Here is a 62,957-nt window from a genome sequence, read left to right on the forward strand (position 1 = left end):
AGACACGATGTGCATTTAACTCCTACCTACCTTGGCAATACACATGACTTTGTAGTTATATTGATGTTTGTATGTTAAACATGTTTGAGCCATGATAATACTTGGTGCCTAAACTCAAAAGTCGTAAAAAAGATTTGAACCCATGATCTCTTCATGAACGATACAACCTTGACCACTAGCATAAATGACATGATATGTTTCACACAGTGTCATGCTTGCATGAATGCCAGGTTGTGATCATAGTTGCCTATGAGATGGCGAGCATGGATATGTTCAAACCATGTTATATAAGCATGTGTTCAAACCATAAGACTTGAACTTATCACCTCTTCAAGGAAGATATACAACCTCAACCACTAGCATAGAATATTTGTTTTTAGTAGACATTGAGCTTATATAATATGAAAGTTGCCACCTCACAATGCATGATGCCAAGTGTCAGATGGACGCCAAGTTGTGATCATCGTTGCCTATAAGGTGGCTAGCATGGATATGTCCAAACCATGTTACACAAGCGTGTGTTCAAGTATTGGTGAACCATTCCGGTTCAACGGTAGTTTTCAACATATTATTGTGATCCGTGTTCTTATCGTTAAAACATTGTCAAACTCCTCTTATTTCTCTGTTATTTTCTTCTTCACTTTAAACTTGTCCTTGGTTACGACCCTCACACTTGGATGGTTGGCCTCTCACTAAATTATTGGTTTCGTCATACAGATAATGTTGAGAATGATATGGCCTTGGGCATTGGAGTGGGGTTTAATGAATTACGCTAGTTGTTAAAAGTGGACTCTTGTGAATATCCTCCCCTTGTCAACATTCCTAGTAAGCAGATCACAAACAAATTGAGAGAGCGAGAAGCTCTTTAACAAGATAGTTCACACTCACGCTAATCAAATCATGAAGGTAGTAGGCACATTGTCCTTGAAGGAGATTTCTATATGTAAGCTAGTGTTGTACTACTTTTGAGAGTAATTTTTTCCTTACCAAAAGATCCTCATTGTTGTAGGGAATAACTTATTGCTATTTTCATGTTGTTTTAATATACACTACTTGGAGAAACAAATAGTTTATTATCATCCTTGGCAAAAAGTTAAATCTTTTCTCGTAATATGTCAGTAATCGAGTTGTGGCTTGGTGCTCGAGAATTCTACTATTAAATGTTGCAATTGAGAGTGCACAAGCTCGTGACACATGATATGTTCACAAAAGGAGATATAGATAGATTTTATTATTGCATTCAGAGGTCAAATGTGACCTAGAAGGACTAAAAATATAAGATTTTCACGTAACACAAATTGGGGTGTTGCGAGAATCGAACTCACGACCTCTCGCACCCGAAGCGAGAATCATACCACTAGACCAAACACCCAACTTCACTATTTTATACATATTTTATTTTCACATCATTATATCCTAAGTGTAGCTACATTAGATATTGCCATAGTTCTAGCCATACGTCTCATTCGTGTCATACTCAAACGCCAATATTCGTATCATACTCATACGTGAAAAGGCTCCAAGTATGATTGAAATCCATACGCGGTACATAGATATATTATATATACATATGGTGTATATGGTGTACATAGTGTGTGTGTGTGAGGGGGAGAGAGAGAGAGAGAGAGAGAGAGAGAGCGTGTGTGGTCTAGAGAGAGAAGCCTTGTTTTGCATGTGTGAGGAGACAGTGATTGAGTGTATATCTAGACTCTAGAGAGAGAGAGAGAGAGAGGAGCTATGGGTTTTGTCTGTGTGAGGGAGTATCTAATATGTATATTAGATATCTAGATTTTGTAGAGAGAGAAAATCTGTCAGTTCTCGTGTGAGAGAGAGAGAGAGAGTGTGTGTGTATGTGTGTCAGATGTCACTTCTATTCACAAAATATTATGAATATCAAAAATTAAAAAAACCAAAAAAAAGTCAAAAAAAAAAAAGAAGCCAAACGAATATCGCGTATCATACGCGTACGTTTGCAAACGTTCGCGTACGTCCAGTAAATTGGACGTACGCGAATATTAGGAACTATGGATATTGCCCTTGCAATATCTATTTGTCAAGAATGTCCACTTACCCTGTTGTTTACTATAGTTACCCGACCATTATTTGTGATGTTACAAAGGCTTGTAGCTAGTGATAATATTGTGAGTTTTGGTAGATAATCCTTTCATGTTTCTACAAGCTCGCATGAAAATCTTAAGATGGGATTTATATATGGGACCGACTGGCCTCAACATCCACATTACATATCAATTGGAGGAAGTATTGCCTCATATTGTGTATTGATAGGGATTCAAAATGTTTAAAATAGGAAGGATCATGTGAGGATATGACGTCGGCCACAACCAGTTAACTATGCAAACGAGGAACGCAATATCCAAGACAACAAAATAGCAGACGGAGCAGACAATAAAGAGACAGAGACACAAGTATTTTATGTGGAAAACCCGGAAAGGGAAAAACTACGGGAGTCCACAAACTCCGAACTATATCACTCTGCATAAGAAAGTACAAGGAGTCTCGTAGGCAACAACCTCGAGCTCGTCTTCGTCTAACAAACGGTTGCAACAGAGTTCAAACACCCTCTCACTATCTCTCTCTCTCTCTTACACTCTAGTTACAGAGGCAACGATAGTGTTCACTGCTAAAATGATTTGCCTTAGTTGTATTTATATTAATACAACTTTAGGGCTATTACAAATATGGTGTGTCGTAGGCGCATCAAAGACGTATTTACATATATGTCCTCTTTTGGATTCACCTTCGGATCCGACCTGATGCCATCCGTCCGATTCGGCTCTAGGTCGGAGTCATCCGGTTCGGTTCGGCTCATACTCATCCCATCCGGTCCTCGCTCTTTCGACTCTCGTTCGGCTCGTGCTCTGCCCATCCGGAGAGACCTATTTCCTAACAGATCGATGGCTGGAACTCTATTTTGTTGACACTAGGGTATGTATTAGGCATGAATTTTATCAATGGGCAATCAATTGAATGGATAACTAGTAAGTTCAGGGATAAGTTCATGTATTGGAAATCATAATCTTCGTCATTTCATGTATGTCCTAAAGTTATGCAATGTATTATGGAACCCATGATATTATATTTTTGTTGTGGCTCCCAAATAAAACATTGTATTATATTTTGAAACCTCAACGATTGTTGGTTCCTTGTCGACTAACACACAAAGGTCTGATGACTTACTCAAAGTCGTCCTATCAATAAGATTGTGGTCAGAGACTCACACTAAAACATATATAGATACTAAATTACTTAATTAACTCACTCTAACTACCAATATCCTCTATGATCCACTGTATAGACCACGAGTAAGAGGAAATTCAGATTAGCAGTTAACACAAAGATACTGAATAACAGTTAAGAATACTGAATAACAACTACATAGAATATACTCTAACTCAAAATTATATTAAACTTAGGCTCGAGAGTCTTTTCAAAAATTGTACTGTTGCCTATTCAGCAGGAATCCTACAATTATACTCAACTAACTAATATATTTTACTTGGCTTAATAATATTTTCTGACTATCATTTTACATTTGTCTGACTACACACTTGTCTGTTACAGATACCTTTCATTTTGACTACAACTATGACGACGACTATGATTATACTTCCGACTAACTCGTCGACTTATGCTTTTGGCTAGCCGACCGGCTTACATCGATAATTCAAAAAAGGATCACATGGGTTTTATGAAACCATCTAACAACCCCTAAGAACTTGGAGAGAGTTGCAACATTGAACTTATCTATGCATATTATGGCTTGTAGATTTTCATTACCCAATGATAGATTAGTTTGAAAGCAACTAAAGAGCATGGCATCCATGTGTTGTCCTTTATCCTTACAAAACTAAATATTTATCATGGGTTATATGATGTCAATGGAACCAAATTCAAATGGTAAGTGTGACTACTATCTCTTGTACATTGCTCGATTGAGTCTCTTCGATGTCATAATCTACGGTTGAATAAGGATGGAAGGTGCATAACTTAGATTACGGATGGTTGTAGATCTTAAAATGTAGTCTAAATTGCCAATCTAACAAATGTCTTCATTTGTAGCTTATTTATTCACGGTTCACCTTTGGGATAAAGAGATGTGGATTAACAATATGCAATTGTTTCTTTGGCATTGTTCAAGGGGAAGATAATACTCATTGTTTTGTACAATGACCAATTGCTTGCTTGATTTGAGCTTATATTTCTAAGATTTGACAAGGTATATCACATTGTTATTCAATTCCAAGAAAACGCTTGTTTGCACAATTCACATAACTCAAGCCAAGATAATAGATGAACATAAATTTCTTCCTTTTGAGATATTGGGGAACTTTGTTATGATTGGGATATATGCAATGCTTTTCTATACAAAGTTAGAGCACACCTACAAAAGTCGAAGGGAGTATTGATGTAGCCATTTTATTTATTAGAGCATGTAAAAAATCTTCCATTGGTGGAGTATTTGGCTTGGCTATCGACAATTCAACATTTCCCACTATTGGGGATCTAATGGAGGGTGGACCAGGCAAGGTCATGGGGTTATTGGTGCGAGAAGAAAGTGTTCCATGGAAGAGAGAAAGAAAGAGAAAGCACACACACAATGTAAAACACTAATCCAATATTTGGTGAGGAGTCATTTATCCACTTTGTGTCTTTTCACCATAACAAGAGCTTTTTTATTATTGTATTCGAAGGTGAAATATGCAATATAAGACTAGAATTGAAACATATTCTCATAATATGTTTGGAGTTTAGTAGTGGTTCAAAGCTCAATAATTTTACTATTAAAATTTGCAATTGAATGTATGCACAATTGTTGAGAGAATTTTGCAGGGATTGGCAATATTTGGAAAGCAAAACTCGAATGCAATAGGTGTAACATTCTATCAAAGGTTGATATCAAGACTTGTAAACTTACTTCTAATAAAATATGCATAGTTGACAAAGTTTCATTGCATGTCCCCAACAAACCATCTCACATCAAAGAGAATGCAAGCTAAGTTGCAAGGAAATGATTGTTGTGGATGATAGCAAAAGGGATAGGTGGATTTTAGCATGAATGTATTGGTTAGTGTGGGTTCCCACAGTCATAGGAGATGGTTTTGCACTTCAGTGCAAACATATGTGATATATCGAGTGAATCACAAGGTAGTACACTTTTCCGAGCCATGATATGTTTCAGTTGCAATGAGGTATTATCGATAGAGGAGGTATCATTTGATGAATGGAAAACGGGATAGAGAGGGATGGATGTAGCTTACCTTGGTAAGGTTTCCCAATGGAGACTAGGGGGTCATGGGTTCAAGTTTCAACCCTTACATTCCACAATGGCATCTAGTGAATTAAGAGGTATACATGCATGGAGTAATAGAAAAGTGATGAACTCAATATGTAATGCTAGTAGGGCAACAACTTATTACTAGGGTAAGCTAATTACGATAATGAGAGAGAGACACACATATTTTAAGAGGCCAAAATGGTCTATAATACCAAACAATTGATTGCATCTTAACTCTTGTCTCGGTTTTGAGAATGATAAACTGAAATAAAATAGTAAATAAGATAATAGAGAGAGAGAAAGATATATTAAGGTCTAAGACCAAAATTGGCCCATGAGACAAAATGCTTGCGATAATGGGATGTATACCCAATCATAGAAAACAAAACAAAATAAAATGGGGAAAACAAACATAAATAACAAAATTATATCATGGCATAAAAGTATGATGGAGTGTAGTATGCTTTATAACGGAACGACTATGTGTTGAGACTGGTTTCATTTCCAGCAAAATCTCTCGAAAATGAGCAAGAGATTAGGGGGTTTCGTTGGGGGTGTGGCCCATGGTCTCGATGTAAATGGTATCTTGACCATAGCTTCTAGGCAAGGTAACTCGTGTTTCCTTGTCTTCTTAATGGCTACTACATGACAATGAGTGACTTTGAAGCCTGATATCCGAGGGCGTTTGATTGCTCTTTGGTTTTCTGATTTAGAGAAGGAGAGACCGAGAGGCGCATGTGTGTGTCCATGTTCATCATCCCAGTGATTTTCTCCTCCAGAGAGAGAAAGAAAGAGAGCCGAGATAGCCGAGATGTATGTAGCTCAGTTGGTAAGGTTGCCCAATGGAGACAAGGTGAGAGGTCATGGTTTCAACCTCTACATTCCGCAATGACATCTAGTGAATTAAGAGATATATATGGTGGAATAGAGAGGTGAGAAAAATTGGGTTTCGAACTCACGAAGCAGTACTAATATTCTAAATGACTTACCACTAGGGTAAGCTAATTGTGATAAAAAAATAAGAGGGAGATGGAGAGAGAGATATTGAGCCAAGGGTATTTGGGGAGATAATGATAAAGGCAGGGGTATTTCCGGAATTATTATTATTCATGTGGGCAGCAAGCTTAGTTGAGCTTAAAACTTGTCGCCGGAAATCGTTTCTTTGGTCTGTCGTGGCGGCGACAGCGACGATATTAGAGTAGAAGATTTGCGAAGTAGGAAAAGGTAAGCTACCTCCTCTCTCTGTTCTGCATTGAAAGAGAGAGATTTTGTACTAGATTCTCTGTTTTTGCCTTTTCATTTCCTAAACTGGATCTCTGAAGAAGAAGAAGAAGAAGAAGAAAACAAAAGACAGAGGAAAGGAGGAGAAAGCCGACGTGAAGAACGACCAGGATCATATATTTTATATTCGTCGGATACCTTAGAAGGCAGATGTCTGGGATCAAATAGTTGTAAGAGAGCGCATGAGATCTTTTACCGGAGAGAGATAGATATATATGAAGCTCTACTAGAGATCAAATCAACCTATGAGACAGATCATGATTGCAAATATGGGTGAATTATTGTCATGCACACAACAAAAAAATAAAAGCTCCATGTTTATTAAAGATCATGATAATGAACTTAATGCATGCTATTGAGTGATTTTGGAGATGTTTTACAACCATAAAATGCATAACTTTTACCTATGAGTTGAGTAAGTAGAGGAGACATTGTATCAGAGGTTGGTTGGTGTGTGGAGCTAGGCTATGATGAAGTTCAGCAAGTGTATTCAGGTGTCCTCATCTGAATTGGACATGGAGATGAATGATTTTCACGATCAAGTGATGGTACCGCACATGTGCCTTGTGTCTTGGTACTCATGGTGTTCTATTGTCACAAATGTTCCTCTTTACACTCTACGGTGACTCCTTGACACTTTGTCAGTAGAGATGTGGGCCTACGAAAAAAGTCAGTAATGCATGATTGCCATAACATCCTGTGCACTGACATGAAGGTTGTTTCCCTATGCGTTTGAAGGTTGAGCAAGATTTAGCCAAAGTGTTGCGGGCCAGCATTTTCTATCATTAGTCAAATAGAGGTGAAGTCAGCATAGAGGGTGGCATGATTCTCTTTGATGTGGTTGTACGTAAGTTGGCCATCAACACAACATATTCCTCGCTCTCAATCCCTCCTTCACACAGTTTTCAAAATCAGATTACTGACAAGTATCCGATGGATATAGGAGCTCTCTAATAAAAGGTACTCAAGACAGACACGTAAGTCTTCAACTCAATTGGGAAAATGGTGACGATCATTGTTGATATGCTAAAATGCAAGAATGGCTTGAACACACTACCTCCATTTCTATATAGCTTAATTTTCTATACTGATATCATTAAATTGGACAATGAAAGAACATGAGTCAGCCCCATTACGTCTCTTGGTAGGAAGCTAGTGCACTATGATCCACTGTTTTACACGTTGTATGATGGATTTATTATGAGGCCTTCTCATATGAATACTCATCTATCTCATGTGCTCTGTAATGTGGTGGTAGGTCAGCTCAAGTTCTCTTCACATCAATCAGAAATTGAGATGGGCAGATATATCTGCAAACCTATGGAAGAACTGATCTGCTAACTATGTCATTGGGATTTGGAATTAGAATAACATTATGCATGCGATTGTGGTGTTTTTTTATGAAATAAGATGGAGATACCACAACCTCTTCAAACAAGTCTTTGGCCTGCAAAGCAAGATCATGGAATTTGAAAACTAACGGTGTTTGGGGTTAGGAAAATGTCACTCTTGTGGGAGAAGCCGATTGTTCGGGCTGAGAGCTGACAGTTGAAGACAAGGAGAAGCCGACTGTTCGGGCTGAGTGACGACAGTCAAAGACATGGAGTATCCGACTGGTCGAGTTGGGAGCCGACAGTTGAAGACATGGAGAGTCGACAACATTGTATAAGTGATCCAAGTCGTAGACACGACCGACTAGACGGGCCGACCGGATGGTCGACGACAAGGCCGACTGGACAGTTGACACTGGAGTTGGCTAGTCGATCAGTTGGCTGATTAACGGATAAAGTTATTACTATAATAATAGGAATAATAGTAGTAGTCTACATTTGTAAATAGCCCATACAATGTATAATATATAAATACACTTAGGGCAAACATTATGGAAGAGAAGAAGTTAGGGTGTAATTGTGTAGTGTGTTAGCAAGAGTGAGTACACAGAGAAGAGAGAGCGTGAGTGAGCGGTGTGATAAACAGACTAGACACCAAGAGCCCTGTGTGGCTGATACACTCTGATCAGGGAGTGTTGTATTTTGCTTTGACTTGCGCACCTTTGTTTTTGATATAGTGAAATCTCTGTTGCCCGTGGTTTTTTCCTGTTTAGGGTTTTCCACGTAAAACTTGTGTGCATTGTGTATTTGTCTATTTTGCTGTTTTCACGTTCTGTCTGTGCATTTCAGCATATCTTCCTCATTGATTTACGATCCCATCTCAATACTTGGGACAATGCTTGCTAGGACTCAAGAGACATAGAGAGAAGTTGAATGACAACAATACAACCATGAAAACTCATCAACAGAGACTAATCAAGACTTTCTTTAGCCATATCACTCATGCTACGAATCAATCAAGGACTCCACAAATGAGGTCTTGATCAAAACACTTGAAAGGGGTTACAATAGATCGGGCAATAGCAATGTGCTATGCATGTAGGCCATGATCATTCGGACTATGGGCTTGTCACTCTTGTCACCGACAATTCAGAACCATTATTACCTGTCCGCAAAGGTGCTTCCCTTGCTTTGGATCTCCATCTTGGAGAGGTTCACGTTGGAGATATTTTGAAGAACAAAAGTTTTAGTCTATCTAAGATTAGAATCTTAAACTCTTAGCTATACTTCTTTTGGTTTAGTATCCTATATTTAGTTATAGTTTATTTTGATTTTTTGCTCTCAAAGACGAGACAGAATTTCAAGATGTAATCTCTTGTTCAGTCTTATTGCCTCTTAAAAGATGTCGTTCTTCTGGCGTTTTTTCATAATGGGTATTATATTAGTAGATATAATAGACTGAATGATATTCTAGGTCACGTGACCATTTAGTGAAACCCCAACTTACAACGATTGCTGAAAATATGTGATGGATCACAAGGGTACATGCATGAGAAAGTACCTCTTCCTGCCTTTTCTCTCCACTACTGATAAGGAATTGCTCATGCCCCTAAACACTAAACCCCCCTAAATCCTTTACCCAAACCTCTAATACTTTGTTAAAATATGAGAACTAGAAGCAGATGCTTACTTACATTACTTGGATTCATTGCTAATCTTTTCAATTTATTTGATCAGGCTTAGGAACTGATATGGCGGTGGAAAAGGCTTCTCATCCTCTCCCCCCTCCAGACCCCGTTGGTATCTTGCGTGGACACAAAGCTTCTATCACAACGACTGCATTTCATGGATCCTCCTTACTCCTCTCAGGGTAACATCTGATACTTTTACCTTTGTTTTCCATGGAATGTGCTTCTTTTCCAGCAGTTGTGATGTGTCTGCACAGGACATCATTTTTATCTTTATAGTTTCCTAGGTTTGATTAGATGTCTACAGCTGCTTCTTACAATGGGCATTTTTGAGCTAATTGTTACCTTTGTTTAATTTTTGGATCTGGCCATTGATTTATGCTATATATACTTATAGTAAACCATGATGTCAGAGGTCTAATTAAATATAAAAAATGATATTTGATATTTTGAGTTTCAGTGGGCAGATTAAAAATGTTAAGGGAACAAGAGGAGGATTTCATGTATTTAATATAGCCAACTTGTAACTTGTCATGGCAATGTTATCTGTACTTGAATGGAAGCCATGAGCAAAATTCTTAATAATATATTAGAGATGCATGTGTAAATTTGTCTGGGAATGTTCAAATTATAAATTGTATTTGATATTTTTAATTTCACTGGGCATATTAGAAATTGCAAGAGAACAAAGGATGACTTCATTGATTTTATATATCCAAGTTTTTCTGTAACTTGTTATTGCAATGTTCTTTGTTCTTGAAAGGAAGTTGTGATGCCAAATGATTAATAATATAATAGGCGATTCAAGTCCGAATTTGTCTGAGATTGTTTGAATTTGAAATGACAAAACAAGAGCATTATACCTGCATAAAATAACAAATATAGGGTATAGTTTGTTGTTTCCATGTTTTAAGAATTTTTGTGGAAAAGAAAGAGCCATAGTCCTTGCTATACCCATTATTTGTATAAGTGATGAATATTTTTGTAATACAGGATTTAAATTTTTCTGGGAATGCAATAAATGAAAGAAGAGGACTTGATGCTTATGATAATTCCTATATGTGCTATTTAATAATTCACAGTCAAAATGACAAAATGTGCTATTTAATAATATGTGCTATTTGTTAGTTTTTGTGGAGAAAGAAAGAAAGATATCTTAACGTCTTTTAAGAGGCCAAAATGGCCTATAAGACCAAATAAGATATTACATCTTGAGTGTTGTCTCGTCTTTGAGAACAAATCAAAATAAAATAAATATTACACAGTAAATATAAAAGTAAATAAGATGAAAAGAGAAGAAACGAGGGAATCTGGTTTTTGGCACATGTGAGATTCTCAAGTTAGGTATATTGTAGCTTTTGTCTTCGAAAGATCTCTAGCATAGGTCGATCCAGAATGGAAATGTCTCCGAAGTGAGGGAAGCACCTACGATGGCGGGAGATAATGGCTTTTATCTGTCGATGACAAGGGTGATGGGGCTAAAGAAAGTTGTGATTGTTCTTTGTGGATGAGCTTGTGTGGCTGTATTCTTCAACAACTTTTCCCGATGTCTCTTGAGCTCTAGCAAGAAAAGTCCTAGGCATTGTTGGTCCTCATATTCCATTACCTTGCGTAGTGGGCCGAAGCCTTGTTTAAAGAGGCAATGGTATCTCCCTCTGATTTCATAAAAGACACTACAATGACAAACATAGTGTTCCTCCAATTCCACTCCTTGATGACACAATTGGCAAATTCTCTCTTCTAGAGGTAGTTGTGTATATCTGCCTACCTCAATCTGTAGCTGATGTGATGAAGTTCTTAGCTGCCCTTTCACACTACGCAACGCATAGGATAGATGTATGTCCATATAGGTGGCCTGATGACAAATCCATCCTCCGATGTATGTAAGAAGTGCGTCTTATAGTGGGCCATCTTTGTACCAAGTGTTTTGGGGCTGATCCATGTTATCTTGTTTTCCAAGTTAATAATATCAGTTCGGATCACTCTATTCATTTCCACTTTGGTCATATTTAGGTGGGGACAGTCCAAGCTATATTGGAACGGCGGTAGTGCATTTATACTCATGCCATGCGACTCGAACCATTGCTGCATTTCAGCATACCAACAATGTGTGTCTCCATTTTCAGCAAGTTGTCTTGATGACATAAGTACCAAACTTGGGTACCTTCGTTTAGGGAGCTCCCACAGACATTGGATAAATGTCACTGATCGGAACAATGCCTCGGTTATTATAGGTGCTGCTCCCATCTCTGCCCGGATTATATCGTGGGGCACCGATGAGAAATGACAAAATGGAATGGCAATATGTACCCCCCCGATGGTTGTTCCCTCCATAGGTGGAGGTTGGTTTCAATTAGGACATAATGGGGGATATCTTACCTGCCACTAAATTGTATCATTATAGGCTTGTATTTGCTTATTGCATTGGTAATGGAAACTATGGTGTAGTTTAAAAAAAATTAAAAATTCACAGTCAAAATGTTTTGTTTTAGATGAATTAAACTTGGTGAGTTGCATCAAGATGTTATGAAGAGTATGTGCTAACATTACAGAAGAAAATGTATAATGTGATCAATGGACATCTTTTTTGGGTGTGATTATTCTGCTTCAAAATAACATGCAATCAATTAATATAACGTTAGAGTCTCAACTTGTTGATTCTTCTTCATAATGATATCTATGCTTTTAATGATCTTGGTTTAGGGATTTAGACGGAGAACTCAAAATATGGGATATGGTTAAGCGTCGACCATTGACTTCTGCCAGGTATGTGTTTGCTCGTGGTGACATTGTTCCTGCAGTGCTCATAGGAAATTATTATTATTACGAAAGACCTAATTATATTGGAAGTAAAGCTGATGCATTGTCTGTATACACTTAAAAATCTGGGGTAATTGTTAAAGAAGACATTACTATTTTGGAAGTACAGTTGTTGATAAACCCATTAGTTTGGTATATAATTGAATAGTAGGAGTTTACATTATCCAAAAGGAAGGATCAGAAATTTATGTGGTTACACATGTAATACTTGTACATTAGAATGGTATTTATTGGATTCTTGCTGCTATATTAACAACAAAAAAATGATTAGGATTTCTCCTGCTCTAAATTCTCTTATTGATGATTTGTCGGTTATTCACCCAGGGTGCATAATCCAGCTGCTGGTGTGATTGGTATTGCATCTCATGAGAGTTTGGGAAGCAAAATCTTGAGGTAAGTTTTGGTCTTTTCTTCATTGTAATATGTGCATATTTATAATGTGCTTGGTGTTAAAGTTTTTTCTCATGTAGCCAGGGCCGTGATGGCACTGTGAAAGTTTGGCAACTAACTGACGTATCCTTGTCAAGGTATAAGGACTTGCCAAACATAGTGGTTATTGCCAGATAAAAAAATCTTTATTGTTTGTGCATAAACGGGTCTTTCCGTATTTGTTATTCCAAATTATAGTTTCATTTTGGTCTTATTCTTTCTAACTTTTATGTTGTTTTGAAAATTCATTGTTTATCATTTAAAAAAATGACAGAGGCATTTGTTATGAGTACAGGCAGCCTTTGATCACAATTCAGACAGATTCATATCATTTTTGTAAACTTTCAATTTCAAGACCATCATCTTATGAAGTAGAGAGTGAAAGGTCAGGTGCATCACGGTGCAATGGCTCAGACTGTGAGTACAAGGGAATCATGTGTAGTCCTTAATTTGGTAATTTTAATCATATATTGCAAGGATAAAGAATCCTTAAAATTCTTTATTCTATTTTGTAATGCTATAGTCTAATTAGTTTTGATTTTTGTAATGCTATAATCTATTAATATCCTTAGTTTTGTAATCCTATAGTCTTATTCTAAGGGCGTTCTATTTATTTTTTCTTGCAGCTACTGAAGGCCTTCCATGTTCTGATAGAGGGAAGCCTTTTTTGGCTCTAGCGGGCAGAAATCCCTCCATGGTATAATCTCTTCCTGAAGATATTAAAATGTCATCATCATCATTTTATACATTTCTTTGTGCAATATTGTATCAATTTAAAACATTTGAATTGAAGGTGGAAGTGTGGGATGTAGCAGCTGGCAAGCTAGCGATTCAATTTGGCCAGGAGGCATCTCAAGATTTACAAAGTCCAGTGAAGTCTTCTGGTATGTATGCATGTATGTGTTGAACACTTAATCTATTGGTTCCAGATTTACTTGTAAACTTAATTGGCACAAAATGTTTCAATTATCAAGATCGCTATATTATGTATCTCAATTGAGTCTCAGAATTGTTTTTTATACTCTCCAGTTCCCTGACATTTGTTTTGCATGAGCAATAACTATTTGTTGCGTGATCCATTTATGCAGGAATGTGTATGACACTTCAGGCATTTACATTGCCAAATGCCAATGGATTTTTGAACGTTATTGCTGGGTAAGTAAATGTCCGTATTGGTTAGTCATCTGAACAAGAAACTCGACACTGTTTTAGTTCTGCTACAACATGAAGGTATGAAGATGGAAGCATAGCAATGTGGGATGTGCGTAGCACAAAAATACCTTTGTTAACGACGAGATTTCATCAGGAACCAGGTTCAATCTACACTTTTTCAGATTGTATTGTCTAAATCTACATTTTTTGAATATTGTGTCAGTAGGTAGGAAATAAGTTTAATTCACATAGCATTTGATTTTTACAAGTTTATGTACAACAGTGTTGAGCATATCACTAGATGGCCCTTGTCATGGTGGAGTTTCCGGAGCTGCTGATAATAAAACAGTCTTCTTTAGTGTGGATTATCAACAGGTAATGAATGCCTCTTGTAATTCTGATATATTATTTCCCATTGTGGTAGTGTAGGGTTTAGGGTAACAGATTGGAACTGCATAAAAGTGTATTGCACTTGAGAAAAGATGGAAATTAGTTAGGTGGATTGTGAAGAATTGATTAATAGGAGAACCTTAGGGATTCTTCAAGATGGAAATTAGTTAGGTGGATTGTGAAGAATTGATTAATAGGAGAGCCTTAGGGATTCTTCAATTGGATCTGTTTCACCAAAATTTTCCTTAACACTATCTACATTCCAATTAACTGAAAATAATTTTAGTTTTTTGGATGCCTTAATGAATGGAATAAATTAAAATTTCATTATATTTTCTTCTTGTGAAAGGTGCTTGTAGAGCTATTTGCATCTTTTGGAATGAAAGCATTCTAAAAGTAGTAATATTTATAGATCTATCTATGTGTCTATTGTTCTATGTATAGATAAGATATATCGCTTAGTTAGAAATTCCACAAATGAACTAATAGACTGGCTAGTGGGATGCATGAAAAACATTGTTTGTAGTGGTCCTTAATAATTGAGAAAACAATGCAATTTGCATCACAAGTTGTGATATGCACTGATTGTTAAAACACATATTTTGGACAGAACACATGCTGTATACAAAAAGAAATAGTGCACGAACATCCTGGCATTCAAGATGTGTGTATTAGGAGAGATGATAAAATCGTTGCAACAGCTGGTTGGGATCGCAGGTTGGTACTTAATGAAATGCGTATTATATGGTTTATGTTCAACTCTACAGAGAATTTTAATATTTTCTCAGTAATCTTCTTATTCTAACATTCTCTATTAGAGTGCGGATATATGACTACAGAAGGCGTCGACCTGTGGCAATACTAAGATATCATGCAGATTTGGTAATCCTTCTCTTTAAAAGATCAAGAATTAAATGTTTAAAATTGTTTTTACATCAGTGGAACTTGTTTTGTTTTATTTTAATTTTTAAGCTGAAAATATCTTTGTGAGTATAAATGATTTATTTCCTTTTTTAAACGTTTTTATAGCTAATACTTTTGTGTGGCACATTATATTTGTTACTGGTACTTCCATGTGAGGTGAAAAGCCACAAAACTCAACAAATACACCAAAAATGAGATCAAAATGATTGTTGTTATTTGCAGGTAAATTCTGTTAGTTTTTCAAATGATTGTAGACTTTTAGCTTCTGCTTCAAAGGATGGGACCATTGCCTTATGGTCTCTTTATCCACCAAAGGACGTGAAAGTTCTGACCTAAATGGCATATCACATTATCAAAAGTGTGGAAACAGATTCTTACATCTAATGAAAAATATACTGAACAATGTACACACGACATGCAGTTCTTAACTTAATTTTATGTATTATACATGACATAACCCTTGGATATTATTCCTAGAAAACCCCGCCACTCTTATATGTACATGCATATCTATATGTTGTGTAGCAATACATGATGTTTCAATTGATTATCAAATATATACTTGTGACTCTTTCAACATTGAATTCTATAAAGCAAATAGTACAAAGGGGTTTGAATTTTCTTGAAAGGAGTTTCTATGGTGTCCATGTTGTGTATGTTTTGATTATGGAATGGAAAGCCAATCAACTTTGCATGGTGGGATAGTGTGGAAGGTAATGGGCAAATTATATTTTGTATGTTACAAATTCTGTGTAAGTAGCAGGAAAGTATGTATGCTCTAGTGTACCCATTTTAGTAGGGTTTTATGGCCACAATTGAATGGTACTAAATTTGGATACTAAATTATAAGCATGATATAAAGCAATGCTAAATCATGTGCGCAAACAAATTTTGTATGGGTGCCACACAATAAGCGAAGAAAGCTCTACTTAGTGTAATAGTACCATAGTATGAACCATATGTACATTCGCATTCTCGAATGTTTCAATCATTCGAGTATGGTAAACACCCTCGACGTATGGTAAATACCATACTTTTGTATTCATTATTTCTTATAAGGTAATTTTTTTAAAGGTAACAGTGTAAAAGAAAACATAAAAATGTTTTGATAACATACGCATTCGTATGAAAAAGAATGTTTGCCAATGCATTCGAGTATATTACATACTATTGAGTGTACAATTTATTTTTGCCATGTTATCTTCAATTGTTTTGATGCACACGATGGTAAGCTGCTTTTCAAATTTGTTTCAAAAATTGATGTCTTGGCTACATCCACCTCGAAACACTATATATTAAGGATACATTCTAGTGATGAGTTTATATTTGCACATGGCCTAAATTAAGGACTTGTACATGAGTAATGATGTATGGGATGCATGCTTTTTTTCTCTAGTTGATTCATATCATTAGGTTAAATGCGCCTTTGGAAGAACTATGGAGCATGCCTAAAAATCTAGGGAATGAAGAACATGTTTTTTTTTGGGAACTATGATATTATCTCTTCTTATGCTTCATGTATCCACATTAATATTTTTGAATGGGCACCCCGCCCCCTCTCACCTTTATTATCATGATCTTTTTCATAAATATAAGCTAGCGTGATTATCCAAACAACTTGAAAATGTAGCTAGAAAATTTTGTATATATGCTTTCCGTGAGCACCTTTGTAGATTGCAAAATGAAAATATTTGATAGTTTGCATGGAAATATATGCTTAAATGGTCACATAAGCATTTCTGTGTTATTTTTCAATGTCTTTGTCACCATTTCGACCTACCCTTTATAGAAATCTTTTTATGAAAACGAAGCCAAAGCAGTTTTCAAAACATCACTTGTGGAAGAGACTTCCTACTTGATTTACTGCAGTTTTTGGCCTTGCATCGAACATCCAATGGACTACGGACTAAGAAATGGGCACTGCATGAAAATATGTATTTAGGGAGACCGCCCCATGAAGTACATCTTGTGCCTACGGGTCAATATAACTATCCAATACACTTGAAATCAGAGTATCCTGATAGGGTTCCCTTGTAGTGGGCCACGAAGCTACAAGCTCTACGGGAGCAGTATTCTCTGAAAAGGGAAGGCCCTGACGAATAAAGGTTAGTGACATGCCCACTTGGAGACTTATGATCTCTATGGTCAATGGAAATGGACACTCCATAGATTTCTTTTTCAAGCTCAATTGTAAAATGTATTCATCACCATATCTATGTTTTTCGTTATGCTATGACCATAACTATTTGGAAACTTACTTTTGAAAGCAATCATGTTGGGTTCAAATTGAATTGCCTTACCTCTTCTGGAAGGGAGATATGTGTCGTAACTTTGTTGGAAGGGCCCCCGGGAGCCTTCAGCTCGGAACGCACACGTTTTCTCAAAAACTTCTGCTTCCAATGCGCAGAACCAGCCGATGAATCGTTTTGATTTATTGTTGTTTTACAATGTATTTTTTTGAATGCGGAGAGATCAAGAGCCAGGTTTTTTCGATGATATATCTAGAACCCTCTAAATTCTATGTCTCAAAATTTTTAAATTTCTGAAAATAATCAATAAAGTATGGAGTCTATACTATATACATATACTATAGTCTATATTATATAGAATAGACTATAGTATATGTATATAGTATATAGACTATATAGTATAGACTATAGTATAGACTATAGTATATGTAATGTAAGTGAATAACGCTCATGACTCATTAAAAGAGAAGGAACAAAAACAAACAGAAGAGAAAGATACTTGGGATACCCTCCAAATTTATGTCTCCAATTTTTAAATTTCAGTCAATGAAGTGTGAATGCTGCTTATAAGACAGCTACTCAACCCTAACCCTAACCCTAACCCTAACCCTAACCCTAACCCTAACTCTCCATTTCGAAGAGACCCGAGACCGCCATGGCCAGCGATGAAGCAACCGCGGTGCTTTGGGAAGAGATCGACTGTGCGAACATTCGCCCTGTTCGAACTGCTCTTCTCTCTGCTCAGGGATCTTCATTCCATTTGATCCGGTGAAGTGAAACCGTTCTCTTTTTCTCGTCACTGCTTCATTTCGTGTTTTGGTATGAATCGGATTAAAGTATCGAGTAAGCTCTCTGAGACGCGTCTTTCTCTCCTGGCCTGTTTTGCAGAGAGAAAAGAGGCTCTTCTCTTCGCGTCTGGTCGACCTTGACCTCTGCCTTTCTTCCTGAGGTAAGGGCAAACCTTTGACATGTGAGTAATGGATTTACCGGGAGATCAGTTCTGATTATGTGAAATACTAATGAGTACAGTGATTAGCCATTGTTGATAGAGATCCACGGTTTAACAGTAATGTGTAATCTCAATGAGGTCATAGATATGTAGTAATATGCTTAATGCTGATGAGCACAGAGTTCCTCTATCTTTATTGATGAGGTCGAGCGCCTGATTAGCCAGTGTTCCAGCTCTCTCTGTCTTGTCTTTATTGTCCCGGTTAGCTGACCTTGAGAATAGCTATCTGATATAGAATCACTGGAGTAGATACGTACATAGCCTCGAACATATTTTGAAGCTTCTGCCACAATGAGTAGGCGATCTTCCCTTCTATGATGTTCAGGTAGAAGTTTTCCGCTAGGTGCATTCAGATAATCAATTGGGCTTTGGCATTGAGCTGTATCTACTTTGAAGCAGTCATGTGTGCTGGTTTTCCTGTGCGTTGCAATGCTTCCTCCAGTGATCTGAGCACAAACAAGCTCATCATGGATATACTCCTTCCACACAATGTACTTTTTTTTTGTTAAATTTGTGTCCCGTTGATGTTGGCGGAGTCCTCCATTTTTGATGCACCAGTCCTTTTTGTTCTTCCTTTGCATGGGTTTAAGGTTTAGGGTTTAGGATCCAAAAATAATTCCGATTAACTGTGTTTGAGCTCGCCAATTAGAGCTCACACTCTGATTAGCTTGTATTCCACCGTACAATACAATGTGGGGACTGTTGTAGTTGTTGCTTGGAGCACTATGCTAGTTGTTAAGAGTGTGGTTTACTGAGGAAAGAAGTTGTAAACGCACTTAAAAGAGAATGAAAAACCAAAATAAGCAACAAGGTAGGTATGGGCTCGGTTCACGTGAGTTTCTTTGCCTTGAAACCAAACCAAACCGAGCCAAACCATTTATAGATAGTATAAACCAAATCAAACCGTTTATGAACTCCCAAGCCATTTAAACCAAACCGTTTAGACCCAAGCCATTTAAAATAAATCATGTAAGGAAAAGGTAATCTGAGCCATTTAAGGAAAAGATGAAGCCAACCGAACCATTTAATCATAAATTTAAACCAAACCATTTACGTCAACTTAGTCGAATAAATAGATTATTAAAATATGTCAAATTAAAAAACCATTAAATTAAATATGCTTTTATCTTAAATTAATTAAATCAATAAACAAAAAGAGCATTAATTAAACCATTTAATTAATTAAACTATTAGACCATTAGAGAAATAAAAGAAAAGTCAACCAAAAACCAATAAACCATAAAATTGAATCACTTAAACCCATAAACTGATACACTTGAGTTTTAGAACCAAACCAAACTTAGACCATTAGGGAAAATTAGGGAGTCTTCTTTCTTTTAATCAAATGTAGTAAGTAGAATATTATCAGTTTGTATTTTTTAATTTGAAGAGGACAGTTTGCAAATTTGCCTAACCAATCTGTTTTGCAGGGTTATCCAGGGAGTGTTACATCAGATTACTTGTCATTTCAATTCTGGGACACCATTCAGGTGTCGTAATGCTAAATAGCTGTGTAATGTTTCCTCCTCGTTTGTGTATATATTTATATCTGTAACAAATGATTTTATATGTTCGATTCGGAAGTTATCCACTGTGTTTGCTGCTGTTCTCTGATGTCTTTCTATTTCTGTCTTCAGGGATTGTGTACGTATATTCGCAGCATGCTTTCAACACAAGTATGATTCTATTTATTGCTCTATACAGGAGCGTAGATTTTGATTATAAACAAAACTCAAGGTGCAAACATCTGTTGATTATGCATTTTGATAATCAGGCTCTATTAAGTGGCATTGGTGTTGGGCAGACCACAGCTACTATAATGGGTGCAACTTTTCAGGTTTTGAACTCTTAAAATTCTCTTGATTTTTGTGCCTCTAAATACCTTTCGATAGGTGTGTACAATGACGGTGAACAGTCATTGGGCAGTGAATGGGAGGGTGGATTGTATATAGATCATCGAAGAGAAATGAACATTGCTTATATATTGCATAATAAAATTAATAAACCCATCAAAACAAAGTACAGAAAAGTAGAGAAGGGTCAGAAAACAACAATGAATGCCAAAAAGAACTCAGATGTCATGTTTCTCACTGAATATGACTGTGTGATGCTCCCCACGAAGTCTTTCCCTGTATCATATATTGACTGGTGTTGATGATGTGATTATGGCACGAAATCCATAGGTGAAAAGTTTCTCAGTAAGTTTGGCAGGCCTGTCCCTGAAGAATTAAAAGGCAAATAAAAACACTGTGATGTATCATTTAAGGCATCTTGTTTTGTAGGCTATGTCTAATGTACTATACCTTGCTTTGGTTTTCCACATATATATAATTATACAGAATTAATCTCACATATGACCTTTTCTTTGGGTTGTAGTGGTTTTTGCGAGATTTCACTGGAATGCTAGGAGGTGTCATCTTCACAATCTATCAGGTCCAATTGATTCAAGGCATCTTGAAGTGTAGTTTTGCATAATTATTAGGTTCTTTTTAGATGCTATACCCAGGTTCAAAAATAGAACTCTCTGATGCAGGTGAAATATCTGGTTAATAACCTGATATGGTTGGACATGTGCTACTTTGAAGAATGTTCTTTCAGTTACTTTCTCATCACAATATTCTCTTTGCATAGGGTACAAATCTGGACAGCAAAGCAAAACAGTGGCGGCTTACTGCAGATTTCATGAATGATATAGGTGTGGTTTTATACAATAACCAATAAAATTTCAATAGTGATCTCTAGACAATGCAAGTATGGTAAGGAAAGAAAAAAGAGAATGTTTCGTTGTTCTTATTCCTGATCACTAGAGTTGCATTGAAATGCTCTTGAGATTACAGGAATATGTCAGATTTGCTAAACAGTATTTTTTCTTCATCTTCTATTTAATGTTGGGAATCCCTAATGAAGTTTTTTGATCCACAGGGATGCTGCTTGATCTTCTGTCACCTCTTTTTCCCAACCTATTTGTCATCCTACTTTGTGTTGGCAGCTTAGCACGTTCAGTGAGTAAGTATCCTAGAAGCCTATTACATGACACATTAAACTGCTAGATATCCATGTTAGTTTTTCTTTAAGTGAAATAAATGCCTCTATGAATGTGTAGCTGGTGTCGCTAGTGGGGCGACAAGAGCTGCACTTACACAACACTTTGCATTGCAGCAAAATGCAGCAGACATTTCAGCCAAGGTCTGTTCCTTTAAAGATGTTCTATAATATATGGGAAGTTTTTATTTGACCGTATTGTCTTTAATAGATGACTTCAGCAATGTTTAATAGATGAATGTATTCTGCAGGAAGGCAGTCAAGAAACTGCAGCGACATTGTCTGGGATGATTTTGGGAATGCTACTTGCCAATCTCACAGCTGGTCACACGGTTGCTATTTGGATCTGCTTTTTGTCTCTCACATGTTTTCATATGTATGGTAAGTTGGATGTAATTTCCTTTTTGTCTCTCACATGTTTCTCATACAAATCAGCAGATTATGCGAAATGTGCTTCATGTATGCCTTACAGACTTCCCTATAAGCTGATTGATACCAGTCAGGCAGGACTCTGACAGTAGGAGCTCTATGCACTTCGAAAATGAGGAATCCTGCTAGAGTTTGCAGTGACTCCTGTTCTCTTATCCAGCCTGATATAAGAGGGTCTGCAACTTATCTTTTCTGAGACTGATCGAGTGTTTAACAACTCACTTCCATTGAGAGAGATCTTCATACTATTTTCTAAGACTTCATTAAAAATTGGAAATGGGGTTTGTCCTCATTGTAACCAATCTATTATGGGTCCAACATGTTAGCTCCAAGGGGTGTGAGGGGTCTCTATGAGAAAAAAACATACCTCATTGAAAGAGAAAACGGAAGGGGGTATCTGATTCATTACTAGGAGTAACATTCACAAGGTCTAAGTTCTCCTTCATGGGAGGCTGCTTGTGCTCGACATTGAAAGAGTAACCCCTCTCTTGAATCTTAAGAAGGATGCTTATTTCTAACAGAAGAGGATATCTGAGTCATTTCTAGGAGTAAGATTCACAAAGCCTACGTTCCCCTTAATGGGAGGCAAATACTACAATATTCTTCCTGAGCATTGAATTGTACAATTTTTATACTAGCTGTTAGCACCTGGGGGCTGGTAGAATTATTAGTAATATAATATTTCTTATTATGACAAAATTGGATTTTATTTTGCAGCTAATTATAAAGCTGTCGGTTCATTATGCTTAACAAGCTTGAATAAAGAAAGGACCAGCATTGCGTTGCATTCATTTTTAACCACAGGGAAAGGTAATATTTGTTATTCAGAAAATTTGGAATAATTTTCTATGCTATTTCTTCTGAAAATAAATCTTGGGTACATTATGTATTGCATCCATAAGAGCTGGAATTAATAGAATAAAAACTGAAGATGATGTAAAAGAGCTGCATAGTCTATATTCATCAATTTGATTGTGACTTCTGTTGATTGCAGTGCCAACTCCATTGGATGTATCAGCAAAAGAAGTGATCTTACCACAGCTTTTTAGTCTGTCCTATTTCAGCAAAAAAGTACGTCATCAACCAAATCAAAATATTATATTTGGAGCACGGATATCGTCAATTAATATACATGAAGGGTAACTAACTTTCGATTTATTCAATTAGTTTTGACTAGTTTGGAATTTTAAATCTTTTGAGTATTTTGATCAGATGGAAGATATTTCCACAATTGGTGAAGCGTTATGCAAAAGGTGGTGGTTGAGTATATATGAACTCATGCACTCAACCTCCAACTATGAAGAATCTAACTGAATTTTAATTGTTGCTTCTAACATCCATGCGCAGATAATTACCTTATGTTCCTTCAGGATGGGAAGATATATGTGATATTACACAAGCAAGCAAAAAAAGATGATTATTTGAAGTCTTACATCCACGCACTTGTTGCAGCAAGCTTTTTGGACAACCCTAATATTGAAGATGCTGAAATTAGTAGTAATATTTGGATGCAAAATTCATTTCCATTATTCATGCTAGAGGTAACAGGGAAATGTTTATATTTTCTGGACATTCTCATAATATGGTCTGACTTGTCTTTTGTCTATGAAGCTCCAAGCACATGGATGGAATAGTGATAGAGTTCTCGCGTATCCGGACACTTGGCGAGCCCTGTGGTCCTCCAGCATAGATCTCAAGTCAGAGTAAAGCAAACATCTGCAGTGCACATCCACTGAACCTGTTTAAGTTTTCGGAAATTGTGTGTGAATTGGTCTCATTGCATTGTAACAAATTCATTTCACCCATAATATTCATATCTTATTCAATCTTTCATGCGTTTGAAAGTCTTGCCCCTGTATACACTATCAAGATTAATGTATTTTCCAGCATCTTTTGGCTATGCAATTCTATATGAGCTGTAATACATATGACTAATATAGCCCCTGTATACACCATCAAGATTAATGTATTTTCCAGCATCTTTTGGCTATGCAATTCTATATGAGCTGTTGTACATATGAGCTGTAATACATATGACTAATAATGTTATGACTGGGCTCTACAAACACACACGTATAACGGGTTATACATACTGACTAATAATGCTGCTCTCGCTGCATACTAACAAACACATGTGTAAGGTGTGATCTCTTGGAAGTATAAGGATCTTTGGAAATATAAGAAGACATTCACATTCACGGTGAGGATTGCCATAAAACAAAACAGATGGAAGTATTGAAGAAATATAAGAACAAAATGTGATATTGAGGAAAACACTCCAGATTTTGAAGCTGTTCAAAGAAGACAATTGACAGATTCAATATAGTTTTCTTTTATTTTCAACTCTGGAATATGATATTTTATCATATTTTGCAATACACATCTCAAGTGCTATTCAACAAAATCAAAGTTCGAATAATTTTGTTTGTTATTATTGCACACTATCATCTTTTGGAATACAGATCTCAAGTGATATTCAACAAATTCAAAGTTCGAATAATTCTGTTTGTTATTATTGTACTATCATTCTTTTATTTTCAACCCCACGTGTGGAATATGATATTTTATCATCTTTTGGAGTACACAGTGCTATTCAACAAAATCAAAGTTCAAATAATTTTGTTTGTTATTATTGTACTATCATGAAAGGAGTGTAACTTTGATGATTTTCCATTATCTCAGCATTTTGTTTTATTTTAGAGAACACTGCCCTTAACTGGTTCAATACAATGGCATCAAAATGAGTTTGGTTATGTGTGCAGAAGTACCTTCTAATACATCACGGTTCTGTAAGTGTAATAAGCCAGAAATTTTCCTGTACTGTTCAATTGCCTACAACTAACAAGGTAGTGATGAACCACCTGTTGTGAATTATTTGTCTATAACAAAACATCGTCCTTCCACAGTTGAGCTACATTGATCAATTACCTATACCTTTGAGCAAAATGCAACAGACTATTACCTATTGATTACTACTCAATCATTCCTGCTCAAAAACATGTCATTAAAAAACATATGAATGTGTGTGTTACAAAGAGGATGTGTTTCCCACAGTCGTTCATAAATTAAATATTAACTCACTCAAACTTCCTGCTCAAAATTATGCCATTAACAAACATGAATGGGTCACAAACGGGATTCATTTCCCACAATTGTTCAGAAATTAAATATACAACAAAAAGTAAATGGAAAACAATCCTATAGCATATAAAAAAAGCTGCCTGTAATGATAAAACAATAGAAAACCAGTAATCCAAGCCAGGACTTTCCCAGGTTAGAAACTCAAAGACCTCCATTTTCATAGTAGAAAACAAAGTAAAACGGCCTTCTCAAATTAGGGCCTCATCAGGAGGCATCCAATCGGTACCTCAATTTTCCTCCAAACAAAATAATCAATTTTCCTCCAAACAAAATAAAGCTTACATTTTAATGTATATGAAATTGGAAAAGCTCAGCACAAACCGTCATCAGTATATAATTAAATGTTGCATTCATATTTATGAATTAACTCATAGATTTAATAACATTCACAGATATAAAGTGAGCAAATGCATGAATGATTACTTGGCTAATATGGCACATTAATATTGATCATTTCTCATTTATCTGCTTGTATTGCAATTGGCTACCAATGACCTTCACCTCTTGTACAAATGAATTAAGTTTCTTTTTTTGTTAGGTTCAAGCAACAAGCAAGCATCACAAAACAGATGTGATGGGTCACCACTAAAAGAAGGTTCTTGTGTTTCCATACTGTAAACGAAAACAGTAAATGCAGTGTTGTTCAACAGAGTGTTGTCTGCATTCTGGGTATTCCCAAACAATACAATCATTTTTCAAAGGAATCCACAGGCTGCCATAGACTTCAGCTTTTATGCTGAGTGTAGTTTCTTGTGCTTTATTTGTCTGATATTATTACTTGAAAGAAAAGAAGCACAGACAATGCTGGCAAATCTCCATTTTGTTCCTGAGAAAACGAAACAAAATTCAGTTCTAGAATAAACTTGATGATATTTGCTCATGCTGAACTAGTGGTTTGAACTAGAGAGAGACCTATTTGATGAAATGTGCTCACCAGACCAAGTTCAGCCAACTGGCCTCTTGCTTGAGGATTGTCTACCAGTTACATCATTGACAGAAAATCCATTGCCCTGTGTGTAACAGTTCTCTTAGATATATAAATAATATTACACAAACTCTGAAATACGCCCCATTTTTTCTTTATTATCATGAATGCCTTATTAAGAAATTCTAAATGCCCTTTGTCAACCCATTAAGAGCAAAAATTCTATGTGCTATTTGAGTAATGGGCAATTCATAACCTTTTCTCAATTTTGTGTGCTATTAGAGCAATTATACTTTTCCCTTTTTCCTCTTCTGGGGGTTGACTAAGGGCTTTTCTGTAATGAAGAAAAACTTCCGAAGGGTATTCCCAAAATTTTCCCTAAAACAAATGTGCATCAAAATCCAAAGGTTCTTTTTATGGAGGCCTAGACACCTACTTTATGCATGGAGGCTGCAGATTCTGACTCCATTGGAGCAATAAATGTACTATTTTGCATTCGTGATGCATCCAACGCATCAGCAATCAGTTGCCAACCACAAAGAGCTGCCATAAAGTTTGATTCTCCACTGCCAGTTGCTGCAGCAACATAGCCATTGATCCAAGGGCAATAAAATTGGTGCTCATGAATTGGATCAAATTCTTCAACGCGATCCTTTGTTCGTCTGTGGTTTCGCTGTTTCCCTGGAATGTTTCTGAATCTGTCAGCCTTCTCAATTTTGAAATCTAACAGAATAAAGGGAGAAACACCAAAATACCCCTTAATGTTTTGGGTATTTACCAAAAATCTCCCCAAATTTTCAAAAATCACCAGAATAGTCCTTACAATAAATAAAATTACTAATACATATAGGCATGCTCATCGTTTTAAATAACATAGGGGTGTTCTCGTAAATACACACAACTTAGAATATTTTGGTGTTTTCACCTAGAATGTAAACAAATCAGTTGGTTAACTATTTTGATAATAGACAGACCTTCTGCATGTGCAACTGCTGTATCAGCTTCCCCCAATACAGGTTTTGTGGCTCTAGAATTTGCACCTGATTGTCCTTTAAGGTTGCTGATAATGTGGTTTGCATCCACTAGCTTGTTGCACAATGATCCTTGGCTTCCTTTCTGTTTCCCCTCCCATGATTCTTCTTGACCAGAATCCTCATGCTTCACATTTGAATAAACCTTTGCTACAGAAAGTGATGGTATGGTTTCAACACTCTCTGTGGGATTATCATTCATATTCAGCAGCTTCTTATCATCTGGCAAGGATTGCCCTGTTAGCGTCTGTCCAAGCATAGATTCACTAGTTTGTCTTCCATTGTTTGTTACTTCAGTGATCAACTCTGCATCATTGGCTAAACTTTCCATCTTATGGACAGAGAGATCAGCCCCATGAATCTCAGCTTCATGGCTTGCTGCCATTTGAACACTCCCACCACTCATTCCTACACTCAAGCCATGAGCAGCATTTCCATAGCATGCAGCATCATTTTCTACAGCTGTGTCAACATCACCTTCATCACTTGTGCTAACTCCTGGATTTGAAGGCCCACCAAGAGCATCTCCAGAATTACCTTGGTGACATGTGCTTTGTTGCGCTTGCTCCACATAGTTAAGATCATGATTTCCTCCTCTTTCACTTTTCTCCCAGCTGAATGCAGCATCTTGTGCATCATCATCTTGAGGTGAATTCTCCACACTTTCTGTAGAATATTCTTGTTTACTGTGGCAAGTATCTACTGCGATGACCGAAGAAGCATAAACTGAGCTACCTGGAGGCACAGAAACTACTGTTCTAGGTCTGTATGGCTCTAGCAAGATTGCTTCCCGACGCCTTTTTTTCAATCGTTCTGTGTCATCCACCTCATAATCATTGTCAACTGGGAAAAAATTGCTGCAACTAGGGTCTAACAAAGGCAACCCATGAGAAGCACCTGAACTCTCTCCAAGTTTGCGTTTGGAGGATTCTCCAACATAAGACCGCCTGTGAACTTCACCATCATCTACCTCATCATTTTCAAAATCTAATACAGTTCCTTCGACGCTATCTGCGCGATGCATCCTGCTCTGTGGCCTATCAACTGTACTTCCTCCTTCATCCATACGACACCATGCAAATCCAGGACCAAATGACTCATAAGAAGCAGCAGCACCACCCATTTCACTGCCTTCTGGCTGAACCATGAACTGGCCGCTACTTGCAGCATGCTCTACATGTGGGAGCTCGGGGGGGAAAGACCCAACTACAGTTGGCCCATCACCTGTTGTAAGGTTAAGGTTCGCTGCTCCACAGTAGGAAGACAACTTCTCTTCACCTAATTGTACTGCATCCCCTTCATCTCCCTTTTCTTTTAAAGATGCATCAACGGTGTGAAACCCGTCTATACCACTGGCTGCACTCACATTCCGCATTAAAGACTTTTGTGGTAGCTCTGGTATATTGATCAAACCTGATGATGTAAGTACTAGTGGACGTGAAGCTACTGCATATGGTTTAAGACTCACACTTGCCCCGCATAGGCTACAGTCTAGTACTGCAGATGCTGGGTTGAAATTTAAATCAGATAGAACACTTCCAATTCTTCCTGTCCGTGACTGTAGCAATGAGCTTGCTTCCCGCAGCCTATGTGAAGCACCTTCTGCAGGGGTTACAGATTTTCCTTTCCTAGATGAGTATGCAGAATGTTCTTCACAATCAACTATGTGTGGAAGAAATCTTGGCTCCCATCCACATAGACTTATCAACCTTTGTGCCTGCTAGTGTATGTTGCATGAGCTCATGCTTACATCAAATGTGTCAATGTTGAAAAATTCAGCAAATATATAGCATACCTGAAAGTAAGGGTTATTTGCAGCATCTACTGATTCCTCTATGAGATTATATCCATCCTCCAGTCTTCTAACAGTTTCCCTCACAGGTTTTGCAAGAATTCTATCAATTTCAGGACCCCTTGTAAGTTTCATCTCCTCAATCGCAGAGTCAGAGATGACAGGAAGTGATGAGAACTGAAGCAGTGCATCGCAACGATCATTGAATCCTCCGATAAGAGCTGAAATTGGTGAAGGTAAGAATTGTGCTAAACTTTCTGCACAAGGATTTCCTTTCCATGGGCAAGAAGCTTTATGTCCAGAATCTAGTTGCTCATCATATGCCCCAACTGCCAAATTCATTTGCCAGATATAATAGTTATATTCTTATACACCAACAATCATGCAGATTAAGATCTAATTATCTTCAATCTAGAATATGAAAATAGTGTTTGTCTTACTTTATTGATAGTCAAAGAGACAGGGACAATATGCTATCTAAATTAGTATGCCAATGTCAACAGTGCTCAGGAAGCACCAGAAACATCTCCATGTGGATTGTCACGGGGAGAATCGGTCTCTTCTGTGAAATGGATTATCTGTTATTTTTTACACCCTCTGCTGACATTCTTGTACTGTTTTGCACCTTCCTTGGCTTATTTGAAATATATGATGTTTTTCTTTTTTACCGATATAATATACTCCATATATTTAAGAATACATAAAAGCATCTGTGAATCTGTTCCCATTGCCCATCACAATTGATGTTCTTGTACAGAAACACAAACACGTACCCATTCAACTTCATTGATAGATCATCAAAGCCCAAATAGTTATTATGAGTATTCTTGGTTTTCTTTCTGTAGCGCTTATAGACTCTTTCTATAGCAATAAAGTTTTTCATGAAACCCAAAGATACATGACTTCACAGGGGGTAATACCTTGATTTTGTGGCCGTGAGGAGAAGAATGGAATTTTGATATGTGCACCACATGTCTCACATGTTATCATATCATCCTCTGCATTTACCCAGCCTCTCCGTGCACATGCAAGCGGCCCACATATCTGATGTGACAGGATATGATTCATTAATCATAAGAATACATCGGTAGATTGAACTGGCTCTTTTATCATTAAGGCAAGACATTTTATCATTAGCTACTGTCTCCTGAACATGAAATTAAGTAATTCACATACCTTGGGTGCTGCCTGCCAAATATCTGACCTAAAAGTGGATAAGCGCTTCAGTAAATCTTCTTTATCCCATGGTCTGCAAGCTGACTGAGTCAAACCTTGTGTCGATCCAGCACCAGTACTCCCACTTGTCCCAGAAGACCAAGGCGGCTGAGGACCTGACCTTGAGCATCCCTTAAAGCCTTTACCAAATCCACACCAATCCACACTGGTCATATTTGCTGGAATAGCTGGTGATGAAGCCCCAGCAGAGCTGCACTTGCAGTCAAAAGTCATATTGATACTTGAGTCTTGATCGTTAATCACAAGACACCTTAATACTTGATCATTTTGAGACCATATTTATTATTACATTTAACATGGAAAATATAACAATAATAAACACCAACAACAACAAAAAGAAAAACATGCAAACCTTACATGTTTATAAAAGAAGATAGGTAATCATATTCAGACAGAAAGATATCCGAAATCTCACTTAACCCACAAAAAAACTAAAGACACTAGTGATACTTCAAAATGATTTGTGAATAGAGTGAGGGATTTTATATGTATTGTGCGGAAGCTACAAATCAGACAATCTTCTTAGTACAAGGTGGTTCAAGTTAGGGCAAGCAAATTCAGTGAACTCATTCACAGCTAGCCTAGGTCTTCTGACTCATATAAGTTATGCAAGAAGAGTAAGGGATGGTTCACATACATTAAATTATTGAATGTGTTGAAAGAGGCAGCAATGATCTAGAAGAGGGATGATGATGATGAACGTGAGGTGAAGAAGATGAGGGTATGTTGATATGATTAAGAAGATGATGTATGATGGAGATAACCATGATGACAACAATGGGATACTCAGGAAAAGCCTCTGCTGCTGTATACACACCTCAAAAAAATTCTGTGTTTGTTTGATTCCTGGCTGAGTTACCTCTGAGCTTCAAAATTTTAATGTCATTTTGCTCTCCCTCATTATTGGGTTCTTCAACCAATCAGGTAGTTCTCCATTGATAAGGGTGCAAAACCCTTCTTTTAATTTGTCTATTTGCTTTATGACTTTAGTGTTTTCTTCTTTGATTGCAGCCAGCCTTTCTTTGCCATGCTCAAACACACATATGTTCACACACAAACACATAATACATAAATATGACATAGTTCCAGAGGAAAATCTTGATGTTTCGATATGGAGAAAACCAGGACAATACACTATGAATCGAATAAAAGACCTAAATATGTTTGCAAAATTTAGAGGTGAATGAGAAACAATAATGGGGTCCATAAAAACAATCATACTTTAAGCACTTTAATCAACTAGCTATTGGGAAATACTGCATAGTTGAGAGATTTTAGATATAGCACCAAAAAGGTACCATAGATATATTCTGTCTGTTGTATGTGCATAAATCAATAAGGAGTACTGTGACTGAAAGAGACAATGGAGTCAATGTTAAGTCACCAGTTAGACATGTTGTGTGCACTTATTCATAGAGACTATGACTTTCGCAACACTAAGATACTAACACTTCTGTGAGTTTAATACTCTCTACAGTAAAAGAGTGATTTGCTAAAATCCTCAATTATCAAAAAATTACAATTTGAGAGCAGAATGCAAGAGCTTGGACTCATGTTAAATGGTAGCCACTCAGAAGCCCTCATCTACACTTATGCCTGCATTTGAACTCCATTAGGATTTGTTAAATTTCATAAACCAAGCGCAAATCTTTCTTGATTATTGATCCAGATGAGCAACGACAATATGAAGGAAAGATTTAAGTTGCAAAGCTCTGTTTTAATCTGGAAACAGAGTTTCTGCAACTAAAATTATCTAGCTAAATCCACAATTTCTCTATTGTGAAGAACTTCAAAGTTTTATTCCATGTGTGGAACCATATGCAAGTATCTGTTCTATGGAACTCACAGATCTGAATGAGGTATGGAATTAAGACGGAAATAACTGCATCAGAATCACCAGGTGTAAAAAATTCTAGTTTTTCCAGCATATCTACAGTTTTTCCTAATCATAAGAATATTTTCACTTACTCCAACCCAGTTTTTCTTGTACTGCTAAAAATCCCTTAATTTTTTCCATCAAATCTACAATTGCAGAGGTCTAAGGTAGAGTTTTTAAATACTCCTAACTTTTCTCGCAAATTGACAATCAATCAAGGAACTTCATTCCCCGAAAAAAAACTTGATTTCTCAGGACTGAATATCTCCACAACACAAATTTGCATTAGTTCTGGAACCTAATTTCTCAGTGTTCAAGAACACGAAGTCAGAACCTTTCTGTATGGGAAAACCCTTACAGATCTCCAAGGTAGAATCTTTCTTTACTGAAAAACCTTACCTTTTTCAGACAAAATCGAAGACGGGCTTAGCCCATAGCTTTGGTTTACAGAAAACCCTAATTTAACAAGATATAATAGGGACGAGGCAGAATAGGCCTTTTTACAGCATTTCCAGCGCATCCGAGTGAAGGGAAGTTCATGACTTTCCTTTACCTTGCTAAACCCTAATTCTCTGATCGAGAAGAGGAGAGGGGAAGGGGAAATCGGGAAAGGAAAAACAAGGCCCGAGAAAGCAAAAAAAAGGTACATAGAGAAAGAGAGGGAGGAAGACAGACAGAGAGACAAAGAAGGGAAAAGGGGGGGACCTGGCAGCTGGAGTGGGAGAAGAAGATCCATAGACAACGAAATCCATGGCTCGCTTGTCTGCTTCTTCTTCCGCCATGGGAGGGAACGATCTCCTGCTGTTCAAAAACCCTAATAAAGCTTTGCAAGCAGAATCATCTGTCTGTTTCTTTCTCCCTTGGATGAGAACAGAGCAGAGCAGAGTAGGGCAGGGACAGGATGGATGGATGGATGGATAGTGATCGAGAAAGAAGAAGGGCAGAAGAACAGGGGCAGCAGAAAATAGATAAAAGTAGCCACATAGTTTTCTTATATTTCCAGATATAGCTCTCATACCAATATTGATTTCTGGAAGTCTACTTTAGGGTACCCATTGATCTTTGCTTTGCAGGTAACAATCGGCAACGGTTCGGTTTGAACCGGACCGCGAAACCGCAGCTTAACGGTTTGGTTCAGGTTTAGGGTTTTTTAAACAGTTCGGTTCAGTTTTAACAGCCAGAAACCGCGGTTTAAATGATTTAACGGTTTTTTATTTTATTTTATTTTATTAAAAAATTATAAAAAATTGTAAAAATTTGTTTTTTTTTTTTTTCATAAAAATATCCTCCATTTGTATTAACATCAAGTGGCCAAAGGTAATATACAAAAAAGTCCAGTATTACAAAGAAAATTGCAACATAATTAACTAGAAAACTATTGAACACTCGTGTAGCTTTAACAGTCTCAACAACACTGGGCTCAAGATTTAAAAAATTGTTTTTAAACAATCTTTTCATTTTTAGACCTTATTCTCACATTTTAGGAACATCTTAAAAATTTTAAAAATTTTAAAAAATGAAATATCATGAATTTTAAAAATTTAAAAATTTAAAAATAAAATTTTGAGCTATGTTGAAAACCGAAACCGAACCACGAAACTGCGGTTTTTACGAATGGTTTAACGGTTTGAAATTTTTTAATGGTTCAGTTTAACAGTTTCGTGGTTTGGTTCAGGTTTCAAAAAATTTAAACGGTTCGGTTTGGACCCTCTCAAACCAAACCAAACCAAATTGTTGCCAATTGTTATTTGCAGGGGACTTGTCTCTTGGCAGCCAAGACTATGTACAAAAATGTGTGGCACTACCCACAACGGAAGTTGCGTATATTGCTGCAACAAAAGCTTGTAAGGAATTGCTATGGCTGAAGAAATCCTTACGTGAGTTGGGGCTTATGCAAGAAAGGTATAATCTAATATGTATTGTGACCGTCGGAGTGTTATACACTTTAACTTATGCAAGAACTCTTCCTTTCATTCTACATCTGAACACATCGATGTAAGATACCATTGGATTTGAGATGCGCTTGAAGAAAAGAAAATGCACATTGAGAAAAAAATTCAGAATTTTTTTGTTTGAGTTTATACTAATGAGAATGGCTCCGACAGGTGTTTGTCACGAGAGAAGCTTGGGTTTGCAAACGAAAGGCAAACTTGGCTGTGCCCCCCACTTGTGATGGAGGGGGGGGGGGGGGGATTGTGGGGTTTTTCCACTCAAGTGGAACCCTAGGAATCGTCCAACGGTTCGGCTTAACTAGTTTGGCCTTATCCAAGCGTAACCGATTAAGCCTAAGCCGTTTTAGGGTTCTCAAACTTGAACCAAACCGATCCCTAAACCGATTTGGGACAAAAAAGCTTCACATGTATGAAGAAACCCAAAAAACACCACTACCACTTCCTCCTCCTCTTCTCCTCCTTGTCAGGAATAGTACTAAAACAAAGAGAGAATTAGTACTAGAGAAGGGAAGTACTATTAGTACTAAGAGGACGGGATTGCGTAAGACTCCCGAGAGGGAGGAAAGAGAAGAGAAGAGAAGAGAGAGAGAGAGAGAGAGAGAGAGAGAGAGAGAGAGAGAGAGAGAGAGATGATGATAACATATGATATATTATAGGAAGAGTAAGTACAAGATGGCTATGAGGCTTAAGATTGGCGTTGAACCAATTTGGTTCAACATAATGCCTAGTGCCTTCTTTTATAGTGTTCTCAGGAGTAATCTTGAAGCTTCTAGAATGTTCCAGAGAAATCTGGAATATACATTAATTTCCTATAATAAAACTTAAATGAAACTAATATCCTACGTATTACAATAGATAGTATATCGACCCATATAACATAAGGTCATGGGTTCGAGTCTTGCTATATCATGACACTATCTCCCCCTTAAGACGACGAGTGGAACAAGTCGACGCTGATTGCGGACCGGGTTTGTTCGGATATTTTCGGTGAAACTCAGCAAGAAGAGCTTGAGCATTGGCGACATGCTCGACGGGTTCCCAAGTACGTTCGCTCGAACTATAGCCGAGCCAATCGACCAAATAATAAAGTTTGTTGCGAACAAGTTTGGAATCGAGGATGGCAACAACTTCATACTCTGGGCCGGCTTCCAACTTAAGCGGGGGCGGCGGTGGTGTAACACTATCGGGAATAGTGTTTGCTTTATAAGGTTCAAGAGGAGAGCTATGGAAAACCGGATGTATCTGAAGATGCGGAGGGAGATCAAGGCTGAATGTGACATCATTAACCTTACAACACGTTCGCGTTCACAAGTGGAAGGATCACGCATAAATGGAAGGATAAGGGAAATTTTAGGGGTTTTTCAATGATTTTACAAAACACATTGATACTAGTATCATACACGTTCAAACATACTATGAAAAAGGTTAAAAATCCACTATTTTCGTGATTTAGAAGTAACTAAAAAAAGACGAATTTCAAAAAGATACATTCTCAATTTATATCACAAACTTTACAACCAATGTTATTTTATAAGAAACGATTTTTTAGAAATCATAAGAATTCAAAACACATGATTTTATATTACTCGATTTGTTACAAGCGGAATGTAGTTACACTTAATAGCCAAATATACATTCATGATTACTCCTTTACGGAGAATCACTACTATAACTAATATACAATGATGATTCCTCCTCATCATCCTCGGATGTACCAATCAGTGCATTATCTTCGTCATAAACCAAATGGTTGGACTCTAGATTATATGTAGCAGATCTCATTTGCCTTTGACTCGAGCCACCTTGTAGACTTGGTAATTTTTCTTTTATTATATCTATTGTTGACTTCCTTAATCATCCGGCTTTTGTAAGTGTGAAGTCGTACACGATGATATCCACATCAGAGATATCAAGGGTCGAGGTGTTACAAATGTTTCGCTTCCTCTTCCTACCTCCCCTTCTTGTTGGGCATTCAATCATCTCCAATGTATACTTACCTGTAAAAGCATTTGCACTTCTAGTGTTGTACCAATGAACATTTATAGACTTGATCGTGTTTTCTATTTCATGCATTAGCACTTCTAGAATTTTACCAACCCAAAATTGGTGGCCATGTGAGTTCTCATCAGCTAGCGTTGCAATCAACATCCCCGCGGTGAGCTCTTGCAAATTGCCTTGCCATCTAGCTTCGGCTACTTTGGTCATCCTTGGTCCCACATAAATGTCTCTTTGTTGTGGATGGACCAAGTTGTCATTAATCGCATTTACTAGTTGCTTCGGAGTTCTATTTACGCGATCATGTTGCAGCGACCATGTGAATGGCGTTTCCAAATTCCAATTATCAATAGATACACAATTGTCTATAATTTCTTTCTGATCACTATAAAATACATCCCACCATGACGTGTCTTGTTGTGCGGCATATTTCTTGGCGGCCTCAATATGCTTTCTTTTTTCTTCTAAGGCTTGGAGCCATGACCGTTTTTGTTCTGATACCAAGTCGCTCTGCAACTGTCCTTTCTTCTCAATTGGCATTTGCTTAGCTCCATGGACAATTGTACTCGGCATACAAAGTAATAACTGGCAACCACCTTCAGGTTCCCATGTTGTAGAAGATGAATATTGTTTAGCATACAAAAGTGTAGAACCACTTATTCCATTTTTCTTTATCATAAAAATGTGATTGAAACTTATATTGTTTAACTGAGCAAGCACTTTAACATTCCCACCACCCCCATCTAATATATATCTCTTAAAGTCATATACCTCCTTCAAGTGTAACACTTTTGGGCGTGGTGTATAAGCATCACAAATGACATCAAATAGTTTAGGTAAAGTGAAAGCATCATGCCGAGACAACTGTCTGGAGAATGTGCTAAACATCTTATCTATACGGTGTCGTAGTGTATTCCACACACTACGTGAAAACCATAAAATAATATATCCGAATTTAGATACATATAAATAAATAAATAATATATCAAAAGAATTTATCACATGCATAGGGCAGGATTCAAACCATGCACCTCCACGTAGATAAACCCCAACTTTACCATTGTAATAACTTATCTTTAGTGTTATAAATATAGATTTAATACATATAAGACCTTTATTTACACATACCTTTATTAAAAGGTAAAAATCATGTATTCTTTAGAGTGTGAATATTTTATTTACACGTGACATTAAAAGTGACTCATGCACATCTAGCGTGCACGAGCCCTATATTTAGGAAATGACAAAACATCACATGCACATTTAGTGTGCATGGGCACTTTAGGTGAAAAAGCATGAAGCCATGCTTAGCCTCTTCCATCTTTATATAAGGAGGAGAAAAATATGTATATGGTTGTTGATTAATATACAAGGATTGATCAATCTAATATATTCGTGGGATTCACGAATTTTGCCATCTAATCGCTCTTATAATCTAAATATTGTTTTAATTACACTAGACTCGTGGGATTCACGAGATTGCTATCTTACTTCTCTTTCCACTATTCATAACTAGCCTTAAGTTGTATTCCTCTTCCTCCTAGTCAAAAACCTCGGCGGTTCCCACCCGACTCACGCAACGATCCGGAGCCGAAGGGCACGACATAGTTGGTGAACCCGACGTGAAAACCGGGTGGCAAGGAGATGGAAAATCAACCGGAGGCTAGCAACATGATGATGATGTTCGAGCGCATGCTACAAGAACAACGTGCGATGTCGGAGATAGCGGCATCAGTGGAGCGGCTCGTGCAACGAAACGGGCAATTCAACGGGAAAGACGTGTCGCGGTATCTTCGGGACTACAAGGCGGAGATGCTACGGTGCGGAATATCGGAAGGACTGCAAGTGACGTCCTTCAACCGGGTGGCGACCGACGGGCTTCAAGCAAGCATCCATGGGCTACGACAGCAAAATCCGACATGGGAGGCGTTTGAAGTAGAGCTAAAGAGGACGTTCACCATCGAGGATTCCTCCAAGGCGACGCGAAGGGGATTCGAAGATTGGGTGGAGACGCCGGACAAGGGATTGAAGGTCGTTGATGTGTTTTCGGCATTCGAAAGCTGGTTCGGGAGGTTGTCCGCGAGAGATCAAGCTATCCTCGTACCGGACAAGGTGATCATGTTCTTGCGAGCCGTGGACGTCCGGGACCGGAAAGATCTCGGAGTGCTCTTGGAGGACACGACCACGGAGAGTGGCCTCACCGAAACATGGGAAAGCGTGCGGGATATCGTCGCGCGATACACGAAGAGGGGGCAATGGCTTGCCGACGAGGAAAAGAGGGTTTCGGAACCGATTCCGAAACTGAGAACCGGATTGGAAGACCATCAACTGAGGGCTCGAGAGACTACAACCGAGAAGGGGATTGATGCATCTACGGTGGAGCCACTATTGAAGGAGATGGAGAATCTGAAGATCGCGATGGTGAAGAAATCGGATGACCGCCCCACAAGCTCCAAGTATACGGACCGACGGTGCATATGGTGCGATAGCGCCGAACACGATCGGAGGGATTGCAACGAGCATAAGGAGGCGCTACGGCGGGATCTCATCTACTACGAGGGAAACCGGATTCATTCGATGGACTCTCGGAAGCCACTCCGACCGAACTTCCGGAAAGGCGGCATGAAGAAGGTGCTCGAGGAGGAATTGGCGGCAAGAAGCAACTATGCGACAACCGCGGGAATATGTGTCGGGGAGTCATCGAGAGCAAAGACGTCTTTTTGGCCGGAAGTTCTAGAAAACACCGAGAAAACCGACTCCAACGAGATCCGAAGCACCGCGGAAGGCGTCCGGGAAGCTACGGGATGGGAGTGCCCTGTCGACAAGAATAGCATATACGCCCTGTGTCAATTGCATAAGGTGTATGTGGACGAGAAACGACGACGCACGGAGGATGCGGCCGGGCCATCGAAGATACCGGAAAGCTGGAACTCCGGAGGTAAGGGAAAAGAAAAGGCGACTCCGGCATTCAAGATCGCCTCGGACATAGAACAACAAACCGACTTGAAAAGAGTGTTCGAGGAAAGAATCTTGGATAGCCGGGTAGATTTCTCGCTTCGGGAGCTACTCGGAATAGCAAAGAAGGAGTTCCACAATCTTCTCGTGGATCTCGTGAAGCGAAAAAGACAAAGTACGGAGGAAAATGCTCCAAGGGTGAATGCGAACACCGTTTTAATGAATGACACCGAAGTGGAGGACGAAATTCCGAACTCCCACTATACAAGGCCACATTGGGCACGCGCGACTACGGAGACTCCGGTCCGAATTGGCAACATCAAAGAACCCGTGCTAGCATTGATTGATCACGGATCGGAGATCAACTTGATGTCCAAGGAGTTCTACCGGAAGGGGAAGTGGCCTATTAACACCAACCATGGATGGAAGATTCGGGCGGCCACCAAAGCAACGTAAGATCTATTTGCGGCTTGTCCGGATGTGACGGTGAAGATCAGGGATGTCGAGATCGACCAAAATTTCTTCGTGCAAGATGAGGTTTCACATTCCGTCATCCTCGGCCAACCCTTTATCACAGCATCACGGATGGAGACGAAGGTGCTCGATAGCGGTGCGGCTTTTGCGCGAATTCGGAGCCAAAACGGTGGGAAATCCGTCCAATTCCTAACGGTGCCGGCAAATCACGAAAGGAACAAGAGGGAACTCTTGTCCCAAGTGAGAATGGATTTTTAAAGCGGACTGTTGCGGAGTGGGGAAGTGATAGTCCGAGAAGCCCTGATACCCCACACAGGAAGAAAACTCTCGGAGCAAAACATGTACGAATCGGTCCGGATGGGGCATCCACGTACACGACCGTAACCGGAGGATTGAAGAAAGGATACCGACAAGTGGAGGATAAGTTGCGGTCGGCATCAATAATAAAAGAAGATGAAGAAATCGTGGGGATAGTCGAGGAAGTGTTCTATGGGAGCACGCTACAATGACTTGAAGAGCTTGCGGAAGATAAAAGCCAAGGGAACCGGGTAGTTCCGGTGGAATCGGTCGAGATGTACGAGATCATTGCGAAAATGGAGCCGGATACGCTCCGTAAAGAAGAAGCAATGGTAAGTACGAAATACAAGACCGTGGAGAAGAAGGTGAAACCGGCTGCGGGACCACTACCCGCCGATAGCGAACAAAAGAGGAAAGAAGTCTCAGGAGATCCGACACTTCGGAAGACCGTGGATATCGGACATGCCTTCACGGATGAGACCCGGAAGAAACTTCGGATCGGTGGAGGTGGGTTCCTATTACAAAAAGAAGAGGAACGGTTTCGTGAGATGTTGGAGCAACACGGCAAAGCGTTTGCATTTACATCAAGGGAGATAGGGTGCGTCGATCCGAGAATAGTGGAGCCGATGGTGATCTTCACAATTGACCATGTACCGTGGAACCTGAAGCCGATTCCGGTACCACGAGCGCATATTCCGAAAGTCATTGACTTGCTCAAGGAGAAGGTGGCGATGGGGATTCTAGAGCCATCAACTGCTCCGTACTCAAATCGATGGTTTACGGTTCCGAAGAAGAATGGGTCACTCCGATTTATCCAAGACTTGCAACCGGTGAATAAGGTCACGATCCGGAACTCGGGAGTCGGCCCGATAGTGGACGAATTTGCGGAAGCTTTTGCCGGTCGTGCGATATACTCCATCGGAGACCTATACTCGGGGTATGACCAATTCCAACTAGCCGTGGAGAGCCGAGACATCACAACCATGCGAACACCGATAGGATTAGTCCGAATGTGCACACTACCACAAGGAGCGACAAACTCGGTTGCTCATATGATGAACGCGATGAACAAGGTGCTTCGAGACTGCATTCCGGAGATAACAATGCCGTTCCTCGATGACATTCCGATGAAAGGATGCGCGGTCGAAGAAAAAGATGAGACTATGGATGATCGGGGATGCCGAAAGTTCGTGGTCGACCATATTCATGATTGCGAGAAAGTGTTGCGAAAGCTAGAAGATGTGCACCTAACACTTTCCGGGGAGAAATCGGCATTCGGGCAAGAAGAAATATTGGTGGTCGGACATCTATGTGGGCCCTACGGCCGAAGACCGTCACCAACAAAGATCGATGTGATTCAAGCTATGGAGGAAGTATGCAAGTCAACATTCGAAGTCCGAAGGTTTCTCGGTGCATGTGCATTCTATCACATATGGATTCCGCACTATGCACATATAGCGGACCCGCTCTACCACTTGTTGCGGAAAGGTAAGAAATTCGAATGGAAACCGGAACACACCAAAGCCATGAAGAAATTGAAGAAGACACTTCGGAGGGCGGAAGCACTTAAGAAGCCGAGCTACGACCGACCGATCATAGTAACGGTTGATACAAGTCCAACCGGTATTGGGTGGGTCATCAATCAAGCCGACTCGGATGGTTCGCGGTATCCGATCCGATTCGGAGCAAAGGTTCTCAACGAAAGGCAACATGGATATGCACAAGTCAAAAGAGAACTGTGGGGAGTCGTGTCGGCGATAAAATCGGATCGGGATTATTTGATCGGAGCCGAAGTGGTGATCGAGACGAATTGTCTTCCGATACTCGGGATGATGCGGTGTTGTACGATACCAGATGTAGCTATGCTAAGGTGGGTTGCATATATCAAGTCGCTTAATCCGGAGGTTCGACACATCTCGGGGAAGGAAAACACGGTAGCGGATATGTTATCAAGGGCTCGGTTCGGAGACGACATAACCGAATCGGATAATGAAGAAGTTTCCGAAGACTACTTCACGTCGGAGCACATATGCCGAGTGAACGTAATCCGAGAATTTCGGGAAGAAGAATATGAGGGAGAAAGTTTGATGATCGGAAAGATGTTACAAGAGGCCGAGGACTCGACAAACGATAAAGGAAGAAGAGCCGAGATCCGAAGGAAGAAGAGGCAAGTCCAAAAGTTCTTCTTGGAAAACAGATTAATATGGAGGGCGCCGAAAAGACCGGATGGTATACCGCTTCGAGTAGTCGGGACAAAAGAGCAACAAGACCGGATAATGTCCGAGTTTCACGAATCCGATTGGGCTGGACACCGAGGAACATGGGCAACATTTGTGAAGATCAAGCAAAAATATTGGTGGAAGAAAATGTACAAAGATGTCGCGGAGTTCACGGAGAGCTGCGAGAAATGTCAAGTCTACTCCGGGGTTCGACATCGAGATGAGTTACATCCGACATTCTCACCGACAATCAACTTCAAGTGGATGGTTGACATAGTGGCCATGCCGACCGGGATCGGACAAAAGAAATACTTGGTATTAGCTCGGGAAGATCTCACGAATCAAGTAGAAGGTCGAGCGCTTCAGAGGAAAACGTGTTCCACGGTATGCCAATTTCTTTTGGAGGAAGTATTTTGTAGGTACAGGTGCGTAGGACAAGTGATTGCGGACCGGGGGGAACTCGACTCGGACAAAGCTAGGGGATTCTTCGCCAAACACGGAGTTCGGTTATCGCTGACAACGGCATACAATCCGGAGGCCAACGGGAAAATTGAACGAGGACATAGTCCAATCGTGAAAGCACTTGCAAAGGCATGCGATGGAAAGGTGAAGGACTGGCCGCAGATGCTTCCGTATGCACTATGGGCGGATCGGACGACGCATAACTCCATAACCGGGTACATGCCGGCAGAACTCATGACCGGACAAGCACCGGTAATGCCGACGGAAACCGTGATCGCAACATGGACAGTGCTACCGTGGAAGGAAGAGATGAGCCGGGAAGAACTACTAGCGGTCCGGATACGACAACTAGAGGGGAGACCGGCAGACATAACGGAAGCAATACGCCGACAACAAGAAGCACGATTAAGGAACAAAAGCCGGTTCGACACAAAGCACCGACTACGACCGAGGAGGATTGAAGAAGGAGACTGGGTGATCGTCTATGACAGTAGTTTGGACCATCAACATACAACGATGCGGAAATTCGCGAAAAGGTGGTTCGGGCCATACGAGGTTCGGAAAGTCTTCGACAACGGAACGTACCGACTGTCCGAGTTGGATGGAACAATACTACGAGTGTCTATAGCCGAGAAGCGGGTGAAGATTTTCAAGAAGTGGACCGACGACAAACCCTATGTGATCCAAGCCAAGGCCGACAACGAGGAGCAATCGGACGAGGATCACGGTGATGCGGGAAGCGAAGAAAGTGAATTACAACTCATAGTCGACATAAGGGGAGAATCGGAGGAAACTTTGGGTGAAGACGGAGATGGGGAATCGAGAACTTCGGCACATACCGGAGGATGTGCGGGTTCGGAGGGGGCGAGTGTCGTAGTGTATTCCACACACTACGTGAAAACCATAAAATAATATATCCGAATTTAGATACATATAAATAAATAAATAATATATCAAAAGAATTTATCACATGCATAGGGCAGGATTCAAACCATGCACCTCCACGTAGATAAACCCCAACTTTACCATTGTAATAACTTATCTTTAGTGTTATAAATATAGATTTAATACATATAAGACCTTTATTTACACATACCTTTATTAAAAGGTAAAAATCATGTATTCTTTAGAGTGTGAATATTTTATTTACACGTGACATTAAAAGTGACTCATGCACATCTAGCGTGCACGAGCCCTATATTTAGGAAATGACAAAACATCACATGCACATTTAGTGTGCATGGGCACTTTAGGTGAAAAAGCATGAAGCCATGCTTAGCCTCTTCCATCTTTATATAAGGAGGAGAAAAATATGTATATGGTTGTTGATTAATATACAAGGATTGATCAATCTAATATATTCGTGGGATTCACGAATTTTGCCATCTAATCGCTCTTATAATCTAAATATTGTTTTAATTACACTAGACTCGTGGGATTCACGAGATTGCTATCTTACTTCTCTTTCCACTATTCATAACTAGCCTTAAGTTGTATTCCTCTTCCTCCTAGTCAAAAACCTCGGCGGTTCCCACCCGACTCACGCAACGATCCGGAGCCGAAGGGCACGACAACGGTCATGTGTGTGGCCAACCAAAAGGAAATTGACTTTCACTTTCCTAAACAATTCTAGGTTGACCAACATACTTAGATAGCCAAATACAGTTGAATTTTTGTTCTCTCTAGCAGTATTGTCCAATTGAATGTATAGAACAGGGGGGAAAGGTTGGCCCCAAGACATCAAAACTCGGTGAATCACTGTAACTGTTAGGTTAGGGTCATTGTGAACATTGGGGTAAGTAATGAAGACGTGAGGTCGAATAGACCTATTATAAGCCAAGCATCCCACCAAGTGCATTTGAACAAGGCACTCATCATTGACATCTTTGGGGAGCCTTTGCATATGCGGCAAGCATGTCTTCTTCTGGTCCATGCCATCTATCATTAAGCACATGTATTGTTGGGGCCTCTTCAAACACTTCTCTCTATGATGCATCGCCTTCTTTCGTTCTAAGGATTGTGCCTCACGATGCTCTTGTAGTAACTTCTTACTCGTATCCTTTTCCATTGATGTCTTTGCACCTTTAGCCAAACTTTTAAGATTTGCACAAATGGAGCAATACCCCATACGTACTTTACGAGGAATAATAACATTTGAAAACCGAGCTCTCCATAATCTTGTGAATTGGCTATAGGTGATAGACTTATTACGTGAGCCCAGCATATCAGATTGATAGACATCATAAACTTCCCGACGTGTATAATTATCAGAAAGATGCATCCTACTTGTAGTGGGCATTACTTCACAATTTAACTGAAAGTAAGTTTTCATCCAACCAATAGCATGTCTTCCAATTGCACCTTTCATACTTGGAACCTCTTTACAATTGAGCATTTGATCCCCGCTAAGTAGACGTTGTTGTACTCTATGTAGCCGCATGTTACTAACACATAACGCAATTTTGAATGCAACTCTACATATCTGTTGCGCATGGAAGATATAATACTCGAATGATACTTTGATCCCCGTACATTTGTCAGATACTAGTTGCATATGTGACCCGAGGTAAGCGTCTTGCTCATCACTGGTCATCGAAAAATAGTATCGCCTTAATTCTCGCAACTTTGATTTTCCAATCATAGACATACAACCACGGGCACGACATATTTTTTTGACATCAAACCCAATCTGTTTATCTGATGTCACCAAGCTAAACCTTGCCAGACGAATTCTTTGTGGGATTCTTCTAATATGCAAAGGGCTCCCAGATTTCTCTTCCTGCATAGAGGTTGGTGTAACCTTGTTACAGTCTAATTCTCTGTTGTGACCATCGCCAATGTTATTCAATGTTTCCTGGGCACTACCTTCATTCTCGGTATCTTTATTAATATCGTATTCTTCAATAGAGAACTCTTCACATGTGTCATTATTTACGTTTCCTGTAGATGAGCTCAGACAATATTCTTCGATAGAATATGGTGAGTCGGTCGACAGACAATATTCTTCAATCGAATATGGTGACTCAGTTGACAAACAATACTCTTCAGTAGAAAACGATGGGTCTGATGACAAACAATATTCTTCAATCGAGAACGGTGAATCTTCACTCATGGCTTAAGGTCTAGATAGGGCTCTCTAAGTTATGTGCTTAGGGTAAGGAAAAAAACTAATAAGCTCCTCTCTAAACATATACTCCACTCTAAATATAAACTTCTCTCTAAACAAAAGCCAAATCAATAGAATGTCTATATTATGTAATATTCTATTAATACAATACATCAAAAAATTATTTTTAATGAAGTAATTGTACTTAAAATATCAATTATTATATAAACTAGATCTATATGAAGTTAAATCAAGTATAATATAAAACTAATCATTAACAAGCCATGAATATGTTGGATTAATGTTAAAATCATTGGCTAATTAATGGCACCCATTTTGATATAGAACGTCTCACTCATTGGTTCTTTAATGCTCACCATTTTAAATATTAGACTTATCAATCATTGGTTAATTCATGCCAATATCTTTAATACATAGCATTTGAGAGTCATAAAAATGGTTGCTTTTAGTAATCAATCATTGGTACATTCATGAATCTCTATCATTGTCTCCTTCATAACCTTTGAAGTCATTGCAGGTTGTTATGACTATAAAAGATTGATCAATATGTTAGTTTGACTTTGTAATCATTAATGCAATCATAAGTTACTCTAGTTAATGTGACAATGGTTACCAACTAACTATCCTCAAAGTTACCAACCTTAGTTAAGGTGACTATGGTTACTTTAACCAATGTGGTCAAACCTAAACTTTAAACACGAACTCGATACGCCGACTTTAAACACGAACTTGATACGCAGCATCGAGTTCGTATTTAAAGTGTAGTCTGAGAGAGAAAAATTGTGTTTTTGGGGTAACAAATAATTATGGTGTGGAAAAGATATCAAATTGTCTGGCAAAATCAGTCTTTTTTATGTTGACTTTCCTTACTTAAAAAAAAAAAAGCTCTAATTATAGGTGTTTTATGACCTACTTTAGCTTAAAATAGTAGAAAATGATCCACAAATTGCCTTTACGATAGCAAATTCTCCTCAATATAGGTTTGGAATCTATATAAGTCATACCTACTATTTAAAAGAATATATATAACCCCGTTTACTTATTACGATATATATTTTCTAGGTTGAATAGCCCTGCCTATAATAGATTTTTGAATATAGGACTGCTAATGAGAACTGTTCTTCATGTTAATATACAACCTTAATCTACGTGACCACCTAACTTATGTTTTTGCATATACTTTCTTAAATAGGTCGTTTGAGAACCTGTCGGACCGACCCGTGAAGAAAATAAAGCTTCGCATACAGGGTTCTCCAATCGAAGCCCAGACCAAGGTAGCTCCTGAGACCATGAAGAGAGGAAAAAAGCTTCTCTTTAACGAAGAGACAAAATCTCAGCCACATATTGATGTTAGCCAAAAGAAACTTGTCGCCGCTACTGGAGGTGAAGACCTTCCTGACTGAGATCTAATGGACAAGGAATGGTGTATGCAATATGTTGACTCAAAGAAAAAAGTCGTATTGTATACAACAAAGAAGAAGGGTGAGGGGCAGCTTGGAAAGGAAACCCCATTTATGTATGGCCGTATTCTACGATTTGACTATGAAGATGCAGATTAGGCCAACATACTGGTAATGATAGAGTGCTCCAAGGGGGTACGTAAAGTGTTCCTTTCAGAAGACCTTTTAGTAAAGGAATCTTGTGGGCCAGAAGCATTCAAAAAAGATCTTGAAAGCTCACAAAACCTTATTGTTACCTTGAGGCCTTATATACAAGGCCATGTAACTCTAAGAGATGAAGTGCCCTCCCCATTGAAGGCCACAAAAAGGGTATCCAAAGTCCAGTCAAGACCACCAAAGAAGAAGACAACCAAAATGTCGGACACGGATTCAACAAGTGAAAACGAAGAGGAGGATAATAAGGGGACGCCAGGAGCTGAGCTGGCCTCAGGTGTTTTGTCATTCGAGCAGAATAAGATAAGGAGAGAGTTAATGCAACGGAAACTGGTCAGGAAAGGGCAAGTGTTTAATTTGCCTATAACACACATCCATTGGCCCCTTATTGATGAAAAAACAGGTTGACGACCACTTGAGATTAGAGAGCCACACCGCATGCATGTTCAAAATCTCAAGAAAAAAATGAAAATTAATCCTCATGCCACTGTGGTGCCTTTTATTGTTATGGTAGATCTTGAAGAATGTGAAACCATTAAAGATTTTGATATTAGAAAGCATGATCAATATAATTATTTTGTCATTGGTGGATCGCATTCAGCAGAGGCACGTCGGCAACTTGTGAGAGAACATCCAACAACTTTCTTCTTCAAGTATGCCGAGTGCAAAATTTATGTTGGGCTCACAACCGAAGAGGCTAAGCTGTTGGCATGGGACCATAATAATGATAATGACTATAGGTAGAAAATGTTGTCCATTGAGCGTATACGGTTCTTCCACCACGAGTATTTAGACGTGAAACAAAAGTTTGGTGTGAAGTTACATCCAGGCCTCGACGTCAATGTCTGTATGAAGTCGGCATTGTGGTAGATGATAATGTTAGGTCCGATGGTCTTCGAAAGTATGAGTCTTGGTTTCAATTGGCGTTTAGAGATGGAGAAGTATGGGACCTACAAGATCAAATCTTCTCAATGTGGGAGAATAAGAAGGTAAAGGGTCAACGACAAAAGAAATGTAGGGTTGACCCTCAACTAGAGTTAAAGTCACAAGCCGCCAAGAAAATTGACTTGACAATTGAAGAAGCGGCAGACGACATGAAGCTGTCTCTATGGAGAGCGATGCAAGGTATTAAGGACGAGTAGCTTCTTGTGTCGGTTTTGTCAAGGGTTGTGGCGAAAGATTTAAGCCTTGAAGAAATGGTCACTGAGTTCAATAAGTAAGTCTTTCAAATACTGAAATTGTAGTCTATCTGGTGTAATTCAAAGTTCTAATCTTGATTTCTAATTTTACAGTCATAAGGTGTACATGAAGATCCAAGAAGTTATGATGAAACAACTTGGATGTATAACTTGGGAACAAGTGACCGAGGATTATCCTCTAACGTCTTCGTATAAGGCGTTATCAGAGTATTTTATTGCATTCAAGGATTGGGTTAGTATTCATGGTTTTTCATTACCCTTTCATCATATGTAGAGCTTGTATAATAATACCTGATGTCCTATTGCTTCTATTAGAAACCGTGTCGAGGCAAGAAACAAGGAGAAGTTAAGGATATACACGATTTCCCTACATCCTTCCTTGCACATCTCGAGCGAGCCAGAAAAGAAAAGGATCGTCGCTTAGTCAAGGCGTACGAAATGGAGGAAGATGGCTCCTTTAAAAAATTTAGCCACAAAAAAGATATTACGAGAGATCTTTACTACAATGTGGTTTGTGGTGATGTGCTCGACTTGATCCAAAAGGTGCCAAAGAAGGAATATACGCTAATGATTGCGGATATTCCTTACGGATTTCGAATGGCTGGGTCATCATACGACGATGAACTGTTTAGGTTTAAACAATTGGAGAAGATGGTCAAGGATTTCGCTGAGCTAACGACCGCATCCTTGTGGCGAATAGTTGTCTTTCATAGTATGGACCAAGGGTACTCGGTAGCTCAAGCTTTGAGATCTCGTTGCCATGGCATCGAGAACCTTGCATGGTAAGGATTATTTATAGGTGTCTTTCACTATATTGCATTTCTTAAGGTTGTTGAATCTATTCTTAACTCGATGTATTATTTTTTATAGGATCAAGACCAATGTAAATAGAGGGCCAACTTTTCGGTTCGTTAATGCCATTGAATACATAACGGTTGGCTACTTCGATGAAATTAAGAAACAAAGAATCAAAGAGCATTCGAATGAAGTGGGAGGTTCAAATCTGTTGGTATATCCAGCAGTGACACGGAAATTGCGACATGTCACCACGACAGAACGGGGACTTGTCAACCCATACCAAAAACCTCAACGACTTATGATGCGCTTGATCGAGATGTTTTTTGTCGAAGGAGACTGGATATTAGATTTCTTTTCTAGCACAAGTATTCCTCGAACTAGGGTAATGATCTTGAGATAACCAATCCCTTTTTCTTTCGTTTGACAACTAAATCTTCTTGTTACTTACATCACAGGAACTACGTCTGCATGTGCATTGAAGCTTTTTAGAAATACAGTTGCATTGGAGAAGGACGAGGACCAAGTTATATTTATTAATATGCGGATTAAGGCTTTGTGGGAGTGCCCAGACCAGGATGAGGAGGTCGGTGCAAAGAACCTCGCCAATACAGAAAGGTTTCAACCTGCTTCGCGAGAGCCTATTCCTCCGTTAGCCGACGAACCGGGGGAGCTAATAGAGCTTGATGATGAGCTTATAGAAGATATTTCGTTGGCTCGGCTAATGGGGGAAGCCAATGCACGTATAACCGAAGAGAGTTCTACACAAGATGATGAAGAAAATGACGTTGATGAATTGATTGCTATGTAATAGACTCTATGAAGAAAATGACACTGACGATTTGTTAGGATTTCACATTATTAATACAAATTTTGGGTTTTACCTAGTGGATTCTATTCTTTATAATCTTCTATATGTTTCAATTTTATTTTTATATACTTGATTAGTAGATTTATGACATTGGTTTCACCGCGTGCATAGTTGACTACCAAACTTATGGAGAAACATGAACTAGTTTAAATTGAGGCTGATTTTGGTCCAAGCTAACCTTAACAGAACATAGCCCTATAATTGTTGCCATGACTGTCCATGTTGTTATTAGGGATCTTTGTCTTCTATTGTTAAAACTATTATGTTTCTATTCCATTGCTGCTTAGATTGTGTAGTGTGTTGATAATGGTTCCAGTTGCGTTATCGTTCGGAGTTTGATCTTGTGTGAATCACCTAAGCAATAGAGTAGATCAATTTTAAATACAGGTATGAAAGCCTATTAGGTTTGTTATTTCCACGACATTATCCTAAAGTTCACTGCCTTACATTGTCCACAATTATAAACATATGGTTTGATCCCATATGAACAAACTGAGGAATAGATTAGATCAACTTTAAATACAAGTATTGAATACTTTAATAAGTTAGTTATTCCAATCAATTATCCTAATGTGCACTATCCTACATTTTCCACAATTACATACATGCACGTATGGGTCAAAGTATAAATTATATCTCATTTTATTAGTATGGATACAAGTACACCTGATATTTTTGTAAAACTTACCTAATTAATATAAGTCTTTAAGTTAGTGTTTCCCTTGTCGCACAGTAGTGACATATTGAGCCCTAGTTGAACTTTATTATGCCTACATTAACTTATCAACATGTCTAAACTTGCATGATTTCTAATGATCTCCACTCGTAGATCTATCATGTATTTTTATATTTGCAAATTCTCATCAAGTTGAGGAACATGTGATACTAGTGCATCCAATTTTTGTAGAGAGGGTGTATTTGCTTCGTTTTAAGAAGATTCTACAAGTGGAATGCGCAATCCTTCCACTTGTGAACGCGAACGTGTTTTACTAGTAATACGAAAAGGACTGCCGAGTCGTCGATAATCCAACTTGTCGCACGGTCGAGTAGTCTTGATGTGACGACGTAAGAGCCATACGCGATCTCTAATGGCAAAAGAGGAGGGAAGCCGATGACGATCCTCATAAGTCTTCTATGTGTGTTGAGCATGACGAAGATGAGTAGAGAGATCCATTTGGATCTTGCATAGCCTCTCCAAATGATCCTCGGCACGAGGATTGGCAGGTAGCTCCGGGGTGTCAATCACTGACCAACGAGGATGAGAATTGGTGTAAGCGTAAAATGGGGAGACTCGAGTGAGGAGTGAACAACATTATTATATGCAAACTCTGCAAGTGGAGAATCTCGGCCCAATTGTCTTGTTGATAACTCAGAAAACATCGGAGATATTGTTCCAACGTTTGGTTTGTTCGTTCCGCCTGCCCATTGGTTTGGGGATGAGGTTGCAAGAGACCTTGAGCATCTTGAAGAGATGCTGCCAAAATTTGGAGACGAATTGAGGTTCTCGGTCACTGATGATACTGTTTGGGAGGCCATGATGCCGAAATACCTCACGCATGACAAGGGCGGTGGTTTCCTCGCTAGTGATGGCCTTAGTACACGGCACAAAATGTGCCATCTTGGTATATTGATCGACGACGGTTAAGATAGCATCGAACCCCTTCGAGACCGGCAGATCTGTGATAAAATCAAGACAAATAGATTGCCACGGCTTACTTGGAATCGGTAAAGGTCCCAACAAGCCATATGGATGGTGTTGGGGGCATCTTTGCTCGGCAGCAAGCATCACAAGTCCGAACGTAGTCGTTGACAAAACGTCGCATATGGGGCCACCAAAAAGATCGTTGAACGAGATCCAACGTCTTAGTACTACCGAAATGTCCCATCGTATGGGTGTTGTGGCAATTTTGGACGATTTGAAGGCGATAGGAGCAATCGGGGACATATACAAGCTTTTTAAAGAATAACAAACCATCATGATATTCGAATTGTCGGTAGTCCATACCTGGTTGTTGAGATTGGGAACAAGATGCCCGAGAGGTATCAATGTGCGCCAGAATGTCTTGAGCAAAACTGTCTGTCTTCAAGTTCGCACGTATGGCATTGGTAATCCGGGAATCCATTGGGGTGTGAAAAATCCGCGTTGTGTGCAATCGTGTTGGTCCCAAGATTACTTGCTTTTGATTATCAAACGCTGGATCACCAGGACGAGGTGCAAGATATGAACGCCGTGATAGCGCATCTGCTTTTCCTTGTTGCTTCCCCAGTCAATATGTGATTTTGAAGTCGAAACACATGAGGAATTGAGCCCACCGAGCTTGTCGTCGATTTAGCACCCGAGCGTTCTGGAAATAAGCAAGGTTTTTGTGATCACTAAAGACGATGACCTGATGTGGAGAGCCCTCTAAGAAATGCCGCCATTGCACAAAGGAATCCACGATGGCTAATAACTCCTTATCATGTATTTCGTAGTTGATTTCCGCGGCATCGAATTTGCGTGAATGGAAAGCCACAGGATGTAACTCTTCTTTATCTCCTTGTTGAGAAAGGATGCTACCGAGGGCGAAATCCGATGGGTCGGCCTCCATGATGCTACCAACCGTGGAATTTGCCACTCTAGCACAGTTTGGACTTTAGCTGGATCCATGGAGATGCCCTTTGAGGAGATGATGTAGCCTAGAAATTCCACTTGCTTGCAGTCAAAGCTACATTTTTCTAGCTTGGCATAAAGACCATTCTCGCGGAGTCGTTTTAGTACTAATTGTACATGAGAATCGTGCTCTTCCTGGGTCTTCGAATAAATCAATAGATCATCCAGATAGATGATCAAACATATATCCAAGAGGTCTCTGAATATATCATTTGCCATGTGTTGGAAGACTGCGGGTGCATTGGTTAGACCGAACGGCATAACAGTATATTCGAAATGTCCATACCGCGTGCGAAAGGTGGTCTTCCATTCATCTCCCGGTCGGATCCGCACGAGGTTATACGCTCCTCGTAGATCAATTTTTGTAAAAAACTTGGCACCATTAACTCGCTCTAAATGACTTGATATAAGAGGAAGTGCATACCTATTTCGGATGGTGACTTTATTTAAGCCGCGGTAATCAATGACGAGACGAAGTGAGCCATCTTTCTTCTTGACAAAGAAGATGGGTGCACCGGCCGGAGATTTCGAATGACAAATAAACCTGTTTGCCAAGTTCTCCTCTATGTAGGCTCGAAGGACTTCTAACTCGGTGGGGGACAAGTTGTAAATTGGTCCCCATGGTGGCTCTGCTCCCGGTTGTAGATCGATGGGACAATCATAGGGACGATGATGAGGAAGAGTACCGACTTTTACCTTGTCAAATACATCGGCATAAGGATGATATTTCGTCGGAAGTTGTACTAAGGATTCCTCCTTAATAGTGCTGGAAGGATGTACTGATATTGCAAATAGGAACATTGCCTCCTTGTGTTCTTCGCATAATTGATGTAGTGAAATGATCGAAACTCAATGAGTAGATTCTTGGGGTTGTCGATGTTAGACTTCTCTTGTTCTCCAATCTATGTCTGGATTATGTAATTCAAACCAAGGTAGTCCTAGGACAATGGGATGCTCTGGACTACTAATTATATTAAATGCTACTACACACAAAACTACCTAGGACAACTTGAATGGGTTTTGACTCTTCTACAATATTCCCAGAAGAAATGAGACGACCATCAATGACTACTACAGATGCAGGGCAAGGAAGTTTTCTTAAGGATATCTGAGAAGCTTGGGCAAAATTTCGATCCATGAAACAAGAATTAGCTCTGGAATCTAGAAGTGCTAGGACATGTATTGGGGGAGTACTTTTAGTACTAACCATGACTTGGGCTAGGAACACATTGCTAACTTGCTTGGAGGGAATGGAACCACTAATGGGTTGTACAGATCTAGGGTTGTCCAACCAAATGGCTCCTATTTTGGATGGACTCAATCATTTAACTCTTCATCTAATTGACTAAGGATTTCAAATTTGTTTGAGATACTTGGGCTATTAGTACTATTAATACTATCTGACACTCCTAAGGGAAGAATTGACTTGGGTTTAGTACATGCTACGATTTGATTTACTTGTCTTCTTGGCCTATGGGGACAATTGATTGCAATATGCCCTGGTCCACCGCAATAAAGACATAATCGATTTGCACGTCGTCGTTGCTTTTCTTCTCCCGATAATGGGCCACGTCGACGCATGGTATCAATCTCCATCGGTGTTGGAGTATTTGCTTGTGGTATGTCTCGTGCAAATGGTTTAGCTGCGACTGAGGCGTAAGTGGGCTCCGGCCTAGAGCGTGGTATCTGTAATTGACATTCCAAACACCGTTCGAAAAGGCTATTGTCACATTGGACCGCTTGACTGATTGCCTTTGTAAGAGACTTTGGTTCTTCGGGGAATGTTAGAAGTAGATCTTTGACATCGTTTCGCAGGCCGTAGCGAAACTGCTCCATTAGTGCCCGATCATCCCAGGGGATATCTGAAGCGAGTAGACGGAAATCCTCCGTGTAGGCAGAGGCTGGACGATCCCTTGACGCAACCGTCGGATTTTGTTGATCGCCGTCCGGATGCTATCTGTATCTCCAAAGCAAGCTTTAAACTCACAAATAAAGTCTTCAAAGTTATTCAGTAAGGACGATTGTTTTTCCAGAAGCAGAGCAAACCATGCCAAGGTTGAGCCGCTAAGCAACGTGCCTATTAGACCGACTCGGGATGCATTAGTGGGGTATCGAGAAGGATGCATTTGAATGAGTAAGCGTACCTGATTGAGAAATCCCCTAAATTGCGATCGTGTTCCATCAAATTTCATAGGAAGTCCAATCTTGGGCTCTTTATGAAATCCGTGGGGACTTGATCCTTGTTGTTGCAACGCTGCTTCAAGTTGTTGCACACGTAACGCTAACTCCCCATGTTGCTGTTGCAACTCCCCATGTTGTTGCTGCGTTTGCTGTTTTTCTAAGGCGATTTGTTGAAGATGCCCTAACAACCGCTGGTTTTCTTGTTCCAAGGCAACAAATTTTTCTTTTAGACATTATAGCTCGGAGAAAACGGATTGGTATTCTTGGGCGCTAACAGAAGCCATTGTATAGAAAAAGGATAAGAGGATGAGGGAAACCAAAAGAAAGACTAGAGAGGAAAATTGGTTCAAATTGTCAGGAATAGTACTAAAACAAAGAGAGAATTAGTACTAGAGAAGGGAAGTACTATTAGTACTAAGAGGACGAGACTGCGTAAGACTCCCGAGAGGGAGGAATGAGAAGAGGAGAGAGAGAGAGAGATAGTGAGGACGAGAGAGAGAGAGAGAGAGATGATGATAACAGATGATATATTATAGGAAGAGTAAGTACAAGATGGCTATGAGGCTTAAGATTGGCGTTGAACCAATTTGGTTCAACATAATGCCTAGTGCCTTCTTTTATAGTGTTCTCAGGAGTAATCTTGAAGCTTCTAGAATGTTCCAGAGAAATCTGGAATATACATTAATTTCCTATAATAAAATTTAAATGAAAATAATATCCTACGTATTACAATAGATGGAATAATGGTCAAGAGCTCGACCCATATAACATAAGGTCATGGGTTCGAGTCTTGCCATATCATGGCACTCCTCATAACTCCCACCACCGATGAGTCCGAATTCAACTCCAAGTCCTACCTCCACGACTCCCTCTTCGTACACTATTATGATTGGTTGTATGATTGGTTGGCTGACATCCATGAATCTCCTGCCTCCCACCACCCGAACCATGAGCCCTGAGGTTATGGTGACCTCTCATTCTCAGTGATCCAATCCTTCTCCAAATTTGACAACTCATAGAGAATTGGAACTAAAATTTCACCTATATGTATGGAAAGAATGTATATAATAGCAAGGAGGTCCTTGTGATCATCCACTATGCAAGCTCCTTTTCCTTCTCTCTTCGTCCCTCTCTCTTGTCACCCAACAATCATTGCCTATGGTTTCCTGTCAGTCTCTCTCTCAAGTTCTAACTTCTAACCATCTAATTTCTAACCATCTAATTTCTAACTTTCTAAACCATAACGATTAAATCACATAAAACGGCTTAACCGGTTTGAGCCGGTTTGGAAAGGCTCAAGCCAAGCCGAGCTCAAACTATTTAGGTAGGCTCAAGCCTAAGCGGAGTTGAGCTGAGCCGCTAAACCGTTTAAAACCGTTTTAGCTAAATGGTCAAGGCTTGAGCCAATCCATTGTTACCCGTTCCTTTGGGTGAACACCTTCGATAGACCTGCGGCTATCGGTATCCAAGGGTGTGGTATGTGAAGGCTCGTAAACAGAGGCGTCGTGAGGGAGAAAATAATCAGAGATAAAACACTAGCGAGATCTTGATAGGCGTGGATGACGCTAAAATCATAAGTACGAGAAAAAGCACAGACACATGGAGCAAGATGGGCACAAATCAGATATATATTACTGCAACACCAAAAGGATTACAGAACACGGCCTACGGCCGGTGACCTTACAGGATTATCTAGTTACGATGGAATATGCTAGTTCTTCTGCCTATATTTTTTGCCCCCCTCTGAGGTACTGGACCTCGTTTAAATAACGTTTTCCTAATACACAACCGAGCCCGTGATACTCAGACTCGGTGTTCGCTGGCATTCTTACCTACTTGGTTACACTACCGCCGTTCGCTAATTTCCTAATTTACATTTCTGTCCTCTGGACAACACCTGGCATGCCCGTGGGATAGGACATTGTCCGTCGGACCCATGATTTACAAAATAATAATAAAGTTACAAAAATTGCCCTCTAGGCGTGATCCTCGTTCTATTCCTCTTCTAAGATGTTGAGGATGTTTTCGGGGTCCGGGGTGGTGGCAGGGTGGTCTGGTTGTAGCGTCGGTGCAGGGGGTTGAGTTGGGGCCGGGGGTGTTATCGCTTCTCGGGAGTCCTCCTCCGGTGCGGCTGATTCTGGTGGTGGTGTGGGTTCGAGAGGGCTAACCTCTACTTCGACCGGGTCTGGTACAGTGTGGGCGTCCTCGGGAGGTCTGTTGGCTGGGGCGAGTTCCTCCTATGTTGCGTCCGTGATCTCCTCGCTGGGAGGTTCTTCCTTCTGCTCTGTGGCCATTGGAGGGCTGGTTGGGATGGCTGCGAGTCGTTCACGTTCGAGGGCTTCTGCTTCTAGGCGAAACAACATCTGATCGTCATTGAAGTCCTCCAACATTTGCTCGATTGCCGCGGTGTGAGATTTCGCCAAGGAATGATAATCCTCGGTTAAATCTGCACGGAGGTTTTGAATGCTGGCTTCGTCCATTTTATAAAAGTCGCGGCCCTCCTTCCGTCGGTTCTCGGCGTCAGCGCGTAAAATACGCAATTCAGCAGCTTGGGCTGCCCATTCTTCTCCTGCGCGACTTAATGTTTCCTCCACCTTTTTGGTGAGGTGCTGGCGCTGTTTCTCGATCAATATCCTGATGTGTGTCTCATCCATGCCGGGCTGTGCCCGGACGACTGCCAATTCTTCTTTTAATCCGTTGACCTCGGCCTGAAGCTTCGCTGCGAGTAGTTCATAAGTGGCTTGAGTGTTCTTTGCTTCCGCGGTTATGAGCTAGATAGACTGCTCGTAATGCTTGGTGAGCTCTTCGGTAGCTCCCTCCCATTCTTTTTTACACTCGGCCTAGACTTGTTCCCGTTCGACGATTCTCTCTTCTTGTAGGGCGAGGTAGGAGTTTAATACTTCATCTTTTTGCTCCGAAAGTAGCTTGCATTTTATGAAAAACTCGTTAGCCATTTCTTTAAAGGACATACGCTGACTCTGCAGCTCGGCATTCTCCGCGACCATTTTCTCCTCCCGTTGGCGATTTCTTTCCTCCTCCCGACGGTTCCATTCTTTCGCATAGTCGAGCACGGCCTGTAGGTCTAGGACCTCCTTCTCTTTCTCTGCCACGGTGGCCGCGTATTCCTCCAGCTTGCGTTTGAGTTCGACTTCTTTGCCCGTGGCTTGCTCTTGTAACCGGCCCAGGGCTTCATTATGCTCATGTAACCTTTGCTCGGCCTGGGCTTTAAGCTCGGCCATCCGTTTGGAGGCTTCTTCTTTTGAGCGAGCCATGGCGTCTTGATGCCGTTGTTCGTGTCGCTCGGTCCGCCGTTGTTCTTCTTTAAGCTCCGCTCGGTAATCCCGGAGCGAGGGTTCTGTCTGGGTTGCCACCTCCTTGGTTGGACGAGGGGGTGGTGTCTCTGTCTTCTCCATGGGCGTGACCGACTCGGTTGTTGTGAAGGCATCGACCATTTGTAACGAGTCCGTCAGTGTGTTGGCCTGGATTGTCAGGATTGAATCCGTGACGGTGCTTCCATCTATCATCGTTATGTTTGGAGGGTCTTGGTTGCTATGTTTCGGGGAGGGGGTTGGGAGTGCCTCGGTAGTCGGGGCCGGAAGGCGCAAGAGTTGCTGTTCTGGCCGGTTTTGCTCCCAGGTTGCCAGTTTCCGTTCCGCAGCGTGCCATAACTCCGTAGCCACCTTGGCCTGTTGTTGGGCTGTTTTGATCTTTCGGGCCATGTCTTTGGCTGCCCGCGTAGTGCAATCCAGGTCCCTATATGCCTCGATTAGGGCCGTGTTCAGCTCGAGGACCTCCATGAGGAGAGCGGCGTGTTTTGCCTGCTTCTTCCTCCCTATTTTTTGTAGAGCCCTTTCGTCCTTGGGCTCAATTTCACCTAATAGCGCGCGTTGAATCATTTTTGTTTTGGCATGCTCTTCTGCCATTCGAGCGGCTGCCGCGACTTGTGCTCTGGCGAGGAAGTTGACCAGCTCGAATGTCGTGCCGAGGCGGAGCAGCGCGCTAAACTCGTATGCCTCTGCGGGGAGGTCTTTATAACCGAGGACTTCATCCTCCAAGATCTGCGTTGTCTGCCCATGCTCGATCTTTCCCTGGTTAAGTGATGCTTCTACAGGGACGATGGCCAGGTTGCTCTGGCTAACAACTAAGGCTTGCTCTTGTTGTGGCCCTTTCTGTTCTATCGAGGACTCACGGTTGAGTCGTCTTTTCTTGCTCGGCTGCGTTTGGGCTTCCGGGGCCGGTGGTGTCGTTTCCTCCGCCTGCTTCCTTTTCTGGGGCTGTGGTGGTGCTGCCTGCTGTGTGTTGGGGCGTGGGCTTGGCTTTGGGGGAGTTACCGAGGGACGCGGAGTTGGCTGTCGAATGGTGACATCGTCGGCCGTGTTATCCTCGGTGCCTGTCTCCTCCTCCCATTCTTGGCAGGTATCGGGAACTGCCCTTTTTTGTTGGGGTTGGGTGGGTGGTGATGCCGATGCAAGGTTTTGGTCGGCGGTAGGCGGTGAAGGCGGTGTGGGCTCCTCCCATGCTTTGTGGCTGAGGGCAACCAATTTCTCCTTCTGCCTTTGTGGTGGTGGTGGGGACGTGAGTGCCTGAGGGAAAGGAAGAGAAGAGGGCGGCAGGTATAGAACCGTCAAAAAGTGGGTAAGAACAGACAACATCTTCTTATCTGACTGGAATGAGGTTAAGGCGGTGCGGAGTCCTTCACTTGTGATGATTCCCCAGTCGATTATGTTCCCTTCACAGGCGCTAATGATGATGGCGGCCTTGTTCTATGGCATGCTCGTCGGGTTCGTATGCACGAACGCATACTCCATCAATATCCGAGCAATCTCCCCGAAAGCTCTGTTGGGGCCGCCATACGTGCGGTATGCCTTCCCTGAGGCAGAGTACTCACCGAAGTACTCTTTCAGCTTCGTTGCCGGGGGTATGTCGACATCATGGCCGCCTCCCCGTTGCAGGTCCAAAGCAGCCCGAAGCACGTTGTTGGTGATGGCTTCGGGAGAAATACGTCTAGCCACTGCTTGGGCGTCCGGGTGCGCGGGGGCATCGATGATCTTCAGGTAACCTCCCATTCCTCGTTCCTAAAGCCAAGCGTGGGTTGCTGATGAAGCAGTGAGAGGCATGATGGAGTGTGCCTGCGTGGAAGAATGAGGCAGAGTGATGAGGCGAGGGCGAGACAGAGAAGGAACAGATGACAGGCGAGGTGCTGCGGAGGGGCTGTGGGAGCGAAAGAGGGCTTGAGAGCAAGAGCGTTTAGGGCGATGAGAGCGAGAAGGAGCTTCAGAGCTTGAGAGTGATGGAGGTTGGGAGCGATAATGAGCTTCTGTGTATGTGCTGCGTTTTGGAAACAGTTTTAGTATCTTACTCCTAGGGTTTTGTGTCAGAAACGAATCTTGAAGATGCTGAGTCGTGGGTGCCATAATAAGTGACTAGCGCCACGTATCCTGAAGGTGAGTGGGGTGCTTCGAGTGCTGTGCATGGGCCTTAAATAGGTACTAAAGGAGAGGTGGCTAGGGGTGCTCCTAAATTGTGGGTGCCTAGGTGAGTGGTGTAGGTGTAGCTAATCGACGGCTAAACTATGGTTAATCCTACCTACTTTATTAATTTCAAAAGGTGGGTGGGTCCTTATCGAGGGGGACATGTGGCCTCCTCCGTGGTGGTCTCCCGAAGCTCGTTTGTGTCGTGCGGCTCGGTAAACGGGTTGAGTGGTGTAGTGCCTCGATATGGTCGAAGTCGGAAACCATTGGCCCAGCTCTTGACAATGTCGCCGGCGAGTGTGTCGAGCTGGAACGTCCCGTTGAACTCGTCAATAATCTAGAATGGACCGGTCCACCGAAATCTTAACTTTCCCGGCATTGACCCGAGTCGTGTTTGAAAAAGAAGAATAGGTTTGCCGAGGGTGAGCTCCTTCTCCAGCCCTTTTCGATGTCGATCCACGAAAGCCTTCCGTTGTCGTTGGCGTTGTTCGAGCTGGGCCATGCTCTCTATCCTGTCTTCGCCGAGTTCGAGGAGTTGTTCCAGCCGGTATTGCTCGGATTGGGCCTCGGGGAGCTGTGCTTTGACTTGAACTCGGAGACTCGGGACTTGGAACTCGACGGGCATCATGGCTTCTAACCCGAACGCCATTCGAAAGGGGGTTGATTGGATGCTCGTTTTGAAAGTCGTACGATACACCCAAAGTGCGCTCTGGAGCTTGTCATCCCAATCGGTCCTGTTTTCATTGACGATTTTCTTCAATATGGTTTGGAGGATTTTATTGGTCGATTCCGCCAAGCCGTTCGCCTGCGGGTAGTATGGTGTGCTTTTCTTGTGCACCACCGCGTAGTGGTGTGTAAGCTCACATATTATATGATTGATGAAGTGTCCACCTTGGTCACTAACGAGCTCGATTGGGCATCCGTAACGGCACCAAAGATGCTCGTACACGAATTTAGCCGTGGATGCCGCCATGTTGTCTCGGAGAGCTTTAGCCTCGACCCATTTGGTGCAGTAGTCTGTGGCCACGATAATATACCTATTCCCTATACGGGCCGCGGGTGGCTTGAAAGGGCCTACAAAATCCAAACCCCATTTTTGAAATGGGTCCAATGGGAGAATCGACTGGTGTGGCATCCGTGATTTGGTTGCCCCAATCGTTGGCACAAATTGCACTGTCGACAAAACTCGTGAGCATCTTTCTTCGTTGTCGGCCACCACAATCCGCTTTGCCAAACCTTCCTTGCCGTGGAATCCTCGGCATAATGTCCCCCGCTTACTCCCTGGTGGGCCTCCTGAAGAACGACGTTCTTCTTGAAATGCCGAATCGCTCGGCGCCATATGCCGTCCGAGCCTTCGTGGTAAAGAATGTCCGAGACGAGGCAAAAATTCCAGCTGCGTACTGCTAGGCGTTTCCTCGCGTCAAGGGGCATGTGCTCCGGAGGTAGGCCGGTACTGAGAAAATGGGTCATCTCCGTGATCCATTCATCTTCGTTATTGTCTGGCATCGTGGTCAGGTTAAATAAGCTGGCATCCGGTAAATCGTCGTACGTTGTTTCCGCCGGTTCCCTTGACTCAAGACGTCTCAAGTAGTCGGCAACGGCGTGTTGGACCCCGGGTCGATGCTGAATCTGGAAATCAAATTCTTGCAGTAGGAGCATCCACCGAGCCAACCGTCCGGTGAGGGCTTGTTTATTGACCAAATAAAGAAGGGCCGAGTGATCCACGTGAAAGGTAAACTTCCGGCCCAAGAGGTAATGCCAGAATTTATTGATGCTATAAATCATACCGAGGGCCTCTCGCTCGGTGGTGGAGTAGTTCTTTTCCGCGGTTGAGAGCTGTCGGCTAGCGTAGTACACAGGCCTATACCAATTTGGGAGTGTACATTGCATCAGGGCGCTTCCGATGGCGATGTCCAAGGCATCCACGAAGACATGGAATGGTTTGGACCAAACCGGGGGCTGGACCACCAGGGCATGTGAGAGCATTAGTTTCAGGGTTTGGTAAGCCGTGTCCTCGGTTGACATCCATTGCAAGGGAAGGCGATGGACTGCCGCGTGTAAAGGTGTCGCAAAATCGGCCAGATGCCGTATCATTCGGCTGTGCCACCTGATTTGTCCCAAAAATTAGCTTAGTGCCTTTGCGTTCAAGGGTGTGGGGGCAGTCAAGATGGTCTTTACTTTATCCGGGTCCATAGCGATGCCTTCTTGACTGACAATGTGGCCGAGAAGGTTGCCGCTGGTGACTAAGAATGCGCATTTCACCAGGTTTAAGCTTAATCGAGCCTGGCGACATCGGTCTAGACAGAGTCGCAACTGCGTCATGTGTTCCCGTTGATGGCCATACACGGCGAAATCGTCGAGAAAGACTTGCATGAACGCCGGGATGTAGTCGTGAAAGATTTCGGTGATGATGCGCTGGAACGTAGCCGACGCCGTTTTTAGACCGAACATCATTACTTCTGCCACAAAAACACCCCATTCCGTGACGAATGCGGTTTTCTCCTGATCCTTTGGGTGCATTCTTATCTGGTTATAGCCGCTGAAACCGTTGAGGAAACTATAACATTCGTGGCCTGCTACCATGTCGAGGACTGTGGCCGCGTTAAGCTTCTGATAGTCGACGCAGACTCGGATTTTTCCGTTCTTCTTTGGGAC

At 40.6% G+C, this 62,957-nt stretch overlaps 3 protein-coding genes and 1 non-coding gene across 11 annotated transcripts; 2 read left to right on the top strand and 2 right to left on the bottom strand.

Moving 5' to 3' along the window:
- Positions 1–1,300: 1,300 nt before the first annotated feature.
- TRNAP-CGG (transfer RNA proline (anticodon CGG)) lies at positions 1,301–1,372 on the bottom strand. Its single transcript has one exon. It is a non-coding gene; the product is annotated as a tRNA-Pro (tRNA).
- A 5,051-nt stretch (positions 1,373–6,423) lies between these two features.
- On the top strand, positions 6,424–15,890 carry EMB2757 (Transducin/WD40 repeat-like superfamily protein). 4 transcript variants are annotated; one of them, XM_087334236.1, is made up of 14 exons: positions 6,424–6,529; positions 9,656–9,778; positions 12,300–12,362; positions 12,741–12,809; positions 12,887–12,943; positions 13,141–13,262; positions 13,472–13,542; positions 13,639–13,729; positions 13,934–14,000; positions 14,076–14,158; positions 14,281–14,372; positions 14,998–15,104; positions 15,206–15,269; positions 15,534–15,890. In XM_087334236.1, exons 2-14 carry the CDS (start codon positions 9,660–9,662, stop codon positions 15,645–15,647), a joined length of 1,119 nt encoding a protein of 372 aa, XP_087190362.1. In that variant the 5' UTR covers positions 6,424–6,529; positions 9,656–9,659; the 3' UTR covers positions 15,648–15,890. The 4 variants fall into 4 exon arrangements, with proteins under 4 accessions (XP_087190362.1, XP_087190359.1, XP_087190360.1 ...); XM_087334233.1 differs by lacking the exon at positions 6,424–6,529 and adding an exon at positions 8,932–9,085 and having other exon boundaries at positions 9,646–9,778; XM_087334234.1 differs by lacking the exon at positions 6,424–6,529 and adding an exon at positions 9,322–9,449 and having other exon boundaries at positions 9,646–9,778.
- A 2,240-nt stretch (positions 15,891–18,130) lies between these two features.
- Positions 18,131–23,898, top strand: RUS3 (root UVB sensitive protein (Protein of unknown function, DUF647)). Of its 2 annotated transcripts, XM_087334277.1 has the most exons (15): positions 18,131–18,328; positions 18,449–18,509; positions 20,000–20,059; positions 20,207–20,245; positions 20,344–20,406; positions 20,946–21,002; positions 21,201–21,264; positions 21,492–21,575; positions 21,673–21,755; positions 21,863–21,992; positions 22,758–22,850; positions 23,035–23,179; positions 23,253–23,293; positions 23,388–23,581; positions 23,652–23,898. In XM_087334277.1, the coding sequence occupies exons 1-15, from the start codon at positions 18,216–18,218 to the stop codon at positions 23,745–23,747; spliced, it is 1,323 nt and encodes a 440-aa protein (XP_087190403.1). In that variant the 5' UTR covers positions 18,131–18,215; the 3' UTR covers positions 23,748–23,898. The 2 variants fall into 2 exon arrangements, with proteins under 2 accessions (XP_087190403.1, XP_087190404.1); XM_087334278.1 differs by lacking the exons at positions 18,131–18,328; positions 18,449–18,509 and having other exon boundaries at positions 20,000–20,082; positions 23,652–23,894.
- A 1,716-nt stretch (positions 23,899–25,614) lies between these two features.
- On the bottom strand, positions 25,615–32,900 carry LOC147852152 (IAP-like protein 1). Of its 4 annotated transcripts, none has more exons than XM_087334473.1 (8): positions 32,747–32,900; positions 30,106–30,355; positions 29,850–29,973; positions 28,933–29,258; positions 27,081–28,854; positions 26,543–26,787; positions 26,116–26,191; positions 25,615–26,007 (listed from the first exon to the last, which is right to left on the bottom strand). In XM_087334473.1, exons 1-7 carry the CDS (start codon positions 32,821–32,823, stop codon positions 26,126–26,128), a joined length of 2,862 nt encoding a protein of 953 aa, XP_087190599.1. In that variant the 5' UTR covers positions 32,824–32,900; the 3' UTR covers positions 25,615–26,007; positions 26,116–26,125. The 4 variants fall into 4 exon arrangements, with proteins under 4 accessions (XP_087190599.1, XP_087190597.1, XP_087190598.1 ...); XM_087334471.1 differs by having other exon boundaries at positions 26,543–26,815; positions 27,061–28,854; XM_087334472.1 differs by having other exon boundaries at positions 26,094–26,191; positions 26,543–26,815; positions 27,061–28,854.
- Between the last annotated feature and the right edge of the window lie 30,057 nt (positions 32,901–62,957).

This window comes from Azolla caroliniana, unplaced genomic scaffold (genome assembly GCF_043228905.1).
Source record: "Azolla caroliniana isolate FFs.n. ecotype wild unplaced genomic scaffold, voAzoCaro1.0.p SCAF_18, whole genome shotgun sequence".
In the NCBI taxonomy this organism is placed as follows: domain Eukaryota; kingdom Viridiplantae; phylum Streptophyta; class Polypodiopsida; order Salviniales; family Salviniaceae; genus Azolla; species Azolla caroliniana.

What these genes read in the sequence shown, in the direction of transcription:
- RUS3 (XM_087334277.1), top strand. Translation starts at nt 18,216, where the DNA reads ATGGCCAGCGATGAAGCAACCGCGGTGCTTTGGGAAGAGATCGACTGT. An exon ending in CCTCTGCCTTTCTTCCTGAG is followed by an intron (nt 18,510 to 19,999) that starts GTAAGGGCAAAC and finishes TCTGTTTTGCAG; the next exon opens with GGTTATCCAGGGAGTGTTAC. An exon ending in GCAGCATGCTTTCAACACAA is followed by an intron (nt 20,246 to 20,343) that starts GTATGATTCTAT and finishes TTTGATAATCAG; the next exon opens with GCTCTATTAAGTGGCATTGG.
- LOC147852152 (XM_087334471.1), bottom strand. Translation starts at nt 32,823, where the DNA reads ATGGCGGAAGAAGAAGCAGACAAGCGAGCCATGGATTTCGTTGTCTAT. An exon ending in CTCACGGCCACAAAATCAAG is followed by an intron (nt 29,259 to 29,849) that starts GTATTACCCCCT and finishes TGAATTTGGCAG; the next exon opens with TTGGGGCATATGATGAGCAA. An exon ending in CAAATAACCCTTACTTTCAG is followed by an intron (nt 28,855 to 28,932) that starts GTATGCTATATA and finishes ATACACTAGCAG; the next exon opens with GCACAAAGGTTGATAAGTCT.
- EMB2757 (XM_087334233.1), top strand. Translation starts at nt 9,001, where the DNA reads ATGCATGTAGGCCATGATCATTCGGACTATGGGCTTGTCACTCTTGTC. An exon ending in TCCTCCTTACTCCTCTCAGG is followed by an intron (nt 9,779 to 12,299) that starts GTAACATCTGAT and finishes ATCTTGGTTTAG; the next exon opens with GGATTTAGACGGAGAACTCA. An exon ending in CGACCATTGACTTCTGCCAG is followed by an intron (nt 12,363 to 12,740) that starts GTATGTGTTTGC and finishes TTATTCACCCAG; the next exon opens with GGTGCATAATCCAGCTGCTG.